Source organism: Peromyscus maniculatus, chromosome 20 (assembly GCF_049852395.1).
Source record: "Peromyscus maniculatus bairdii isolate BWxNUB_F1_BW_parent chromosome 20, HU_Pman_BW_mat_3.1, whole genome shotgun sequence".
In the NCBI taxonomy this organism is placed as follows: Eukaryota; Metazoa; Chordata; class Mammalia; order Rodentia; family Cricetidae; genus Peromyscus; species Peromyscus maniculatus.
This window is the reverse complement of record NC_134871.1, coordinates 48,863,201-48,917,098: the sequence shown is the minus strand read 5'-3', so window position 1 is coordinate 48,917,098 and position 53,898 is coordinate 48,863,201. Positions and strand designations below refer to the sequence as shown.

The following is a 53,898-nucleotide window of genomic DNA, read 5'->3' as shown; positions in this document are numbered from 1 at the left end:
ACCCTGTACTGCTAGGTCATCCTAGACACTTCCAAGCTACCTCAGCAGATGGTCTTTCAAGTGTTTCATGATTCTCTCTCTCTCTCTCTCTCTCTCTCTCTCTCTCTCTCTCTCTCTCTCTCTCTCTCTCTCTTTTTCTCTCTCTCTCTCTCTCTCGTTTTTGTTTTTGTTTTTTGTTTTGTTTTGTTTTGTTTTGAGCTGAGGGCTGAACTCAGGGCCTTGTGCTTGCTTAGGCAAGCGCTCTGAGCTAAATCCCCAACCCCGTTTCATGATTCTCAACAGTCAGTTTCCATTTAGGGGAAAAGGAGGCAGTCTGGAGAGATGGCCTTGCCAGGCATCATAGCTGGCCCCGGGGTTTCTATTTAAAACGGAACTAAAATGTGTTGGTTTTCTGTAGACTATTTAGAATCACGTTAGGACAAAGAAAATTACTCGCCGTCCCAGATGAGAGGGCGGCAAATGCGGAGTCGGGAGAGGAGAGGGGAACGGGAAGTCGGAGGTGCGCAGCCAGGTACGGAAAGCTTGGAGTGAAAGCAGCCTCGGGTGCGGGGAGAGGGACCCCCACGCCGGACCTAGAACCCGAACTGACGGTTCTAGGTAGCCGTCTCCCGCCCAGGTCAGCCGCCTTGGCTCTCTCCTTGACTCAGCACGTCCCTCTGCCCAAGGGACTCTGGGGTTCTCGTCTCACGCCCAAACCGCTCAGCTCAGAGCGCACATCGCCCTCCCTCATCTCAGAGGCCCGAGGGTCCCGGTCCGTCCCACCCCGCCCACTCACTGGGGCCCTCGCCCCGCCCCTCGCGTTGAGATACGTCCGCCCCGCCCACACCCGCGCCCCGCCCACACCCGCGCCCCGCCCACACCCGCGCCCCGCCCACATTGGGGGCGTGCCCTGGCGGTCCTCCTTCGGCGCCAAACTCGTAGAGATTCGACGGCCCGCTCGTCGGCCTCGGCGTTCTGGGCCCGCGTTAGAATCCGGGACCGGACGGACGGGAAAGCTTACCCGAGTGGGGACCGTAAGGGATTCACCTTGAAAACCTAGGGGAGACCGCGGGTTCGAGTCGGGGTGAGAGGCGAAAGGAGGAAGCGCGGGAAAATCTGAGGAAAACTCGAAGCGTTGAGGAAGCGCTTACTCGGTGCCCTCTCTGTGGTAACTGTGGGTCACTGTTGGCCTTGGCCTGGTGACGCTCGCCTTCCACCCCGGCCCTGAGGCGTGTGGTCATTGCGAGGCATTCCCTGCCTCCTGTCAGTGAGTCCGACCTGAGTCCTGAAGGCCTCCGCGTCAGGAGGGAAGTAGGGCCTGGGAATGCGGGCCTCAGGGGCGCTGACTGAACCGCCCGCTGAGAGACCGGGGGCTTCCGTCGGCCTTCGCCGCCCCCAGTCCCCTGAAACCCCTCCCCCAGTCCCCTGAAACCCCTCCCCCCGTCCCCTGAAACCCCTCCCCCTGTTTCCCCAGTCCCCTGAAACCCCTCCCCCCAGTCCCCTGAGACCCCTCCCCTGCCGCCCCCAGTCCCCTGAAACCCCACCCCAGTGCCCTGAAACCCCTCCCCCAGTCCCCTGAAACCCCTCCCCAGTGCCCTGAAACCCCTCCCCCCAGTCCCCTGAAACCCCTCCCCCAGTCCCCTGAAACCCCTCCCCCAGTCCCCTGAAACCCCTCCCCAGTGCCCTGAAACCCCTCCCCCCAGTCCCCTGAAACCCCTCCCCCCAGTCCCCTGAGACCCCTCCCCCTGCCGCCCCCAGTCCCCTGAAACCCCTCCCCCTGCCGCCCCCAGTCCCCTGAAACTCCTCCCCCTGTTTCCCCAGTCCCCTGAACCCTCCCCCAGTCCCCTGAAACCCCTCCCCCCAGTACCCTGAGACCCCTCCCCTGCCGCCCCCCGAAAAAAAAGGAACAATATTCCAGAAGAGCCCACTCAAATAGTATCCTCTTTTGTACCCCACTCTTTGCTGCCTTAGTAGTTTGTTTCCTTTGTGCTGGGCTTCAACAACTGAATTTGGTATTAAATGGGGACACAAAATAGACCAAGAACAAGGTTATTCATTTTATTGTAATGTACACACCATTATGTCTGTAGCTTCCTGGGTTTAAAAAAAAAAAAAAACCCTAACTTGTCATTGGGTATTGTTTTATGTCAACTTGACATCAGCTAGAGTCAGCTGAAGGGAGGGAACCTCAATTGAGAAAATGCTCCTGTAAGATCCAGTTCTATGGCATTTTCTTTGTGATTGATGGTGGAGGGTCCAGCCCATTATGGGTGGTACCATCCCTGAGCTGGTGGTCCTGGGTTCTGTAAGAAAGCAGGCTGGCCGGGCGTTGGTGGCGCACGCCTTTAATCCCAGCACTCGGGAGGCAGAGCCAGGCGGATCTCTGTGAGTTCGAGGCCAGCCTGGGCTACCAAGTGAGCTCCAGGAAAGGCGCAAAGCTACACAGAGAAACCCTGTCTCGAAAAACCAAAAAAAAAAAAAAACAAAAAAAAAAAACACCCCCCCCCCCAAAAAAAAGAAAGCAGGCTGTTGGGAGGCAGAGCCAGGTGGATCTCTGTGAGTTCGAGGCCAGCCTGGTCTACCGAGTGAGTTCCAGGACAGGCACCAAAACTACACAGAGAAACCAAAAAACAAAACAAAACAAAACAAAAACACCAAACAAACAAAAAGAAAGCAGGCTGAGCAAGCCATGGTGAGCAAGCAGCACTCTGCATCAGCTCCTGCCTCCAGGTTCCTGCCCTGTCTGAGTTCCTGTCCTGACTTCCTTCAGTGATGGACTATAATGTGGAAGTGTAAGCCAAATCGGTTTCTTTCCCAACTTGATTTTTGGTCATGGTGTTTCATAGCAGAAATAAAAGCCCTAACTCAGACAGGTATTTACTATATTTTTACAAAATTAAGAAACTAGTAAGTACTGTGGAATATATAGTTTTATGAAGCAAAGATGCATTTACCTGTGTAGCAATTCACAACCAACAACTGAGAAGTTATTTATCAGATATGAGAAAAATAAAATCCTTTTACTAAAGTTACAGTTTAGTAAATTTGACATTGCTAGGAAAGATGCAAAGAAGAATGATACAAGGTTCTTAGAGTGTTGTTAAACATAAGCCTGCAATTAACAAGTCTAACATTCAAAAGAACAATAAAGCTATTTTCATTGTAATGACTGCATAATAGGAAATTAGAAAGTGATTTAAAAAAAAAAAAGCTATGCTATGTGCCGTGGCACATGACTAATCCCAGTACTTGGGAGGTGTAGAAAAGATCAGCAGTTCAAGGTCATCTTCAGCTACAGCTTAAGGCCAGCCTGGACTACATGAGATATTGTCTCCAAAAAACAAACAAAAAAGATGAGCATGATTTCAGAAAATAATGCCACAAGCCCAGCAGAAAAATTGAACAGCCACATTTTTGCATGCAAAATTTTTTTGTTCTTCCTAATCTTTGGTGACTTTGAAATTATACCAGAGGCTTCTATGCAAGGGAATTTTTACTGTACAAACTATGACTACAGTGATTTTTTTTTTTTTTTGGTCAATTTGACACAAGCTAAAGTCCTCTGGGAAGAGGAAACCCCCAAGGAATTGCCTTTATCAGACTGTCCTGTAGACCAGTCTGTGCAACATTTTCTTGATTCATGGTTGATGTGGAAAGGCCTAGCTTACTGTGGGCATGCCACTTAGGCAGGTGGTCCTGAGTTATATAAGAAAGCAGGCTGAGCTAGGCAGGGGTGGCACATACCTTTAGTCCCAGCACTCAGGAGACAGAGGCAGGCAGTTTTTTCTGAGTTCAAGGCCAGCCTGGTCTACAGAGTGAGTTCCAGGACAGCCAGGGCTACACAGAGAAACCCTGTCTTGGAAAAGAACCAAAGCAGACTGAGGAAGCCATGGAGAACAAACAAGGCAGTAAGCAGCATTCTTCTGCAGCCTGTTCCAGATCCTGCCCCAGGCTCCTGCCTTGAGTTCCTCCTCTGGTTTCCCTCAGTGATGGACTGTGACTGGGGTGTGTAAACTCACCAAGTTGCTTTTGGTTTTATCACAATAGAAAGCAAATTAGAAGGAAAAGTGCTTCTTAAATAATATTTCTTATTTTTCCAGAATTGATTATTTTTCTGCTGCTTCCCTCTCAACATGAAAGAGGATCAAGTTGTGCAGGAAGAATTGGGATTCCAAGATGAAGAGGTATTGTTAGAATGTTGAAAGTTATGTTGATGTTCAGTCTTTCCACAAAAATCAGATTTCTTTGCTTTTAGCTACTGATTTTAGGAACTAAAAGTAGAAATAAGATATACACATAAATGTGTAACAATTTCTTTGGCAAAGTGTGCTAAGTTTAGCTACTTAGCAACTGGTATGAAAGTTTTTGTTTAGTTTTCAATAGAAGAGATCCAACTCAGTACTTCTTTCTGATAGGCAAATGCTCTTCCACTAGTCACATCTCCAGCCTCAAATGAAAGTAGCTTAATATCAGCTTCCTGCTACCTATGCACACTGGTCCTGAAAAAGGATATCAAGATTTGTAGTAAATAAAATAGGTCAGGTGGGAGCTGGAGAGATGGTTCAGTAGTCCTTTGCTTTTCCAAAGGACCAGGGTTTGATTCTCAGCACCCATGTTGGTTTGTTTTCTAAATATGTAACATGCTTGAAAAAGTGATTGATTCTACTTCTGTGTTTAGAAAAGTGGAACTGAAGTATTATGGAATGACTGTGAATCAGCATTAGTCACTACCAAAAATGTGAAACATTTATTTAGATATGAAGGTTAAAATCCATTCTTTCTGTTTCATTTCATTTAGGAATCTTTGTTTCAAGACATTGACTTGTTACAAAAGCATGGAATTGTGAGTAACTTTTCAGTACTGTATTAAATGGTCTGTTCCATTTTCTCAGCCTTGTCCTTTTTGTTTGTTTGGTTTTTTTTGGGGTTTTCTTTTGTTTTGTTTTCGAGACAGAGTTTCTCTGTAGTTTTGGAGCCTGACCTGGATCTAGATCTGTAGACCAGGCTGGCCTCGAATTCACAGACATCCGCCTGGCTCTGCCTCTCGAGTTCTGGGATTAAAAGCGTGCGCTACCCCCTGGATAATTCTTTATTGTGTAGAGAAGGGGAGCCCTCTGTCTTAAGTTGTTTAGCAACATGCTTGCTGTTCCAGAACAATGTAATCCCAGTATATGAGAACTGAACCCCAGGAGCCAGGAGATTGAAGCAAAGAAGCAGTCAAATCCAGAGTCGTACAGAATATAAACAAGGGGAACTCACTAACAGAAGTGTGGCCCTGGATGGCAGCAAGCCCAAGCAGAGCCCCACAAGTTGAATTAGAAGGATATATTGGTGCAGATAAAAGTGACTTCATCAAAGCAGGAATGAGTCTGGTTGATCTTAAGCTAATATCAAAGAGACACACTCCAGATCCGGGTAATAATAAAACTTCACATACCACTATGCTGGTTTGGTCTATTTATAGTATGCTTGGAAATTATACAGGAAAAAAACCCACAAAAACAACCAACTAGTATTACTCAGGGCAATCATGGAATTACAACTCACAGATATCTGTAGTCATATCCAACTTAATTCACACACCTGGCCTCTACTCATGCATCTAATGCCTGTAGTACTCTTCTACCTGTGACAACCAAAAATGTCTCTGGACACTGTTGAGAATTTCCAGTGATTAAAAACCACTGGAGTCGGGTGGTTGTGGCGCACGCCTTTAATCCCAGCACTTGGGGGGCAGAGGCAGGTGGATCTTTGTGAGTTCGAGGCTAGCCTGGTCTACAGAACGCGATCCAGGAAAGGCACAAAGCTGCACAGAGAAACCCTGTCTCAAAAAACCAAAAAAAACAAAAACAAAAACAAAAACAAAAAACCACTGGTTCAGCTGGAGGTGTTTTGAAGCATCTCTAAATAACCAGCACCATCTCTTGTCTCTCTAGATTTAACATTAGATAGATAATGCTTTATTTACAGAAAATTCTATTTGTCCAATGACCTGGGTAAATCATGGTGGCAGAAATGTAGATTATCAAAATATGTGAATGTCAAGAGCAATCATTGGTGTTAAAAGTTTGCTGAGGTTGTCTTTTGAAGTCTTCATATTAATCTCTTTCCATTGATTTCAGAAATAGAAGCAGGGGAAAATCCCAGTCTTTAGGTGATGTAGTTATTTGTGTTCTTCAGGAGCAGAAGGGAAAAAAAACAACTTTGAAAACTGTAGAGAACATATTGGTTATGAAGTTCTGTAGAAGGAAGGAGCTGAACTGAGGGGGTGAATGTGTGATAAATTTGTTAGCTTTTCCACCAACAGACTTTTCTTTTTAATTTCTTGCTACATTGCCATGGTCTCACTAACATTCTTGGGAAAATCAGGGCACAGCCAGAACATTTGGCAACCTACTGGGTATGTTCTACTCTGGTATTTCCAGAACATTTGGCTAGGTGGTGGGTGGGTTCCACCTGGTTGCTTGTATAAAATTAGCATCCTGATGGAAGGAGATGGACACGAAGCTCATGACATAGTAGAGGAGCCTTTCAGGCTGGCATTTTATCAATCTGCTACTCCCATTCTTTTATTTCAGAATATGGCCGATATTAAGAAACTGAAGTCTGTAGGAATCTGTACCGTCAAAGGGATACAAATGACGACCAGAAGAGCCCTCTGCAATGTCAAAGGGCTCTCAGAAGCCAAAGTGGACAAGATTAAAGAAGCAGCCAACAAACTTATTGTAAGCCAAGTTTATTCTTTGCTGTTTTAGTTTAGCAGAGTTGTCTTTGTAGCCTTTCTCATGAACATTAGAAACTACAGTAGGAACTTTAAGTTCCTGTAGATAGACCACAATATATTATACTCCTTATGTGACCTGCTTATTACTTCAATCCCAAAGCCACAGCAATTAGTTTCTGGAAGACTGAGGTAAGCATTAATATGCGTAGAATATAGTCTGGCCCTGAATTCCATTCTTTTTTTTTTTTTTTTTTTACATTTATTTTTATTTTATGTACGTTGGTGTTTTGCCTGCATGTATGTTTGTGTGAGGGTTTCGGGTCTCCTGGAACTGGAGTTACAGACACTTGTGAGCTGCCATATGGGTGCTGGGAATTGAACCTGGGTCCTTTGGAAGAGCAGTCAGTGCTCTTAACCTCTGAGCCATCTCTCCAGCCCTCTGAATTCCATTCTTAGAACCCACATGGTAGAAATAGACACCATGGCATGCACCCCTAACACATATACAGTTAAACATATATAGTTAAAGCAATTAAAATCTAAAAAGAAAGCCAGGTGATAGAGGTGCACGCCTTTAATCCCAGCACTCAGGAAGCAGAGGCAGGTGGATCTCTTTGAGTTTGAGGCCAGTCTGGTCTACAGAGCGAGCTCCAGGAAAGTTTCTCAAAAAACCAAAGGAAGGAAGGAAGAAAGAAAGGAAATAAATAAATCAATCTAAAAAGAAAACCTGGGGCTGGAGAGATGGCTCAGCCGTTAAAGGCTAGGCTCACAACCAAAAATATAAGAGTTCGGTTCCCAGCACCCACGGCTGTCTCTCCAGCCACCAGAAAAAAAAAAAAAAAAAAAAAAAGAAAACCTGGTTATTTTTTTTTTGTTGTTGTTTTTCAGAGCTGAGGACCGAATCCAGGGCCTTGTGCTTGCTAGGCAAATGCTCTACCACTGAGCTAAATCCCCAACCCCAAAACCTGTTTTTTGTTTTGGTGTTGAAGGTAGTTATTTTACCAAAACTTTTCTTTATACTGCTCTGGCTTTAGTTCCTCTGCCATTTGTTTGTTTTTGTCTGTCCCCTCCTTTGGTCTTGTCTTCTCATATGTGCCTATAGCTGCTCTGAAGCTCAGTATTAAAGAATTTACTTTTTCCTGGTGTAGGCCAATTGGGAAGACAGCCCTGGATTAGAAAAAGACAAGCATCAGCTGGGTCTATGTGTGTGCAGCTAAAATAGATACAGCCGTGAATCTGTCCACTAAGGCAAATGAGTTCATAACCTATACCTTCCAGTGGCACCATGGACTGCAAGCAGTCAGGCTGTCAGGGAAAGGCATATAACCTTAGCCCTAAACTCTACTGTAGAGTTTTGGGGATCATCAGAGGAACCCTATTTTGTTTTTTTGTTTTTGTTTTTTTTTTTGGTTTTTCGAGACAGGGTTTCTTTGTGTAGCTTTGTGCCTTTCCTGGAACTCACTTGGTAGACCAGGCTGGCCTCGAACTCACAGAGATCTGCCTGCCTCTGCCTCCCGAGTGCTGGGATTAAAGGCATGCGCCACCACCGCCCCGCAAGGAACCCTATTTTTAGTCTAGAAATAGGAATATATGAAAAAGTAGTCACCAAGTATCCCTGTCTACAGAAGACCAACACTTTCTATTTCCCCCTGTATGGGGGAGTCTCATGACCAGAAGTGGCAGTCAAAGCAGGCAGGTAATACAAATAGTATTGTGATCTTCAGCTTGGACAGGACCCAGGTGACCAGTGGTGTTTCTGGTCCAATTGCTCTGTTCTAAACCTACTAAAGCAGTATATTTAGAGGTCACTTCCCCAACTGCCAGAGTGTCTAAGAAGCCCTACAGTAGTACCCAGATTTTGGCAAACTACTACTTTTTTAGCTCCTACACATATTTTTTATTTGTTTGTTTTTTGAGACAGAGTTTCACTGTGCAGCTCTGGCTGTCCTAGAACTCACCCTGTAGACCAGGCTGGCCTCGAACCCTCAAATTCACAGAAATCTGCCTGCCTCTGCCTCCTGAGTGCTAAGATTAAAGGTGTTAAAGGTGTGCGCTACCACCGTCCTAGCTGCTCCTACACATCTTTAAATTTTTTTTTTTTTTTTGTGTGTGTGTGTTATGTATAGGGGAGAGACTTGCACTTATGGCACACATGTGGAAGTCAGAGAACAACTTGTGGAGTTGGCTCTCCTTTGACCTTTAATTAGGTTTTGGGATTGAACTAAGGTCACATTCAAAGCTAGCACTTTTACCCAATGAGTCATTTTATCATACCTCATAGTCTTCTTATTTTTAGAAGCTAAATCTCATTTATTTTGTATGTGTGTGCAGGTGTAGAAACCTCAGATATCATTCCTGAGTCATCATTTACTTTTTTGTTGCGGGGAGGAGGGGAGGGTTCTGTCACTATCCTAGAACTCATGAAGTTGGCTAGGCTGACTGGCCAGTGAGCTCCAAGAATCCACCTTGTCTGTCTCCTTTCATGCTGAGATTACAAGTGCACTACTTCCTGTTTTCTTTACAGGAGTTCAGGGCACTGAACTTAGTTAGGTCCTTGTGCTTGCAAAGTCAAAATTTAGTGACTGAATTATCTCTCCAGCCCCTAAATCTCATGTGCATGTGTGGTATATATACATGTGTTATGATATGTGGGTACATGTGCCTGTGCTTGTGTATGCAGAGGCAGCCTAATTCTTCCTCTATTACTCTCCACCTTGGTTTTTTTAAATGATTTATTTATTTTTATTTTATGTGCATTGGTATTTGTCTGCATACATATCTGTGTGATGGTGTCAGATCCCCTTGGAGGTAGAGTTATAGGCAGTTGTAAAGCTGCCATGTGAGTACTGGGAACTGAACCCAGATCCTTTACAAGAGAAACAAGAGCTCTTCTTTTTTTTTTTTTTTTTTTTTTTTTTTTAAAGATTTATTTATTTATTATGTATATGGAAGAGGGTGCCAGATCTCATTACAGATGGTTGTGAGCCACCATGTGGGTGCTAGGAATTGAACTCAGGACCTCTGGAAGAGCAGTCGGTGCTCTTAACCATCTCTCCAGCCCACAAGAGCTCTTAAACTGAGTCATTTCTCTAGCCCCAACCCTAGTTTTTGTCCATGTTCTGATACTTTTTTTAAAAAAGAGCATACACAAATGATGAGCTTGATAGCTGAGCATGTAGTTCTGGGAGGCAGCTGGCATTCCAATCATCTCACACTGTTTGTTTGTTTGTTTGTTTGGTTTGGTTTTTCGAGACAGGGTTTCTCTGTGTAGCTTTGCTCCGGAACTCGCTTTGTAGACCAAGCTGGCCTCGAACTCACAGAGATCCACCTGGCTCTGCCTCCCGAGTGCTGGGATTAAAGGCGTGTGCCCCCACTGCCCGGCCTCACACTGTTTTTTAACCTCTCCATTGTCTTTCTTTAGGAACCAGGATTCCTAACTGCATTTGAATACAGCGAAAAGAGGAAGATGGTTTTCCATATCACCACTGGGAGTCAGGAATTTGAGTGTGTATTTCAGTTTTTATTACTACTAAGTAAAGTCTTTGGAGTCCATTTTTCTTTTCCTCTATCTCATCATGATTTCCACTATTGTGAGTAGAAATAGTTTCCACCTTTGAAGGCGTTTGTAGTGTTTGTTCCAAGATGAATGTGAGGCAAATTCCAGGCTGCTTGTAGGAACAGATTACATTTCTTCCAAGGAATTCATGCTCATAAGTTGTTTCTAATTTAACCTTTATTTATCTATGACTTGAAATATCAGCTTACATTTCATTCCTTTCCGTCTTCGTTGAAGAAAATTTCATTTCCCACTTTGTGTTTACTTAAAAATCAGTTGTTATAGAGTGAATATTTTAGAAGAAATAATCTACTATAGGGCTTATTCCTCAGCAAGGGTGGTTCTAGAATCCCTTTTCATTTACTCTTATGATTTCTGACATGTATTGCCATTTCTTCCCAAATTGATTATAATGAGATTTCCCCCAAATATTTCATCTATCTTTTTTTTGGACTCTCATTAGATTATCCAGGATGATGTTAAATATAGGCACTCAAGTGACCTTCCTGCTTCCAAGTAGCCAGGGCCACTGAGCCTGACTTTATTATTATTTTTTATTATAGTTAATTTAGCCAGGTGGTGGTGGCACATGTCTTTTATCCCAGCACTTGGGAGGCAGAGGCAGGTGGATGTCTGTGAGTTCAAAGCCAGCCTGGTCTAGAGAATAAGTTCCAGAACAGCTAGGGCTACACAGAAAAATCCTATCTAAAAAAAAAAAAAAAAAACAGCAACAACAAAGTTGATTTATAAATCTTTCTCCCTGACTTATTTATCTCTTCTTCCCGCAAGAGCCTATAATTGTAGTATATTTATGAAAGAAGCTATGTGGTTTATTTTTTAATAGTAGAACAGACAGGGTTTGCTAATGAAGCATAATTAGGTATAACGGGGTTACTAAGGATAACACCTAGGTTTTAAGTCTAAAGATCAGAAAAATATAGATCACAAATAAGGGACTTGCAGGAGGGGCAGATTTAGGACCAAAGGCTGAAGACTATGAAGTCTAAGCTATTTATTAGACCAAAATGAATAAATGAATGCTAAGCTGAGTGCACAGCCCAGGACACACACACATATTCTCTCTCATTCTCTCTCTCTCTCTCTCTCTCTCTCTCTCTCTCTCTCTCTCTCTCTCTCTCTCTCTTTCTCTCTTTCTCTCTTTCTCTCTCGTTTGGTTTTTTGAGACAGGGTTTCACTGTGTAGCCCTGGCTTGTCCTGGAACTCACTCTGTAGACCAGGATGGCCTGGAACTCAGAGATCCTTCTGACTCTGCCTCCCAAGTGCTGGGATTAAAGGCATGTGCCACCACTGCCCAGCCCAGGACTCTCATTTTTAATACCATCATATCACCACTACTATACTTAAAATTATTAATTCCTTTGTCATCAGTTATCTTCCCAGAGAGCTCAATTTTCTGTCTCATGGATGACTTTGTGTGTGTGTGTGTGTGTGTGTGTGTGTGTGTCTGTCTGTCTGTCTGTCTGTCTGTCTGTCTAGGATCTTATGTGTTACTCAGGATGACTTGAACTTATCATCTTTCTACTTCAGCCTCCCAAATGCTGAGATTACAGACCATGCACCACCATAGCTGGCTATTTGTCTAATTACTAACTAGGCTAGATGTGGCCCAGTGATCAAGTGCTCACTTAGCAGTATTCAATCCTCAGTGCCCCCAAGAAAGCAAGATCTTTCCTCAAAGGTACAACATATCTTTAAAGTCTAATAATCTTACAAGTGTAGTAAGGCTTAGGCATTCATAAATGTTCAGCTGCTGCTCATAACTTAGTTATCAACTTCAAAACCACAGTTCTAATGCAACTCTCCTGGAGCTATTCTATTATCATCAGAAAGCCAAAGTCTCTCATACTTTGAAAGTTCTCAAACACTAAATAGTAATGTGTAGATTTGATTTGTATCTGTTTAAATCTTTCTAGATTTAAAATATTACTCTTCTGCACCTAATTCTAAATATTCCTGAGTTTTGCAAAGGAAATAATTTTATTATCTCAAATAATTTGGGCTGCTTTCATAGGTAAGTTTTAGGGTTACTTTTTTAACTTCTCAACCTTGCATAAATACCAGAAATTTTGACTAATATTTTCCAAAACTATACATTTTCAGGTTGACTCTTCTCAAGATGAAGAATAGCATTCGAATTCTTTTTTTTTATTTTTTATTTTTTTATTTTACAGTACCATTCAGTTCTACATATCAGCCACGGGTTCCCCTATTCGAATTCTTTTTGTTGTTGTTGTTTTGTTTTGTTTTTCGAGACAGGGTTTCTCTGTGTAATTTTGGTGCCTGTCCTGGATCTCACTCTGTAGACCAGGCTGGCCTTGAACTCACAGAGATCCACCTGGTTCTGCCTCCTGAGTGCTGGGATTAAAGGTGTGCACTACTGCTACCCCGTAGCATGCAAATTCTTTAATAGTCACCTTTCCAAGGGCTTTCACTCCTCGTGGGATTTTTTTGTAGTCAGTGTCCACAGGTTATACATGCCAGTGTCTAACTTTTTCTTATATTGTTTTATGTGTATGAGTATTTAGCCCATGAAGGCCAGAAAAGGTATTGTATCCCCTGGAACTGGAGTTACAGATGGTTGTGAGCCACCATGTGGGTGCTAGGAATCAAACTCAGCCTTCTACCAGAGCAGCAAGTGCTCTTAACCACCGAGCCATCCCTCCAACCCCTTTTCTTTTCTTAATTGAAATCAGCAGAGCCCTCATTAAGTTTGTGGATAACTTCCAAAATGCTTCAATTTTCATTTAAATTGCTGTCTTACTTAGACAAATATAAATCTGTTCTCTTAAGGCTTTGTCTGATTTGTGATTGCATCCCCAAAGACATGCTAATAGAAACTACAAAGGCTTTTTAAGTGCTCCTACCAGGTCTCAGACAGTAACACATACTTACTGCATTTAATGATTGGATGAGATCATAACTTCTTTAGTTCTTCTCATATTGAGAACGTTCAATTCACTAAAACGTTGTGTTACCAATTAAACATATGCTATCAAAACCAGGCAGTTTTCCTCTAAGTGCTAACATTGTATATACTATTTATCTTAGTTAGGGTTTCTATTGATATCATAAGACACCATGACCAAAGGTAACTTGGGGAGGAAAGAGTTTATTTCTTCTTACAGCAACCCCCACTCCTTTCTCTTTGGCGTTTTGAAATAGGATCTGTCTGTAGCTCTGCCTGTCCTGGAACTCACTATGTAAACCAGGCTGGCATTGAACTCACAGAGATCCTCCTGACTCTGCCTCCCCTGTGCTAGGATTAAAGGTGTGCACCACACTCCACTCTCATAACTCTTAGGTCACACTCCATCAGAGACATAAATTAGGGCAAGAACTCAAGGCCTGAGCCTGGAGGCAGGAACTGAAGCACAGGCTACGGAGGAATGCTTCTTACTGGTTTGTTCCCGTGGCTTGCTCAGCTTGCGTTCTTGTTACACCCAGGACGATCTGCCCAGGAATGACAATGCCTACAGTGGGCTGGGTCCTCCCACAGCAGTCATTAATCAAGAAAATGCCCTCCAGACTTGCCTACAGGCCATTCTGATGGAGACATTTTCTTTATTAAGATTTCCTCTTTCCTGATATATCTCAGCTTCTTTCAAGATAACAAAAAACAAAAACAGCATACTATCTTTGAACATTTTCTTTTCTGACAGGGTCTGCCTAAAATTTGGTTTTAGGTGAGATTAAACCAACGATGACAATCACTGGATTCTCTTAATGTGTGTCTTTCATACACTGCTGAACATATTAAAAATTAAAGCTGGGGGGCTGGTGACATGGCTCAGTGGTTGAGAGCACTGATTGCTCTCTCAGAGGACCTGGGTTCATTTCCCAGCACCCACATGGCAGCTCACAACTGTCTGTAACTCCAGTTCCAGGGCATCTGACACCTTTATACAGACATACATGCAAGTAAAACACCAATGGACATAAAATAAGAATAAATAAATCATTAAAAGATGCTTTAAAATGTTTTAAAATATTAAAGCTGGGCATGGTGGCACATGCCTTTAACCCCAGCACTTAGAAGGCAGAGGCAGATGGATCTCTGTGAATTTGAAGCCAGCCTGGTCTACAGAGTGAGTTCCAGACCAGCCTGGTTTACATAGAGAGACATGCCTGAAGAAAAAAAAAATGAATATTCAGTTAACTTTTAGAAACATTATCTGTGCACAGTTTGAGAAACTTGATTAGTAACAAGACCATTGCATGTGTGTAGTTCAGGCTTTACTTAGCATGTGCAAGACCTGGTTCAATCCCTAGCACCACAATAAACACTTTTTTTTTTTGTTGTTGTTCATTTTTTTTGAGACAGGGTTTCTCTGTGTAATCCTGGCTGTCCTCAAATTAGCGCTGTAGACCAGGCTTGTCTCAAACTCATAGAGATCCTCCTGCCTTGACCTCCCCAGTGCTGGGATTAAAGGCGTGCACTACCACCACCCACCCAGTTTAACAGCTCTTTTAATTCTAATTCAAAAGAATAATGGACATAAAGCCTTAGGGACTTATTTACTATTGATACTCAGAAGAATCAGGGCTTATAAATTACTTTGTTCATCTTCCTGCTCATCTAATATAGAACCTGTAATCTAAACAGTGACTATCATTTCTTTCAACTATGATTTTTTTTTTTTCTCGAGACAGGGTTTCTCTGCAGTTTTGGTGGCTGTCCTGGAACTCACTCTGTAGCCCAGACTGGCCTCAAACTCACAGAGACCCCCTGCCTCTGCCTCCCAAGTGCTGGGATTAAAGGTGTGTGCCACCACACCTAGCTCATCTCCTTTCTTGATATTTTTTTTCCTTTCTTGATATTTGTATTTATATTCTGTCACCAAAACTTTATGTCTGTTTCCAGTAAATTACTAGGAGGTGGCATTGAAAGTATGGCAATAACAGAAGCTTTTGGAGGTAGGTAATACGTAAATAATTTAATATGAAATAACATGTTTATATATAAATAAATATATAATTAAATAATAAATAAGTTCCTGTTGGGAATTTTTGATGAAGTGTCAATTATTATAATTCAGGATTATTCCAAGCTAAAATGAAAATATATATTAACATTAGCATATTTCTTACTGACACTTTTCTTCCTCTTATCTCTGGTTACTATATAAAGAAATTGAATTTTTTTCTTATTCCCTCAAAAGGTGCCTCAATAATGTTGATCTTTTGTTTAGGCAATGCATATTCCATGAATATAGAGAATAAATTTATTCTCAGTTTATAGTATATATAGTATGGTGTGTGTGTGTGTGTGTGTGTGTGTGTGTGTGTGTGTGTGTGTGTGTGTGAGAATTCAGGGTCTTATTGTGTGGCCCTGACTGGCTTGGAACTCACAAAGAACTACCTGCCTTTGCCTCCCAAGTGCTAATATTAAAGTCCTGCACCACCATACCTGGCCTGTGTGCTATATTTTCTTACAAATAATCCATGTATTCCTGTTTTACATGCTGAGTCTGACAAGCCAACATTTACAGTCAGAGACTAAGTCTTTTGTTGTTACTGTTTCTGTTGACTTGATGAAGCAAATCTAATTTTTATTATTTCTATTGACTCAAACTTAGCAATTTCTCTTCTTATATATTATATGAGCTTTTTAAAAATTTAAACTGAAGCCGGGCGGTGGTGGCGCACGCCTTTAATCCCAGCACTCGGGAGGCAGAGCCAGGTGGATCTCTGTGAGTTCGAGGCCAGCCTGGGCTACACAGTGAGTTCCAGGAAAGGCGCAAAGCTACACAGAGAAACCCTGTCTCGAAAAACCAAAAAAAAAAAAAATTTAAACTGAGAGTTCAGTGGACCTAAGTGATTAGGGAAGTTTTTCTATGGAGAACATTTGCTTCTGCTGGCAGCTAGGGATGTCACCATTCAAGATCTCATCAGCTTTTCCTTGAGATCTCAGCACAGTGAAAGAGCCTGGCTGTCCTTTCTGGGGTCAGGTCTTAAACTTTCATTTGTGTAAGTAGTCCTATGGAAAATTTGCTTTAAATTAACTTTAACCTAAACAGTACTTATGTTGAGGGGATGAATTTGTTTTCTCTCCCACTTTTGGTATTCATACATGCAGCATCCTTTTGTGATAGGAGGACCTTTAAGAGTGAGATTTGACAATTAGAAAGCAGTGGGGTCTTCTGTGGAGGGGAATACTGGAGATAGAGTTTGGGGCCTTGGGCATTTTAGACAAGATTTTTTAGACCACTAAGTGACACTTCTAACCCAAATGCAGTGTTAGTTTTGTTTGTTTAGTGAAAATATATAAATAGTAACTGTCCTTTTTAAAAAGTTCCTTTTTCTAAATTTCACAGAATTTCGTACTGGAAAAACTCAGCTGTCTCATACCCTCTGTGGTAAGAACACATTCTAACATCAACAACATAACAGTGATAGTCAGAACATTCACTTACTGGACCTCTACTGCATTTTACATGATCGTATGCAGTGGACCAAATGTTCGAGGAAACAAAACTCAAGAGGTTAAGTACAGTCCATTGTTACACAGATAGTTTTGGAATGTGTGTGTTTGAGGTACATTGTCATGCTGCACTATGAACACCTGAATGAAGTACAGAGAAGGTAAGTGGTTTGGGTGAATTGGCAAGAGAGGTACCCAGTGTATCAAATTCTTCCTCTCCATCTTTCCTACCTTGTTAAAAAACAGCAGTGACAAAATTTATTGAAGAGTAGAATACTTTACTGCCTGTGGCGTGTATTCTGTTTAAAGAGAAGCATAAAATTAAATTTGGGGCCCAGCAAGGTGGCTCAGTGGATAATAAAGGCACTTGCCTCCAAACCTGAAACACTGAGTTTGATCTCTAGAACCCACATGGTGGTAGGAGAGAGCTGACTCCCACAGTTGCCCCCTGACCTCCACAAACATGCCATTGTATCATGTGCCCCTAAAATAAATAAATAAATAAATAAATAAATAAATAAATAAATAATTGGGGTGTTTGTTTTGTGACAGGGTTCACTATATAATTTTGGCAGGACTGAAACTTGCTGTGTAAACCAGGCTGGCCTTGAACTCACAGGGATCTGCCTGTCTCTGCCCCTCGAGTGCTGGGATTAAAGGTATGTGCCACCACACCTGGCAAATATAAGTTTTAAAAAGAGTAAGTATATAATTTTTTTCTAAAACAAAATAAACAAGAAATTTCTTATTAACAGATTCGATTTGCATTCTTTTACTTGAATAAAAGGAACATAGAAAAGTAGTTAATAGGGGGTTCTGATGTGCACCCTAACGCATGTGAACATGCATACAAGATAACACAACACACAAATACAAGAAAAAAGTGAAAAGGGGGCCGGCATTCTAGAATCAAAATGTCTTGGTTCTATCACTGATAGCTGCATGACTGTGGGCAAGTTGCTTTACCCTTTTAGTTGTACTCATAGTAAAACTGAAATTATAATGATAGTGCCAAATCTTGGGGAAGTTTTGAAAAGTAAATGAAATAGTGTGCATGCCTAGTATGAAGTAGTTCTTTATGTTAACTACTGCAATGCAATACATATGAGTTGGGGATGGAGCTTGGTTGACAGAATCATGTCTAGCATACATGAAGCCCTAAGTTCAATCCCCAGCCCTATATAAACCTGCTCAAGCCTATAATCTTAGCTCTGGAGAGATGGATCAGAGTTCAAGGTCATCCTGGCTATATAGTCAGTTGGATGCCAATTTGGGATACACGAGAACCTACCTTTTTAAAAAAAAAATAAATGCTTGGGCTGTGGGGAAATGGCTCAGTTGAGAAAAGCGCTAGCCACATAATTATGAGGGCTTAAGTTTGCATCCATAGCACTTCTGTAAGAAGCTGGGCACTGCAGCACACACCTATAATCACAGTGCTGGGGAGACTAAGACAGGAAGATTCCTGGGCCTTGCTGCCTACCAGTCTAGCACAATCAATAAGTTCCACATTCAGTAAGAGATGCTGAATCATAAAAGGTGGACATACATGTGCACACACACAGGAACAGCTACACATGCCTACAGTACACACATACATAAAGGTTACTAAATAAATTATTTAGCATAAATTGTATTTGTGGCCAGGTGGTGGCAGCACATGCCTTTAATCCCAGCACTTGGGAGGCAGAGGCAGGCAGATCTTTGTGAGTTCGAGGCCAGTCTGGTCTACAGAGCAAGATTCAGGAAAGGTGCAAAGCTACACACAGAGAAACCCTGTCTTGAAAAACAACAACAACAACAAAAAAAAGTGATTATTATGAAAATAAAATTAGTAACATTTAAATTCTAATTCTGTTTACTTGGGAGAATTGGCTTTGCCAAATATTTCCTATTGTGAGAGATGTTAAAATTCTCAGCTAAATTATTATTATTATGGCAGAGTACTTAGTTTACCACTGATTACTGAAGTGGAAATGCAGCAATCTTTTTAGAAGCCAAAGGGTCACTATTCTTTACTAAGTTTACTAGAGTTGCAACCAGTCTAAACTTAAGGCTAATTTCTGCAAAGTTTATTCATTCCTGTTAATATTAATTTTTAATTGTTTCCTAGTGACAGCGCAACTTCCAGGAGCAGGTGGCTACTCAGGAGGAAAGATTATCTTCATTGATACAGAAAATACTTTGTAACCCTTTTATTTAAACAAGTCCTGAGGCAGTGTGGTAGAGCAATATTATTACAAAAGAGAATGTGTCTTGCTGTATGGTTTTTGTAGTGATCCTAGTAACCAACAATAATGACAGAAGCCAAGGGGACAGCAGTGCTGACCAGCGCTCACATCACTGCTTGATTACTTCTCTACAAAACAAATACACGAGATGAAATTGTATCGTAATCATTTTTATTTTTTTTTTTTTATTTTTTTTTTTTTTTTTGGTTTTTCGAGACAGGGTTTCTCTGTGTAGCTTTGCGCCTTTTCCTGGAACTCACTTGGTAGCCCAGGTTGGCCTCGAACTCACAGAGATCCGCCTGCCTCTGCCTCCCAAGTGCTGGGATTAAAGGCGTGCGCCACCACCGCCCGGCATCGTAATCATTTTTAAAGCTTCATATCCAAAGATTTTGCCTTAAGACTTGAAGAGCTTAAATATACAGAAGGAAAGGGTCAGAGCTGTTTGTGTCACAGAGGGTATGGCAGTTTAATTGATATAAAAGTATTCCAGAATACACAGCCAGAAAGGTGATTTGGGTCAAAGACATGAAGGACTTTGAAATCAATTAGATATTTTTTCAAAAAATCTAAAAAAAATGGGGATGTTATCTAGATGGGAAGCAATTAAAAACAAAAAGAAGCTGGGCAGCGGTGGCACATGCCTTTAATACCAGGGCTCAGGAGGCAGAACCAGGCTGATCTCTGTGAGTTTGAGGCCAGCCTTGTCTACAGAGCAAGGTCCAGGACAGCCACCAAAACTACAATAGAGAAACCCTGTCTTGAAAAACCAAAAAAATAAAAAGCTGGGCACGGTGCACGCCTTTAATCCCAGCACTCAAGGCAGAGACAGGTGGATCTCTGTGAGTTCGAGGCCAAACTGGTACATAGTAAGTTCCAGGGCAGTTGGGGCTGTTACATAGAGAAACCCTGTCTCAAAAAACAAGCAAACAAATGAAGAAAAAGAAAAGAAAAGGACAGGAAGCATTAGCAGGGGCAGCTGCAGACAAAGGAGAGTGGTTTGAGAGGCCACCTTGAGTCTCATCTAGGCAGAGAGCAGAATGGTGCTGAGGACAACTGTTGTTGCATGGTAGTGTGTTGAACATGAGGAGCAGGAGGATGTACAGATGACAGTGGGAAATTCTGAGGAAAGGGTGGAGTCAGAGATGTGGATGATTAACTAAAGAAAGGGTAGAGATAACTTACAACTTTGATGTGTGCTTGTACTTATGAAGAGGACTGAAATGAAGAATGTACAATCAAAGTAGGAGGAAGTCTGGTTGTGAAAGGCAAGCAAATTTGAAGTGTGAAGAAAAGAGCAGATGAGAAGGATTACTAGAGTTGGGAATTAGTTTCAGGGAACATTTGCAGTGGAGTCTGGGGTGATGGAAACAGCAAGGGAGGGAGGCAATGTATAATTGATTTACACAGAGATTGAGGAGGTGCCAGGTTCAGAAGATGCCAGACCTGCACAACTTCATTAAAGCTATTCACGCTGAAGCCCAGCCTGCTTCACCAGGTTTATTTCTCAGCATTGTCACAATGAGAGGCAAAGAGATGAGAGTGTCTAATCCCATCTGAGAAACATGCTTTGTTTTTCTAAACATTTAGAAATTGAAAAATATTACATTAACATTCTTTAGGCTATGAAGGTTTTTGTGTTGTCATCAAGGCCTCTTCCATCCTCAGAGCATCTTGCTTTTGTTTTGCTGAAGCACCTTAAGCACTGCTTTCAGGAAGGTGACCAAGGTGGTAAACCCAGACCTGACATGTCTGAAATGCCTTTTGCTTTACTCTCTCTTTTGACTGTCGGCTTGGCTGGTCATAGAGAAATCCACATGTTGCTTTTCATCCTACAAGGGATTTGCTTTCTCTATCCCCATGTCATCGTCTTACTGAATCATACAAATTGTTAAGCCTCTCATAGATACCAAGGCCTGCTCTTTCTGATTTTCTGTAATTATCCAATTCAGAAAATCTTGTAATTCCTGAGCTATTGTAAAATTTATTATCAAAAATATTCCTGTGGAAGAAAAATAAGCCAAAAACTATTTGCAGTTTGCTGAGGAATCTGGTCATGAAAAGTCTGAAAGAACCTTCTAACTTGGGAAAGGAGGGTGGAATGTTTAGAGCTGCAGCAAGAAGGGCTCAGCTGGAGTTGAGTGAGTTCAGAGAGAATTGGCGAAGGGTGCTCCTCACAGAGGGAGGAGTGGTTCTTGCAGATTAGCGGTCTGGATTTTATCAAGTCAGGAAGAAAATAGTTGAGAGCAAAGGGAAATTCAGGAGGAAAATCTCCCATGTTATTCTCTTGGGGTCCCTCAACCTATACTACTGTCTTTAATATTTTTCTTCTTACATTTATATTTTGTAAGTTTTAAACTTACATAGAACATAGATTCTTATTACTCTTTGTTTTCTACAATGCTTTCTTTGCACTGATAACGGGTCAGTGCTATGTGGTAATCAGTAAATACTTATAGATTGATTTGTATTTCCCCTTAGTATAAGCTCAACTCTTTTGTTTGTTTTGGGATTTGTTTTTTTTGTTTGTTTGTTTTGTTTTGTTTTTGTTTTTCGAAACAGGGTTTCTCTGCATAACTCTGGCTGTCCTGAAACTCAGTGTGTAGACCAGACTGTTCCTTGAACTCAGAAATCCACCTGTTTCTGCCTCCCGAGCGCTAGGATTAAAAGTGTGCACCATCACCACCCAGCTTAATTTTATTTTGTCTGTCTTCTATCTATCTATTTATTTATGATTTTTTGATACAGGGTTGCTCTATGTAGCCTTGGCTGTCCTGGAACTCCCTCTGTAGACCAGGCTGGCCTCGAACTCACAGAGATCTGTCTGCCTCTGCCTCCTAAGTGCTAGGGTTAAAGGCATGCACCACCACCGCCTGGCAATAGTTGATGTTTTATAAACAATGCAAACAGAAGGGAAATGAAACTAGAGACATTCATTTTTTGTTTCTTCATTTCACTTGCAACACTGTTAGAGTCACTACAGACCAGAGAATAAAGTGTTGATTACTCTCTGTAGTTTACTGGTTAGTGATTATTAGCATCTTCCATGGTATCTTTGTGGGTATACAGGAATTTACTAATTTCAGAAAGCTACAGACTTCTTTAGAGGGTGTATAAAAGACAAAAACAAAAACCTGTGTAATCAAATCAGGTTCCTTTTAGACCCTTGAGGTTACTTTTTGACCCTTTACTTCATGTCATCAAATTTATATTTTTTTTGCCACACATTATTAGTGGACTATTAAACTATTGCATTTTGAACCAATGAAGAATTTGAAGTGACGAATTATAACTCAGTGACATTAGTGTTCCAGAATATGCCTATTTTTATAGCACTGTGAACAAAAGAGAATCACAAACCTTAGTTTCTAGTTTTTCTCTCTAACTGTTCTGCTGTATTTAATATCTAAGTTATTTGCTAAAACTTTGTCGGTGTCCTTATAAAATGAGGACATCACAACCAGCTTCTAAACTTATTTTAAAACTTGATATTTCATTTCTGCTTTCCCGTTCTCTGTGACCTCTCACTGTCCCCTAAGGTGTTTTGAAGCACTTAGAGAAAGGAGGCTCTGGCAGTCCTTAAGGAATGGACTGGCATCTGAGTGCCTCTGGACGCACTGCTACGTCTCAGCTGTTTTACTCGCTCACAGGGTTACCTTTGATAGCTATCTAGACTTTCTTTGGAATTGGTTTATTAGATCCTTAATCTTGGCACACTCCAGCCGTCCAGATCGCCTTCGTGACATTGCTGATCGCTTCAACGTAGACCACGATGCAGTACTGGACAATGTACTCTACGCTCGTGCCTATACTAGTAAGAGCCCTGTGCAGTTGCACTTTAAACTTGAGTTATGGGAAGGTTGACAACACTAATTTACTATTTGATGATACAATATTTTCACTCGTTTTCCTTGTTTTAAATTTTCTGCAAATTAGTCCATAAATGTTATCATCTGTTGAGTTTTCAAGGCACTCAAATGTCTTCAAATTCATTATTTGTTGTCTCTGAAATGTAGAGTAACCGTCAGGTATTTTCCCCTGTGGTGCTGGGCTTGACCCCAGCTTTCACATACTCTAGGCATGTGTTTTACCAGTGAACTAAAGTCACCCAGAGCAACATTCTTTTGTTTTGTTTTTTTGTTTGTTTGTTTTGTTTTTCTAGACAGGGTTTCTCTGTGTAGCCCTGGCTGTCCTGGAACTGGTTCTGTAGATCAGGCTGACCTCGAACTCACAGAGATCTGCCTGCCTCTGCCTCACAAGTGCTGGGATTAAAGGTGTGCACCACCACTGACCAGCTAGAGCAACATTCTTTTTGCTAAAGTACCATTTGCCACATATGTTCAAGCAGAATATGCAGTCTTCACTTAGTAAAGTATAGTTGGGAGGAAAGAAGAGCTCTATCTGCCTGTCTCCCAAAAACACATACATGAGCTTAGCCTCTGCTTCTGGCTTTTGTAACATTTTCTGTGTTTCCCATCAGGTGAACATCAGATGGAGCTACTTGATTATGTTGCAGCCAAGTTTCACGAAGAAGCTGGCATTTTCAAACTATTGGTACAAGCTTTTAAATAATGTTCACTGACAGAGCTGTTTACCACACTTTTCTATTCTGTTTAAATAGGCATCTTCCTTCTATTTTAAAATGCATGTTTGGTTTTATGTTACTCTTGCGCAGATCATTGACTCAATAATGGCACTTTTTCGAGTGGATTTCAGTGGCCGTGGGGAATTGGCTGAGCGGCAGCAAAAATTGGCCCAGATGTTGTCACGACTCCAAAAAATCTCAGAAGGTAGATGTTTAAAATAAAATGGCAGTGTCACATAGCATCTGTTGACTATGTTTGTTAGAGTGTATTTTGAAGAGAAGCTGAGAAGGATGTCAGAAACATAAAATTTTTAATTACTTTCATAGTTTAGATGATTATTTAAACTAAAATTGATTCTGCTATAACATTAATGATAACTTGAAGTGTTTTTCATTATTAATGAAAAATAGGAAGATGGGCATGGGCATGGTGGCACTTGTCTTTAATCCTAGCACTTTGCAGACAGAAACAGTCTGAGGCCAGTCTAATCTACATAGTGAGTTCCAGGCCAGCCAGGGCTACACAAAGAAACCTTGTCTTGAAAAAAACAAAACAAAATTCCATTTGAGGTTCATTTTAAACTGGGCTGTGGTCAAACCTGCCTTTACTAGGAGCACTGGGGAGGCAGAGGCAGATGGATCTCTGAGTTCGAGGCTAGCCTGATCTACAAGAGCTTGTTTATAAAATGAACTCATGGTACAAGATTCCTACACTGAAATCTGCTTTTTGGTTTTCAAGACAGGGTTTCTCTATGTAGACCTGGCTATCCTGGAACTCACTCTAGACCAGGCTGGCCTGGAACTCACAGAGATCCACCTTCCTCTGCCTCCTGAGTGCTGGAATTAAAGGTGTGTACCACCATCATCCGGCCTAAACTGAAATCTAAACAATGAACTTTGAATTTTTTTTTTTTTTTTTGGTTTTTTTTTTCGAGACAGGGTTTCTCTGTGTAGCTTTGTGCCTTTCCTGGAGCTCACTTGGTAGCCCAGGCTGGCCTCGAACTCACAGAGATCCGCCTGGCTCTGCCTCCTGAGTGCTGGGATTAAAGGCGTGCACCACCATCGCCCGGCGAACTTTGAATTTTTATTGGCCTTCTCTTAGTTTCTTTATTTTTTGATGCAGAATATAATGTTGCTGTTTTTGTGACCAATCAAATGACTGCAGATCCAGGAGCAACTATGACGTAAGCCCTTATATTGTATTTCACAGAGATTACTATCAAAAGGTTAGAGTATAGAATAAAATCACTTAGAAATAATCAACCTTATCTGGGTGTGATATCACATGCGTGTAACCCTCACACTTGGGAGATGAAGGCAGGAGGATGGTGAACTCAAAATCACATTGGGCTATGTTGTGAAGCCTCATCTCCAAACAACTACAATAATAATCAGCCTTGATATGGGCATGGTGCATTTTTTAAAAAATAAAAACAGGTTATAATTCAAAAGGCCAGGGTTATTTTAAACAGTAAAATATTTTCTCTGTAGAAAATAGTAAAAATGATAACATTTCCCAATAAGCCCTTTTAAGCCAAATAATAGCTGAATTATCCATATAAATATTGATTAAATTACTAGATTCTGGGATACAGAAGAAACCTATCTTCATCTGTTCAGAGAGCTACATTTTACTTAAGTTGTGTAGGTGAGAATCCTATTCATATTCTCCTTCACTGTTTGATTTACAGCAGACATTTTTCTATAGGCTAATCCATAATCTAAAAAGATTTTAGCCTCCCCTCCTGAAAGTACGGCCAGCATATTCTTTCATCAGCTTGATACAGTACAAATTCTTATCCTAATAGTGAAATGTTTCACTAAGGCTTGCCCAGTGATTGGGTAAAACCAAAACTTATTATAAGCCACAGTCATCCTAGGGTCCCCCCTGCTGTATAGCCTCCCTGGTTCTGTGGGTTGCAGTCTGACTGTCCTTTATCCACTTATGAGTGAGTACATACCATGTTTGTCCTTCTGATTCTGGGTTACCTCACTCAGGAGGGCACAGTGTATTCAGATTACTTCATTACACTGTACACTGTTACTTCATAACTAACTGCACATAGCACTTTTTTTTTTTTTTTTTTTTTTTTTTTTTTTTTTTTTGGTTTTTCGAGACAGGGTTTCTCGGCGTAGCTTTGCGCCTTTCCTGGAGCTCACTTGGTAGCCCAGGCTGGCCTCGAACTCACAGAGATCCGCCTGGCTCTGCCTCCCGAGTGCTGGGATTAAAGGCGTGCGCCACCACCGCCTGGCTTGCACATAGCACTTATTTGTTATTCAGAACCTATTTTTTCTGTATTCTTTATAGAATAAAGCAGTATTTTAACAATTGTCATCCGTACTAGGTGCCCTGACTTGACCTAAGACAAAGGGGTATTGAAGGACAATAAGAAAAAGATCTTAGGGGCTTGAGAGATGGTTCTTCAGTTTAGAACACTTGTTGCTCTTGCAGAAGACCTGGGTTTGAGTCCCAGCACCAAGCGGTTGACTCACAAATATCCCTAATGCCAGTCCCAGGGGGTCCAACACCTTCTGACCTCTGCAAGCACCAGGTATGCATGTGGTACACATACATGCATACATTCAAGCAGAACATTTGTACACATAAAAAAATCTTAAAAAAGAAAATGATCTTAGGCAGATAAAGCTTACATTCCAGAAACATTGAAGGGCTGCTGTACTAAAAACAAAAATTAGGCTTTTGATTAGATATATAAGAGACATCTTTAAAAAAAAAAAAAACCCACAAGAGAAGTCTACTGCTCATAGAAACAATGTCAGTCTTACAATGCATATTCAGAATTTACTGAAGTATTTGCCCACATATAAGAGTACAATGGCTCTCTGAAAGATGGCAAGGAATAGCAAAGCAAAGAGCTAAAATAAGATTGTGAAAGCATAAAATTCAAAGGAAGGTTTGTTATAACCATCCAAAATGTTTGACTGAATAAGCAGCTGAATAACCCTGAGTTCATAATGACTTTTAAAAGCTTTCCTATTTTTCACTCAGAAAACTTTTTAACCAGAGAAAATTTGCAGATTACCACAATGAGTGCACACACCATTCTCTTAGGTTTCCCAATGGGTATTATATCCTGGCAACACACACACACTTTCTCCTTCTCTCTCCCTGCCTCCCTTCCTCCTGTCTCTCCTCTCTCTCTCTCTCTCTCTCTCTCTCTCTCTCTCTCTCTCTCTCTCTCTCTCTCTCTCTCTCTCTCTCTCTCGTACATCATGCTGGTATGCACATCTGTGAAATCTTTTTTGTCTACATACAGTCATGTATGTCCATATATACATGCACTGATGTATATTGACATATTATTCTATTTTTTGTGTGTGAACCATTTGAGAATTGTCTCTTTTTTCTAATTATTGAGTGTTATTTGTAGACACTGACAGTTCACCACTTAAGACTTCAGCATATGTCTTCTAAAAGCAAGACATTCTCATTTATAAGCACAGGACAATTAACAGATGCTGTTTAACATCAACAATGATGCTATCTAATATCCAAGTTTCTCTAGTTGTTCTGACAGTGTTCCCCCACCCCCCAGCCCCCTCCGAGACAAGGTTTCTCTGTGAAACAGTCCTGGCTGTCCTGGAACTCACTCTGTAGAACAGATTGGCCTCGAACTCACAAAGATCCACCTTACTCTGCCTCCACCACCACCGCCTGGCCAACAGTGCTCTTTATAATTGTTGTAAAGAGGTTGTTTTAGGTTCATGGTCCTCAGCTGAGTGCATGTATTACATGTACTTATTGAGTCTCTTTAGTCTCCTTTAATCAAAATAGCTCCTCAACCTTGTCAGATTTTGTGACACTGACATTTCATTTAATTTTTTTAATGTTTATTTTTATTTTATTTTTTAGGTTTTATGTTTGTTTGGTTTTTTAAGACAGGATTTCTCTGCATCATAGCTTTGGCTGTTCTGGAACTCGCTTTGTAGACCAAGCTGGCCTTGAACTCGCAGAGATCTGCCTGCCTCTGCCTTCCAATTGCTGGGATTAAAGATGTGTACCACCACCACCCAGCAATTTATTTGTTTTTAATCATGTGCATATGTGTGTGTGTGTGTGTGTGTGTGTGTGTGTGTGCGTATGTACATATGTGAGTGCAGGTGCTTATGGAGTCCAGAAGAAGATGTTTGGATCAGCTTATGAGCCTCTCAACATGGGTGCTGTGAACAGAACTCAGTATGTGTTTTTAGCTGCTAGGTCATCTCTCCAGCCTCTTAAGACAATAACATTTTTTTCAAAGATTTATTTATTTATTACACATATAGTGTTCTATCTACATGCCAGAAGAGGGCACCAGATCTCATTATAGATGGTTGTGAGCCACCATGTGGTTGCTGGGGATTGAACTCAGGACCTCTGGAAGAATAGCCAGTGCTCTTAACCTCTGAGCCACCTCTCCAGCCCGACAATAACATTTTTGAACAGCAGGCCAACTATTTTCAGTATCCCTCAATTTGAAGTTGATTAAAATTTTTTTTTAAAAAATGTTTTGTTTATGTGTGTATACACACACACACACAACTTGCAGAAGCCAACTTCCTCTTTCCCCATGTGAATTCTGGGTATTAAACTCTGTCAGGCTTTGTGGCAGGTACCTTTATTTGCTGAGCCATCTAGCTGACCCTGAATGTTTTTTCTCATTATTTTAAATGTAAATGCTTTTGACAGGAAAAATATCTTAAGTGGTAGTAGAACTTTCTCAGTATATTATTTTAGAAGGCACAACATGGCAGTTTGCCCCATTATTAAGATGTTAAATTTGTCCAGGCATGGTGGTGCACACTTTTAATCCCAGCACTCAAGAGGCAGAAGTAGGAATATCTGTGAGTTTGAGGCCAGTCTGGTCTACATAGCAAGTTTCAGGTCAGGCAAAACCACATAATGAAATCCTTTCTCAAAGACAAAACAAGAACAACCAAAACCCAAGATGTTAAGTTTGACTATGTCATTAAGATAGTATTTTTGAGCCAGTTGTAGTAATGCACACTTTTAATTTTAGCACTCAGGAGGAGGAGCCAAGTAGAAGGTCAGCTAGCTCTATCTACATAGACCCTGTCTGAAAAAAACAAAAAACAGCCAATTAGACAAAAGTAGATGGTGTTTGTGAGAGTTCTTCACTAGAAAAGACAAAAAACACCTCTTGGAAATTCAGTAATTTGTGGGTGATACTCAGATCATGTTATATCATGTTTTGCAATAAGCTTTCACCATTTATTTTAGCACCTGTCAATAAATCTTGTCTAAATTAATCATTGCTCCAGTGTTGCAGAAGAAGGTGATTTTACTTTAAACCAAGGCAATGCTGCTATTAGGTGCGTATAAAATGAGACACAGGCATAAATACTAACAGATACTTGATACATCAGTGCAAATTCTCTACATTGTGCTGAAATGAATGTGCTTCTCTTCAGGCATTTAAATTTTGTTTATTCATTCATTTTTATTTGCTTTATATGTTTGAGTGCCTGCATGCATGTATTTGTAACACATGTATGCTTGGTACCCAATAGGGCCAAAAGAAGGCACCAAATGCCCTGGAACTGGAGTTCCAGGTGGTTATGAGCCACCATGTGGGCACTGGGAACTAAATCTGGGTCCTCTGCAAGAACAGCCAGTGCTCTTCACCACTGCGCTATCTCTCCAGCCCTCTTTAGGCATTTAAAAGCTTACCTTAGCAAACTGCTACATGTTTTGCATTTTGATTTATCTCTTTCTTTTCTTTTCTTTTTTTTTAAGAGAAAGTAGGAATTCGGCTTTCTTTCTTTTTTTTTTTTTTAAGATTTATTTATTATATATAGAGAGGAGGGCGCCAGATCTCATTACAGATGGTTGTGAGCCACCATGTGGTTGCTGGGAATTGAACTCAGGACCTCTGGAAGAGCAGTCATTGCTCTTAACCTCTGAGCCATCTCTCCAGCCCTATCTCTTTCTTTTCAATACCTCTTATGAGTATTTTCTACTTAGTTACAGGAAAAAACTAATGTGGAAAATATCAGCTGTTTAAATAGCAAAAAGAAAGCTAAAATACTGAGGGAACTGCAAGTATAGCTTAGTGGTAGGATGTGTGCTTAGCATGTGGGAAGCCTTGGGTTCAATTTCTCTCCCTTTCAAAAAACAAATAAAAGATTGAGGAGAAAACCAACCATTCATTAGTTCAAATATTTATTGAAAATCTACTAGGTTACAAGATTCTGAGAATTAATTAGCAAACAAAAGAGACAAAAGCCTTTGTTTCCATAAAGAAGAAAGATAAACGATGTCTATTTTGCTATTTAACTTAGCATTTTAAAGTCTTGGTATGTCCTACATCACATCATCAGTTGTGTAGTCCTTGAGTGTTTAAAGCAATCCTTTCTCTATGGAGTGTCTTTTGTACACAGGACATGAAGTACTTCACAAAGAGATTAATTTTAAACTACAGAGAAATGGAAGATTTTTAAGGCTTTCTTTAAAAAGAGAAAATGACTCATTGGCTCAGAGGGAGGAAGTGGGTTGCATTCAGATAAAACAGTACAAGTTAAAGAGCACTGTTCTCCCTTCAGGTGTTGGGAGGGAACACTGAGGAGGCCAAAACTGTCACTCTAGAGTTACAAGGTAAAAGAAATCAGTGGAAATTAGGCCAGATAGAGGTTCTTTTTTCTTGTATTTGTAAAAAGTTTCAAAAAGAGTAAAACCATCTTGAATTTACTCCTGGAAGACAGTGAAGGAAGAAACTGAAGAGAGGCAGAATGGAGAGATTTGTAATGAAGAGAACTAAGCAGGGAGCCAGAGAAGGTAACAAAGCCTAGTATTTCTGCTGGGTAAGTCTGCTGTGAAACATCTCTTCCACCTAGCCAAGCTGTAAGGAAACAAGGCTCACTATAATTAGTGTGCTCTGAAGTATATTAAATTATAACAGTACAGATTAAATACATGTCTTCGTGTAAAGCATAAAATTACTGCATCTAAATGAAAAAAAAAGGGGGACAGTTTTAAACTAAAGGATTTCAAATGCTATTGGAAACCCTCCCATAAATAAAATATCTTTGTTTCTTGGTGTTGAGGAACTCCAAGCTGCAGCTCGCCTGGAGCCTGTCAGAGAAATATCACTATAATTGGTATGAATCCCCAAGTACACTGACAATAATTGAGGCTTGTATCCTATGCATTATACTTGATGGCACATCGCATTAAAAAAGAACAAAATTATAGAGGCAAGGAGCGGCTGTATGATACAGCAGAGCAGCAGCTCCTAGATGAGGCTACAGATCCAGACGTTAGGGCTGCAACGATCCAGTCGACGGGTTTAGAGATAACGAGTCAGAGAATGGGCCCAAGAAGCTGCACACGAGGGCAAACAAGCAGCAAGAGAGACCATGACCTCACCATGTACTTCTGTTGTGCCCATGTTTCTTAACAAAAAGCCATCCAGAACATTTGTAGGTTTGTGAATGTATAACTTATTCATTAAGCATGCCAACCTATGACTTACATTGTCAGCTTAAATAAGAAGTAATATGTTTGGCTGGGCGGTGGTGGTGCACACCTTTAATCCCAGAGCCCCGCAGATCTCTGTGAGTTCAAGACCAGCCTGGTCTACAGAGCGAGATCCAGGACAGGCACCAATAACTACACAGAGAAACCCTGTCTCAAAAAACAAAAAAAAAAACAAAAAACAAAAAAAAAATAAAAAAAGGGCTGGAGAGATGGCCCAGTGGTTAGGAGCTCTGACTGTTTTTCTAGAGGTCCTGGGTTCAAGTCCCAGCTCCCACATGGCAGCTCACAACTGTCTGTAACTCCAAGATCTAATACCCTCACACAAATATACATGCAGGCAAAATGCCAATGCAAATAAGAATAAAAAATAAACCAAAAAAAAAAAAAAGAAGTACTATGTTTAGGGTCACTAGCATAGTAATTTTATTGCAAAGTGTTTAGATTATTTGAACCCCATCCATTCTGCATAATCTTATGTAATTCTCATGTGATCCTGATGTAACTCAGCTTTCTTCCACCTTCCTGTGTTTTTTGTGAAGCCAATCTCAATATGTGGTTGCACCTCTCCACACTCTACCCCACCAAACAAGAATTCCAATTTCAAAAGATGTGGGGGGACTTTTAACTTTTGTGTGTGCATATTTTGGGATCAGACAAAAAGGATGGATATATTATTTAATAACAACAACAACTACTACTTCATCCTCCTCCTTTCTGCTTTCTTTTTCTTTCTTCTTTTTGAGAAAGCCATGGCTGTCTTGAATTTGCTATGTAGACCAGGCTGGCCTCAAACTCCGAGAGTTCCACCTGCTTCTGCCTCCTGAATGCTGGGACTAAAGGCGTGCGCCACCACTGCCTGGCTAACAAAACTTCTTAAACATACCCCCCCCCTTTTTTTTTTGGCCAGGGGGTGGGGGACGGATGTTGAGACAGGGTCTCTCTATGTAGCCCTGGCTAGCCTCAAACTCTGCCTGCCTTGGCCTCCTGAGTATTGGGATTAATGTGCCCCATCATGCATGACCATACTCTTTTTAATAAACCAACTCTTCTCTTAAAAGTTCTCTTTGGCTGTACTCTTTTCTTCCCACGTTTTCCTTATGTTAAAGCCTCCTCTTCATTCTGTCTCATTCAGCCTTTATCTCCTCAATGGACCCTTCTCAGATTTTCACCTCGACCGTGCATATCAAAAGCACCAAGAGTCCTGTTGTCCCTCTGGCTTGTCCTAGCCCATTCCTGTGGGTCTACACTCTGACCAGAATTTAAGATGGTATTATGCATATTCCTAATTCTTAAAAGTAAGCAGCTCAAAATATTTACTGTTTGCCCAGTCATACAACTAAAACTAAGGAAGTCAAGATTTGAGCCCTATATATCTTTGACTTTGAAGTTGATTCTCCTTGGGCAGGGAGATTGTAGTTTAGTGGTAGAGTGTTTGCCTAGTGTCTTACTTGGGGTTTCTATTGCTGTGAAGAAACACCATGGCCAATGCAAATTGGGGAGAAAAGGGTTCATATCTCTTATACTTCCACATGATGCTCCATCATTGAAGGAAGTCAGGACAGTAACTCATCTCAGGAACCTGGAGGCAGGAGCTGATGCAGAAGCCATGGAGGAGAGCTGCTTACTGGATTGCTCCCCATGGCTTGCTCAGCCTACTTTCATATAGAACCCAGGACCACCAGCCCAGGGATGGCTCTACCCACAATGGGATGAGCCCTTTCCCATCAATTACTAATTAAGAAAATGCCTTACAGACTTTTCTACAGCCAGATTTTATGGAGGCATTTTCTTGATTTGAGGCCCCCTCTTCTCAGATGGCTTTAGCTTGTGCCAAGTTAACATAAAAATAGCCAGCACACCTAGCATGCACAAAGTTCTGGGATCAGTCCTCATGACCACTACCACCACTACCACAACAACAAAACTACAAGAAAGAAAAGAAGTTGATGCTTCTTAGTCATACTGTTTTCTCCCATCCTATCCCGTTTCATCTCAGAACTGTTCTTCATGACCTCTGCTAATTTGGAGTTGGAATCAGAATGATAGAATATGCTATGTCCTGTTCAACCAAAGTGGGAGAACCTCCTTTAGTTCCTCCTATCTACCCCCACCTGCTCCCTCATTCTCCCGAGAAAAAAAGAAAAGAGAAGAGAAGAAAATGTAAAAGGCTATAGGAGGGATGTGGGAGGCTTTCTGATGCTGTTAGCTTGGTCAGAAATAGATGTAAATTAAAGCCCTCTGGAAGAATGTGGGGTGCTATGCCACCTTCTTGTACGTCACCTCAAGACTGTGACTGCTGCAGCAGTCAGGAAGTACAGATACTAAAAAAAATTTCTTGGATTATGTTTCATTGAAAGATGATTGTTTAAATTGAACTGTTTAATTAAATAATAACTGGCATTTATTGATGATATCTTATGTGATAAGTTTGCTGTCTGGGTAGAGCTAATATGTATCAGTGAGCAGCCATGGTTCCTAGCACACAGTGGCTCCCAGTAAGTTATTATTGGTATCTTGAGTCCTCACAACAGTCCTAAAAAGGTCAGGAGTCCACCCTACCCCCCATTTTGCTATGAAAGAAACTGGGTAAATAGGTAGTAAATGTTTGAGTCAAGATTAGGAAAGCAGATAAATAATAGCTGTAGTCACTATGCTAACACTTTACCTGAATTATTTCATCTTATTCTTAAAATTGTCCTACCAGTTGGTACCATTATTATTTCCCATGAAGAGTCAGAAACAGAATGGTTCAACAGTTTTCCTGAGGTCACAGAGCTGACAAACCAGACTTTGAACTCGTCTAATTCTAAAGTTCATAAACCACACAACACATCAGGGCTGTATCTTCCAGAGGGAAAACTAGCATGTTGCCACCACCGAGACTTTGCAGGGATACCCTTATTATTCTGGTGAGATGACCACTGTTCAGGGTTCATCCTTGAAGCAGAAATGTAAATGGGTCAGAAAACTCTTCTTTCAGGGGAAACCTAAATAAAGCTAGCTCAAGACTCCGCAAAAAGACAGAAAACTAGTCTGATAAGAGAAATGTAACTACATTTGAAGTTCATATGACCAGTGAGTGTAATCTCCCTATACATAGACCTCTAGCAGAATCCAATTTTTAATCCAAATTATTAATAAATATGAAATCCAAGCAAAGTGAAGTATAGATGACTTAATGTCTTCAACACAGTGAGGACTCAGTAAATCTTGGTTATTATTCATATTTGTGCATGTCAGAAGGGAGATTCAATGGCACTCCTAAACTTACATAAAAATTTTATATATATGTGTATATGTGTTCATTTTGCTGGATAGGATTCTGTATCTTTTATTAAATTGTCAGTGTTGGTGACCTTCATAAAAATGTTAAAGGCTACACATTCCATATACAATGTGTGTAGAATTGTTGACAAAGCAAACAAAATTTAAATTGGCTTGAAATTCAAAGTTAAAGCTGATGTTATTTCATTTTGATTTTGATTAAATACAGTCTCAAAGTTTGAATCATTTTGATAACTTTTTTATAGCTATAATATCATTCTTATATGTTTTCACAGACCTTTTGAAACACCTGTAGTAATTTCTCCATCTAGCTCATCTGAAGTCATCAAGGATAGGCAATAGCACCTCTTCTCCCTGGTGTGCAGGGGATCACATTAGTAACAGCAAACAGTAATTTGCTAAGAAGAAAATCTTGGCTATTTACCTAGAAACTCCACTGTGTTGCTTGTGGACAGGTTTCCAGAACAGCCAGCAGGGGGATTACTTCAACTGGGAACTGGAAAGCTGTCTCTTATATTTGCCTTTCTTTTTAAAATTTATTTTATCTTTGAGACAGGGTTTCACTATTTAACCCTGGCTAGCTTGGAACTCCCTATGTAGGGCAGGCTGGCTTTGAACTCTAGAGTGATGGGATTAAAGGTGTGTGCCACTATGCCCAGCTTTATATTTTTCTCTCTGTTAGAAACTCTTTCAAACGGCCCTTAATGTATAGTTTTTTTTTTCTTTTTCTTTTTTTTCTTATTTATTTATTTTTCTATTATCAGCTTCATACAGTATAAATTCTTATCCTAATAGCAGTAGTGAAATGTTTCATTGAGGCTTGCCCAGTAATTGAGTAAAACCAAAACTTATTATAAGCCACAGTCATTCTAAGGTCCCCCCTGCTATATAGCCTCTCTGGTTCTATGGGTTGCAGTCTGATTGTTCTTTGCTTTATATCTAGTATCCACTTATGAGTGAGTACATACCATGTTTGTCCTTTTGGGTTTGGGTTACCTCACTCAGGATAATACTTTCTAGTTCCATCCATTTGCCTGCAAATTTCATGCTGTCATTGTTCTTCTCTGCTGAGTAGTACTCCATTGTGTATATGTACCACATTTTCTTAATCCATTCTTCAGTTGATGGGCATCTAGGTTGTTTCCAGGTTCTGGCTATTACAAATAGTGCTGCTATGAACATAGTTGAGCATGTAATGTATAGTTTCTTTGAGGAGATGTTACAAGCCTGTATCCAGGAAGACCTAGACCAGGGAGAGCCCAAGTATCTTCTCAGTGTTCATGAAAGGCCTTCCTTCATGTGACACACACTTGTCTAGACACTAGATGAATAGGGACTGTTTCAAATAACAGTGAAGATTCTTTCTCCTTCCCTTTGTGATGCTAGGGGTGCTTTGCACATCCTGGACACATGCTCTGTCCTTGAGCTACACCACAGGCCAGAATGCTTTAATAAAAAAATATACACCATGGCAGGAGACAACAGAGCTGCAGGGTTGAGGGATGAGTGAGAATTGCTTGAGTAAACCCAGTAAGGAAAGGGGCTTTCATTTCAGAGGTAAAATTATGTGTAAAGGCATAGAGACATGAGAGGACTTGCTTGAACAAGAAAAAAGAAATTTGAATGAAGAAAATGAGTACAACTCTAGTTAAGTTTGTAGGTAGTTATGTTAGGTTTCCATTACTTCAGTAAATAAACAATTTACAGTTTACAATATGAGCTCACACACATACACACTAAAACAAATCTTTAAAAGAAGAAAAGTTAGCTGGATGGTGGTGGTGCACATCTTTAATCCTAGCACTTGGGAGGCAGAGGCAGGTGGATCTCTGAGTTTGAGGCCAACCTGGTCTACAGAGTAAGTTCCAGGACAGCTAGGGCCACATAGAGAAATCCTGTCTTGAAAAAAAAAAAAAAAGACTTTTTAAATTTTTTTTTTAAGGATAGAGATATGGGGGGCTAGAACACATACTCCTTTTGTAGAGGATCTGGCTTAAGATCCCAGCACACACTTCATGTGGCTCACAACTACATGTAACTCCAGCTCCAGGGAATCTGATGCCTCTTGCCTACATGGACAACTACACATACCCACATACACATAATTTTAAAATAATTAAATTTCCGTTTTTTAAAAAAGAAATTTCCACTTTTTTTTTTTTTTTTTTTTGGCTTTTCGAGACAGGGTTTCTCTGTGGAGCTTTGCACCTTTCCTGGAACTCACTTTGTAGACCAGGCTGGCCTTGAACTCACAGAGATTCGCCTGGCTCTGCCTCCCGAGTGCTGGGATTAAAGGCGTGCTCCACCACCACCTGGCGAAATTTCCACTTCTTAGCAATGGAAATGTTAGTCCCCAAGTATATCTCAAGATGAATATCAATAGTATTTTTAACTTCTTTTCTGGATTAATATGATTTTTGAATCACTATGACTAGACATAGTTAAGAGCTTACTTTTTTGTGTGTTTACAGATGAGAAACCCCATCTTGAAAATCACCCCCCCCAAAAAATTTTTAAAATAACTTTTTGATAATGAGCTAATAAATAAGTAAATCTAGTATTTTATTTGTTTGTTTGTTTGTTTGTTTGAGACAGGGTTTCTCTGTGTAGTTTTAGTATCTGTCTTGGATCCCGCTCTGTAGACCAAGCTGGCCTCTAATTCACAGAGATCTCCCTGCCTTTGCTTCCCAAGTGCTGGGATTAAAGGTGTGTGCCATGACCATTCAGCTATATAAGGAGATTTTTTTGTTTTTGTTTTTTGTTTTTTTTTCGAGACAGGGTTTCTCTGTAGCTTTGGTGCCTGTCCCCGGATCTAGCTCTGTAGACCAGGCTGGCCTTGAACTCACAGAGATCCACCTACCTCTGCCTCCCGAATGCTGGGATTACAGGCATGTGCCACCACCGCCCGGCCTATAAGGAGAATTTTTAACCTCAACCATTATACTAAGATAATGAATGTTTAATTCTCTCTGTCTCTCTGTCTCTCTCTCTCTCTCTCAGTGGGTAGAACCCAGGACCTTGGGCGTACCAGGCAAGCACTCTACCTATATCCCTATATCCCTAGCCCTATTTTGTGCTTTCTCTATACTTACTTAAGGGTTTTTTGAGTGCTAGGATTAAGCCCAAGTTCTCAAACATTCTAGGCAACTGTTCCAGCCCAGACCTCAATAGTAATTGATTTTATTTTTAGTAATTTATCTTTAAAATTCAAACAGAACGTGAACTAAAAGCTGGTATGGTAGTGCACACCAGTAGTCATATTATTCAAGTGACTAAGGCAGGAGGATTATGAGTTAGAGACTAATCTCAGCTACAAAACCTAACCTAAGCACAAAAAAACAAAAATAGAAACACCAAAAAAGAACTGTTTGTCAGGGACTCTCAGAAGTCTAAACTGGATGGCTATGAGATAGTAGCTCCCTCTCTGTTTAAGGATACAGATTAGGGAGATAGCTCAGGTGTAAAGTATTTGCTATGCAAACATGAGGACCTTAATTTAACCCCCAAAACCCACATAAAAGCCGGTCACAGTGACAAAGATTTGTAATCTCAGTGCTGAAAGGTGGAGACAGGCCACTCTCCGGCTCACTGGACAGTCAACAAACCCACCAGGTTCCAGAGAGAGCCTGTCTCAAATATAAGGTAGATGGCTCCTAAGGCAGACCTAAGGTTGACCTCTGAAATCCTTACACACACACACACACACACACACACACACACACACACACACACACACACACACAAAGAATCCCTGCCATTTCACTCATAGAGACTGCCTCTTCTTTGCAAATACCATTGCACATCCAAACGAAACCTGAAGAAATGTTTTGTTGATTCAGCTTCCAGGCAGATCCCAAAAAACCCATTGGCGGACACATTCTGGCTCATGCTTCAACAACAAGAATAAGCTTGCGAAAGGGAAGAGGAGAACTGAGGATTGCCAAGATTTATGACAGGTATATATTTCTTTATTCTTCTTCAGATCCTGTGCATGTGCCTTTAAACAGAATTGCTACCCCTGAGAGATTATACTTACTTCCTGGCAGATACTATTTGTTCTGAGTTTCCTTCTTAAATATTATGTCACTGATCAGGAAGTACCACCTGTGCACTATGTACTAGGGATCTAGTCTATAGTCACGTTTATCAGTCTCTGACATTCAGAGCATATAGTGAAGCAAGCAATGATGTCACATTTACTTCAGTTGAAGACTGTAAGCTGTTAGGTTCTAGTGATTATAAGGAGAGTAGCTGGGGGGAGAGATTCCTTTTGGGGATGGAAAATCCATTTCACAAGTTCCTGAGGAATGCTAGATTTTATCTAACATCCTGAAATGCTTCTATAGTCCAACTTCAGCTAATTTCTAAACATATGGAGGGCTTGAGACTTCTCTTGCTTGACTAAGAATTATAAATATCCAGATATTATAGGGCATGGTGGCACACACCTCCAATCCCAGCACTTAAGAGGCTGAGGCAGGCAGGTCGCTATGAACTCCATGACAGCTACATAGAGAGACCCAGTCTCAAAACAAAATAACAACAACAAAAATTATAAATGTAACAAATTTACAGGAAAGTTTACTGCATATCAGCAATGCTGGGTTCTTGGGATAAAGCAGTAAACAAAACAAAATGGTAAGTCTAGGGAGGGGAGATAGCTCAGTGGGGAAGGGCACTTAATGTGAAAGCAGTAGGGCCTGAGTTCAAATCCCCATCACTCTGAAGCCAGGCATGAGCCTGTAACCCCAGCATTGGGCAGTGGGGCAGCTGCAGGTAGAGGGCAACAAGTGGATTTCAGAAGCTCACTGGCTAGCCAGCTTAGCTGAAACATTGAGCGTCAGGTTCAGTGAGAGACTGTCTCAAAAAATAAGATAGAAGGCAATAAAGGAGAACATCCAACATCCTCCTCTGACTTCCACATGTGTACAGACAGGTGTGCATACTTGCATGCATATACCTCAGAGAGAGAAAAGACAAGTCTCTGTTCTCATGACAGTTCATTACACATGGAAGGACCCTTCCATGTGTAATGAACTGTATAATGTGTCATCCCATCTAGACAGTTACACACTATTTGCTTGTCTGAGACATAACAGGTAATACAATATCTGTGACTGATATTAGTCAACCCCAAACAACAAAGTAAAGACTTGTGGTAACTCATCTAGGGGGGGAAGAGTAGTTCCCAAAGAGCAGATGAGCTTTAGTCTGGATCCAGTATGGACCACAGCAGGTAGAATGTCTTGGTATTGAGTTAAGATTAGTTCCCACATCTGCAAGATGCTTCTTCTCTTCTGTCCCTGTAGAAGTCATCCTCTATAAATGCTGTAGTTTTTTAACTTCAGTCATTTCTAGAAATTGGCTACAAATGTTCTTTGTTGAATTACAATCGATGATCTTGTCTCATTACTGGAACTTCATTGTCTATTTCTTAGATAGAGTGCTGTGCCAGAAACCCAAACACTTTCTTTTTTTATTAAAAAAAAATATTTTTTATGTGTATGGGTATTTTGCCTGCATGTATGTCTGTGTGTCTCATGTGTGTCTACTACCCTCAGAGGCCAGAGGAGGTCATTGGATCCCCTGGGGCTGGAGTCAGACGGACAGTTGTCAACCACCATATGGGTGCTGGGAATCCAACCCCTGTCCTCTGGAAGAGTGCTCTTAACCACTAAGCCATGTCTCTAGCCCCACTCAAATACCCACCCCGTGTGTGTGTGTGTGTGTGTGTGTGTGTGTGTGTGTGTGTGTGTGTGTGTTTAAGAGAAGATCACTATGTATTCCTTAGTTGGCCTGGAGCTGGCTATGTGGACCAGGCTAGCCTCAAACTCATAGAGATCCACCTGACTCTGCCTCCCTAGTGCTGGGACTAAAGGTCGGCATACCACACCCAGCTAACATCCAAACACTTTGTTCATTCTTACTAACTGACTGTTTGCTCTACATCTCCCTCACAACAGGGACTAACTATAGTTCACTAATCTCCCAGTAACGAGCTGGGACTTGACAGGGTAGACACTCAATGACTATTCATTGAATTAACCGAAGAACTTAAGCTACCTGTTCAGTCATTTGCATGTCTCATTTAGTCCTCCTACAGATCTTTAAGGTAAACAGCTCCAGCCATTTTTTTTAAATGCCAAATGCCGTTTATTGAAGGAGGGAGGAGGTCTTAAATACAGGCTTACAGCACAATGGGAGAACCCAGGAGGCAGAAGTTTGCAATGTTTTACAGTCTTGCATCTAAGCTGTTAACGCCCATTATGCAGGATACACAGACATTCAGGAGGGTGAAACCTGGGAGGGAATTAGCATAGGGAGGATATCAAGGTCAAGGTCAGCAAGTAAGGCAACAGTTACCCAAAACGGGGGCCAGGGACCTGTCCCCCTTTTACTAATAAATGAGCTTCTGACTTAGGTTGTGTGGGACAACAGCAGGTCACCTTACCCGTCATGGAGATGCCTGCCCAGGCCACACAGGCGCTCTGTCTTAGGTTGGTGAGCACCCCCTAGGCATTACCCATCTCTGAATACTCATTATCATATAGGCTTGATCGTGTGTGAGCTGCAGAATTAACTGCTGCAAAGATCTCAAAGTGGTGCTAGCTCCAGCCATTCTTACTGGCCTAGGAGATTGTTTCAGCCTTGCAAATTCAGTAAGGAATCAGAACAGTAAGTTGTTAGTAAGGCTAGTAATGTCAAGTTTCCATAGACTAGATTCAGGTCAGGTGTGGTGGCTCATGATTATAATTTCAGCACCTTGGAAGCTGAGACAGGAGGATTACTGCTATTGTAAGGCCAGTCCAGGTAAATTCCAAGTGTGTAAGCTTGGGCCGGAGAGTGTGACCCTGTTGCAAACAAACAAACAAATGTACATCTTATATCAAAACAGCAGAACTAGTTCAGAGCTTAAGATATCAAAACTAGGGGTGGAAGAAGTAGCTCAGCAGTTGGGAGCACTTGCTGCCTTGACAAAGCACCCAGCAGGCTTCCCATAACTTAGAACCAAGCCCAAGTTTCTACAGCCATTTACACAGCACTCCATGAATAGCTTTTTAAATTTTTTTTTTTTTTTTTTGGTTTTTTTGAGACAGGGTTTCTCTGTGTAGCTTTGCGCCTTTCCTGGGACTCACTTGGTAGCCCAGGCTGGCCTCGAACTCACAGAGATCCGCCTGCCTCTGCCTCCCAAGTGCTGGGATTAAAGGCGTGCGCCACCACCGCCCGGCAGCTTTTTAAATTTTTATTTTTATTGTATTGTATGATTGCCTGAATGTATGTATATGCATGTGCATCCCTTGTTCTGATGGAGACCAAAAGAGGGCATCAGAGCTTTAGAAACTGGAGTTATAGACCATTGTGAGCTGCTGTGTGGGTGGATGTTCATGGTGCTGGGAACTGAACCGGCTTCTCTGTAAGCAGCAAGTGCCCTGACCCTCTGAGTCAGCTCTCCAGTCCCATGAATGACCCTAAACTCATTCCTTGATCCTCCCTTGCCCCCTGTGCTTCCACCTCACACATTTTTGTTTTTGAGACAGGGTTTCATGTAGCTCAGGCTGTCCTCAAACTCTATATAGCCAAAGATGACCTTGAGCTTCTGACCTTCCTCCCTTCTTTTCCTGAGTGCTGAAATTACAGACATGCACTACCACACCTGCTTTCAGGAAATGCTGGGGATTGAAGCCAGGGCTTCAAGCAAGAACTCTACCAACTGATCTTTCCCACCCATCCCCCTCCCTCTTTTTTAAAGCAAGGTCTTGTTCTGTAGCCCAGGCTGGTCTTAAACTTGTGATCCTCCAGTGAAGGCACTGTCAGGCATGCTGCTACCTTAGAGTCTTTGCCCACTTGTTTCCTCGGCCTGGAAAAACCCTCCCACATAGCCCTTTGCCTAGTCATCTCTCTCATCTACTTCAAGTATTTGATCAAATGCTACCTTCTCCAGGGTGGGGAGATCATTCAGTGTGTAAAGTGCTTGCTACACATTCATGAGGACCTAAGTTTGGAAGAGTCTCAGTAGTACTCACCTAAGAGCTGGGTATGGTGATATGTATCTGTAATCTCAGCACTGGAGGAACAAGAAGATTCTGGGGGCTTGCTGAGCAAGTATAGCTGAAATAGAGTGCTCTAGATTTAGGAAAGACCCTGTCTTAAAAAATGAGGTGGAGGGGCTGGAGAGATGGCTCAATGGTTATAGCACTGACTGCTCTTCAGAGGACCTGAGTATAGTTCCCAGCACCCACATGGCAGCTCACAACAGCCTGTAACTCCAGTTTCAGGGGACTTGACACCCATGGCAAAACACCAATGCACATAAAATAAAAATAAATAAATTAAAAGAAGTGAAGTGGAGACACACGCACGCACACACGCATGCACGCACACGCAAAACTGTTACCTTTTCAGCTGGGTAAAGGGGAGGCAAAAGGATGAGGAGTTCAATGCCAGCCTAAGCTACATAATGAGATCCTCCCTTTAAAAAAAAAAAAGTGCCGGGCGTTGGTGGCGCACGCCTTTAATCCCAGCACTCGGGAGGCAGAGCCAGGCGGATCTCTGTGAGTTCGAGGCCAGCCTGGGCTACCAAGTGAGCTCCAGGAAAGGCGCAAAGCTACACAGAGAAACCCTGTCTCGAAAAACCAAAAAAAAAAAAAAAAAAGTAATTAATCCCAGCACTCAAGAGGCAGAGGTAGAAGGCCAGCCTGAGTTACATAGAGTACCAGGACAGCCAGGAATGCATAGAGAGACCCTGCCTCAAAATAAATAAATAAATAAATAAATAAATAAATAAATAAATAAATAAATAAATAAATAAATAAAAACAAAAGGACTAAGGGCATAGCTAGGTGAAAGACTTGTCTAGCACATTCAAGATTCTGAAGTCTGTTTTCAGCACTAGTTTTTGTTTTTTTTTCTCCCACCAGTAGTTTTCCAGCACTACATACAAATGAAAAGAAAAAAGTTACCTGTTTAAGAACTGATCACCCAGTGCCCACACACCTAATCTCCCTTACTCAGCTTTATTTTCTTTCTCCATAACACATTGGTTTAGTACATTTGTGTGTGTGTGTGTGTGTGTGTGTGTGTGTGTGTGTGTGTATGTGTGTGTGCAAGCACATGCACACAAGCATACAAGTGCTTGGGCATGCATATGCCACAGCATGCATGTCAGGGTCAGAGGCCTTGCAGGAGTCAACTCTCCCACTGTGTGAGCCCTAGGGATCAAACTCAAGTCCTTAGACTTATTAGTAAGTGCCTCTACTGCTGAGCCTTCTCACTAGCCCACATCAAAGACCTTAAAGTCACATTAGTTTTCATTGATTAATTAATTAATGAAAACTAATAGGGTCTTATAACTAAATCAAAAGAAAAATCAGAGTACCATACATGTGTTAGTCAAATAGGGAATGCAGAAATGAATCAAGTTGATCAAAAATGGGTCAATATCTATAGTTCAGTAGTCAACGGTATTCCACTTTCACAATTTGTACTTCTATGAACAGGTAGAATTGCACTACTTGCGGTTAATGACAACTCAGAATGCATAGAGCCCTTACAGAACTAGGTAACTGAAGGATGTGCTAGACAACCGTCTTCCCATTGCAGGTGCTCAGGACTTTCCTAGTTTATTTCAAAGCCTTTTAAAACTCCCCCTGTGTTAGCAGAGCCTGTAGAAAGGTGTACCCCTAAGGAGTCAGACAAGCCACACAGGATCTGCACCACAGGCCTCAAACTACCCTGGAGGAACACCCAGTTTATCCCGATTTGCCTGTTTCCAAGTTTGGGGCTAATTTTTCTTGACATTCAAAACTTTATATAGAGTTGTTTAACAAATGTTTGCGAGGGTTGATAACACTGCTAGGTAAGTTCTGTAGTCCACATTTAGCTGTAGCAGCACTGCAGTGTCTCTGGAGACTCAGACTGATGGGAACGTGACGACTGTGACATGTGCACAGTATTTATAGAAACAGAGCTTTTTATAAACTTCTGTTCCCTTGTATTCTGTAGCCCTGAGATGCCTGAAAATGAAGCCACCTTCGCAATAACTGCTGGAGGAATCGGGGATGCCAAGGAGTAGGTGGAGAATTGGTACAGATTGCTTCTTGGTGCTTATTAGGAGCTGGAGAAATGGAAAAGCAGTCTTGATTTTACATCTTGAAATAAGAGTTTGTTTGCTTTTCTCCATGTGTTATTAAAGGAAAGTCAGAAAAGAGATTTAAAGCTTATATTTATCTTAAAAGTTCCAGCCTGATATAACCAACTATATATACACTGCTTGTTGATTGAGAAATATGCATACATATTCTTGAATTACTTGATAGACACATATGCATACATGTGCCTGTCAGGTATGGGAAAGGGTACTCAGTACCCTTCCTTCTGTCTTTCAAAGTGAGCCATTAAGCATACAGAAAGCCAAGGAGCTCAAAGATGTCCCACTCCCTCAGACTTCCCTCAGACCAACATTTTCTGGGATATACATACAATGACCTATGTAACTGGATGCTGTTCCCCAAGAGGGAGATGTGTAAGGGGGAATGTTTAGAGTACACCAAGGAGCTGTTGGTATTCACACTGGCAGCCTGCACATGCATCTTTACAGCAACAGAAGAGAAACAGTAGGCCAACTTTTAAGTCATTTGACTTGTCAAGTTGAAATGACTTTTAAAAAATGCATTATGATAATTGGGCGTGGTGGTGCACACTTGTAACCTCAATATTCCTGAGACCTAGGCAGCTTTAGCTACATAGTGAATTCAAGACTAGCCTGGGCTATATGACATTGATCTAAAAAAGCATGTTTGTAAACCTTAAAAAAAAAAAAGCATGTTTGTATATTTTGGGTAGAAAATTCAAAGTGTTTTAAAATTTTAGAGCTAATTTAAATGTAAAATCTAGAACAGAGCCCTCAGAATTTGTGAAAGAACACTGTTTTGTTTTTTTGTTTTTTTTTTTGTGTGTGTGTGTGTGTGTGTGTATGATTGTCAGAAATAAAATCTAGTTTTCAAAAGATGAGATATTTAGAAATTAAAATACTAATATATAACCATTACAGAGGATTTCTTTTTTTGGTTGATTTTTTCGAGGCAGGATTTCTCTGTGTAGCTTTGGAGCCTGTCCTGGAACTCGCTCTGTAGCCCAGGCTGGCCTCAAACTCACAGAGATCTGCCTGCCTCTGCCTCCCGAGTGCTGGGATTAAAGGCATACGTCACCACCGCCTGGCCAGATGATCTTTTATATTGTATTAACTTACATGAAAAATCTAAAAAGTTAAGTATTTGCTACAAAAGGTTTTTGATTCTCCATTCAGTCATTTGCTGGCTAGTCTCAGATGCTACATGTTAATAAACAAGGTGTGGTTCCTGCCTCAAGGAGCAGCACACTGGGGAAGGGGACAATGCTCAGGAAAATGAGAGCAAATGGTGAGACCTTGAATTGACTCTTAGAATGCAGTCTACTGTGGGGAAGGAAAGGTCAAGCACAGACCACAAAGACGGACCAAGGAGGAGCCCAGCTGGCAGCAGAAAACACTCAGCCTGTGGAGCCTGGGAGGCGGAGACCTTCTGTCTTTTTCTCCTGTAAAAGCATGGGAGCAGCAACTCTGATAGAGCAGGAACAAAAGCATCTAGGAGCAGACTTTCTAGAGTCTGTAAAATCATTTAAATGAATTACTTTACTATGTAAATATTGAAGCATTGTTTTGTTCTAGGAAAGGGATTTGTTACTAGATACATTTAAAAAAAACTTTCTGTGCATTATATTTTGGCATTTAAAAAATCTTTCTGCCAGGTGGTGGTGGTGGTGGTGGTGGTGGTGGTGCGCACCTTTAATCCCAGCACTTGGGAGGCAGAGGCAGGCAGATCTCTGTTCAGTCTCATTTACGAAGTAAGTTCCAGGACAGCCAGAGCTAAACAGAGAAACCCTCTCTCAAACAAAAAACCTAAATAAAACAACAACAACAAAAAAAACCTTAAAAAAAATTTTTTTTTCTAGTTCAGCAATGGGCAGTAGAGTCAGAAACCAGGGCTCAACAAAGGCCTGCCATTCTGGGAGGAGGCCTTGTTTCAATAGAGCATGCTGCTAGCTGACTGTCTTGAGAGAACAGTAGCTGGGCCTGTGGACATAGAAAAGAAACTGAAATCTGGGGTCAGCTTTAGGAGAACATGGCAAACTGTGTAGGTGTTTAGGCCAACAACAGGTACACTTTGAGCTCTTCTAGCCAGGATTCACTCTGTCACCTGTGACCAAAGCAACTGGGCTCTGTCATTTCCCTTCCAGAGTATAGGAGGAGGTCTGGCTCCTGTTTTAGAGGGTAGGGAGCAGTGAGGGAAACACAGGGCAAAAGGGTCAATCAGCACTCCTGGTTGCAAGCCACAGAATCTCAAACTAGCATGTGCATGTCAAGAAATTCATCAGCTCAGGAAACTGAAAAGCTGGTGGAAGAGCTGACTTCTGCTACCAGTGGCGCCCAGATCTCAAATGTGTTTTCAGGACATGAACCTGCCACCTCATCTGTTCTTCTGACTCTGGGCTACTATTCTTCTCCTTCAGGCTATTCCTATATGGTAGCCAAGGTGCTGCCTGGAGCACTGAGGTGCTCTTCTACCGGAACAGGATATCCAATAGAGAAATCACACTTTTCTTTTTTCTTTCTCTTTCTTTCTTTCTTTCTTTCTTTCTTTCTTTCTTTCTTTCTTTCTTTCTTTCTTTCTTTCTTTCTTTCTTTCTTTCTTTCTTTCCTTCCTTCCTTCCTTCCTTCCTTCCTTCCTTCCTTCCTTCCTTCCTTTCTTTCTTTCTTTCTTTTTTTATCTGAGAACCGAACCCAGGGCCTTGTGCTCACTAGGCAAGCACTCTACCTCTGAGCTAAATCCCCAACCCCAAGAAATCACATTTTTCTGCCACCATCATCCATCCTGTGAAGTGAAGACCATTTGCGATGCTACCTATTCAGCTACGTATTCAGAGCTTGCTATAGCAAGAAGCTTGAAGCCTCTGCCACCACTGGTATTTCGTAGGCTCAAGGTAGGCACAAGAATAGCCTTTGTAGTTACAAAGAGGACTGATTTCAGGCATGCTCTGATTGGGGGCTGGTATGGAGAAGCAGCTGGAACATTCGTCTGGTAGAAACTCAGAGAACAGGCCCCAGACTAACAATGGCATGGGGGAGACATGAGGCAGTTAGATTGATCTGAGACGGTGACATGAGACCAGGCCGGGGTGTAGCTCAGTGGTAGAGCATGAGCTACCATGCTTACCATGCTCAAGGCCCTTCAAGACAAGATGTCAGAGTCGACAGAAGATGAGCTATAAAGAGAGGAGGAGGGACAGTCATGGGTGACTGTTGGCAATGTTCTCTACCCAAGGAGGGAAGAATACAGCTGTCATGAAGGAATGGAGAAGTGTGCTGAAGCTCAGCTCTTCCACTGAAAAGGTCATTGTATGATTGCTAAGGCTGCCCTGTCAATGTACCACAGACTGCCTGGAGTATATAGCTCAGTGAAGGGCACCTACCTCAAAAGTACTGGGTTTGATTCTCAGCACATTGAAAAAGAAAATAATAAACAAACCAAAGTACCACACACTGAAGCCAGACAGAGGAGGTGTCAAGCAAGAAAAATTTGTCTCTAGCCGGATGTGGCAGTGCATGCCTTTAATCTCAGAGGCAGAGGCAGGCTGATCTCTGTGAGTTGGAGGTCAGCATAGTCTAGCTAGAAAATTCCAGGCTAGCCAAGGCTACACAGGGGTACCCTGTCACAAAAAAATCAGGTCACTTCTCCTTAGCTCGCGTAGTCTGTTGTGGGGGGAGGATACTGAGTGGCAGTCCTAAAGGGGAGAGCATGACTTAGAGGTGCCCAGATACAGCGACAGTAGGTCAGCAGCCGTACTGATGGCCAGAGCAGGCTGTTCCTGCTGCGAGGCTGGAGGTCCGACTGCAGTGTGTCCAAACTGCATCCATTCCCAAGCTGGTGATCCAGGCTCCTGCCAACCCAGTGACCCTTTGTGTCCTGACAAGGTCCCCTGTGTCTCAATTAGCCTAGTGCTTGCCATCTAGAGCCCCAACCGAGGCCCGGGCAGAGTGACTCCCCAGTGCTGCTTCTGGGTACTAGAAGAGGGCCAGCCAGCAGGGCTTGCCTAACATTTTCAGGTGGGGTCTCAAGATTTACTCACCACAGCCTCTGCTGCTGCAGCAGTACATTAAACAGAGTTGTTGAAGAGACTACCATCAGTCTATTAGTTGGGGTTTTACTTGGCTGAATAGAAGAGAAAACCCCCCAATGATATTGTTTTATATAAAACTCAGACATATTTCTCTCCTACAGAAAAGAAGCAGAGCGAGGCATGGAAGCACAAACCTGTAATCCCATCATTTGGGAAGCTGAGGCAGGATCACAAATTCCATGCTAGCTTAGTCTGCATAACAAGACTAAAAAAAAAAGGCAATGGTGGCACACGCCCAATCAACAGAGTCAGGACAGCCAGAGCTGCTACACAGAGAAAAGAAGGAAAAAAAAAAAAAAAGACTCTAAGAGAGGGTGGCTGAGGCTAGGCAGCCAGAGACTGTGAGTTCCTCCTCCCGGGCCAGGCTTCTGTCCTGACCATCCTAGCACTCCACAAAGACAAAGGCTGGGAGTTAGGTGAGGAAAGATGGAGGAGGGTGGGGGCAAAAGACAGGTTCTTTAAGCTGAGTCAGCTCCTAGGAAGCAGTCCTCCCACATCTGGCCCTCACATCTCATTAACCATATTTATCTGCAAAGAAGGTCAGACGAGACTGCCTTTTGTCCTGGACAGCAGGGGGCCCAGCTGACACACAGTAGTGTGTCCTGTTACTAAGGAAGAAAGAGACTTGTGTTATTTTTTTCTATGACATTTGTGTGTGAGTGTGTAAATCTGAGGACAACTTTTCTGGGTTGATTCTGTGTTTCTGCCATGCTCCATCCTGGGATTGACAACTCTGATTGTCAATCAAAATGTAGCGGCAAGCACCTTTATCCACTTAAGTCATCTTGCTGGCCCAGAGAATGGTTATTGGTGGTATTTGTTTGTTTCTTTGTTTGTTTTTCTTTGAGACAGGGTTTCTCTGTGTAATAGCTCTGGCTGCCCTGCAACTCACTTTGTGACCAGGCTAGCTTTGAACTCACAGAGATACATCCCGAGTGCTGGGATTAAAGGCGTGCAGCACAACTGTGAGGCTTCTTAAGCAGTTTTTTTGTTTTGTTTTTGTTTTTTTTTTTTTAATGAGAAAATGCATCATCTTGCATAAGCCCAGAAATCAACCAGTTTCAGGTCAAGGGCCTAAGTCTTTCTCATTATCCCTCCATTCTTTATGCCCTCGTTTTATTCTCAAATCTCCAGTCCTGGTCAAAAGATGGCTGTAGCGCTTTCACCGGCCCATTCTACAGTGCCTGGAAAGAGATCGGAGGGCCTTCTGTTGGAAGAAAAGAGCTGCTACTGCAGCTGCATGGGCTGGCTGGAGGGTCTAAGGCAGCCTCCTGCACCGGAAGGACTTGATAGGGATGGTCGAGAGGCTGGGACCTCGTTCTGCATTGATGTCATCTCTCAGTGATCTGACACAGTCTACTTTCTGCCATAGCAGGGGTCCAAGAGAGTAAGCACATACTTACCAAACCTCTGCTGGCCTCCCAGTGACCCAAGAGATGGTGTGGCCTATACAGGAGGGCCTAAAGTCCTGGGAGTGAGCCGGGTGGTGGTGGTGGTGGTGGCGGCGGCGGCGGCGGCGGCGGCGGCGGCGGCGGCGGCGGCGGCGGCGGCAGCAGCAGCGCACGCCTTTAATCCCAGCACTCGGGAGGCAGAGGCAGATGGATCTCTGTGAGTTCGAGGCCAGCCTGGTCTACAGAGCGAGTTCCAGGAAAAGCACCAAAGTTACACAGAGAAACCCTGTCTCGAAAAACCAGAAAAAAGAAAAAAGTCCTGGGAGTGTGGCTCTTTGTACTAACTAGCTGGGCCCTTTGCAGGAATGGAGCATTTATCTTCCAGAACTTCTGTCTTGAGAAGTTGCTCACACCAATAGCCGAGCACAACCAGTGACCTGACGTCCTGTTCTGGCCTTCCCAGGCACCTCACACTTGTGGCACACATATGTACTTGCAGGCAAGACCCTCAGACACATAACATAAAATAAACCAGTAAAACTTACAGTTCATCTCTGGAGTTTTCCAGTTAATATCTTTGGACTGTAATATCTGTGATACTGAAATTAAGTAGAGTACCACATAAGTTTATGTATATTCGTGTGTGCGCGCAAGCGTGCGGGGTAGATTTTTTACAATGGGTCCCATGCTAGCTAGCCCGGAGCTCTCTACCCTCCTGCTTCAAACTTGCCAAAGCTGATGGAATTTGTCTTCACACAAAGATGCTCCAACTGCTCTGACTTGCTTGCTTTTCTGAGTGTCTCTGCACCTGTCACTTACCATTACCCATGATGAAGCCCACAGGGAAGGAAAGTTCTGCCGTTGTCAATTGGGGTGGTGCACTGTTAACTAATGTCATACCCGTGTTGTGAGGGGAGTCTGTATGATAGCTCAGGCTCTAAGATTCTCAGAAGCTGTCTGTGCATTTGTCCTTCGTATACTACCATTTAATGGCATCTGCTTCCGGTCACTGTCGACTTAAGCATATCCATATTCTCCACCCTTCAGGTAATGAGCCAGCTTTTTAGAAAACCCACACAAGTCTCAAAGACAGAAAAGAGAACCACTGTGTTTCACACTTAGGTGAATTTATCAGTGATAAAACTTCAGGGTTATAGAAATCAGATAGAATGTTCACACAGAATGTACTCAGCTCAGCAAAAATAGCTCAACAATAAAACATCCCTTTCAAATCTGATCGAAAAGAACATGTCTCCTAGTGGTTGAAATTCCTCTGTGTATGGATTTTGCTGTTATAATAAAACAAAAAAATGGGTAGCAGCCAAAGCAGGGAGAGTTTGCAGAGGCAAACGAGTGTTGCAGAATATTATTTTAAGGTGTTTTACTTTTGTTCATGTTGCATTTGTTCAACTCTGTGAAGCTGTGTTACTGTGCCTGTCTAAAGCACCTGATGGTCTAATAAAGAGCTGAACGGCCAATAGCAAGACAGGAGAGAGAGATAAGCAGGGCTGGCAGGCATAGAGAAGATAAATAGAAGGTGAAATGTGGGAGGAAAAGAGAAGAGGAGCCATAGAAGGGGAAAACATCAGGAGACCCTGAAGTGCAGCCCTAGAGATGCAGGCAACTAACTGTTCTACCTGCCTATGACCTTGAAGTACATGCCCCTGGGGCGTGGCCTCTCAGGCTACCCTTATCAGGTAGGCACTCTCTCCCTGTCTCCCTCTTGGGACTTGGATGCTGGGATAGTCTCAGAAGAACAGTGGACTGTGCCTCACCTCTTCCAGGACCCTGCAACAATTCCTCTGTTCTGTTTGTGAGTTTTCCTTTCTTTTTTTTTTTTTTGTTTTTCGAGACAGGGTTTCTCTGTGTAGCTTTGTGCCTTTCCTGGGACTCACTTGGTAGCCCAGGCTGGCCTGGAACTCACAGAGATCCACCTGCCTCTGCCTCCCGAGTGCTGGGATTAAAGGCGTGCGCCACCACCGCCCGGCGAGTTTTCCTTTCTTTTTTTTTTTTTTTTTTTTTTTTTTTGATTTTTCGAGACAGGGTTTCTCTGTGTAGCTTTGCGCCTTTCCTGGGACTCACTTGGTAGCCCAGGCTGGCCTCGAACTCACAGAGATCCGCCTGCCTCTGCCTCCCGAGTGCTGGGATTAAAGGCGTGCGCCACCACCGCCCGGCGAGTTTTCCTTTCTTAATAAATCTCTTTGCCCTTTAAGCAGACTCTGTGAATTTCTTGCTTTAGGCCAGCCAACCAGCTACACAGCAAGCCACAGAGTAAGAGTAAGATGTACAGAACAGAACGGGAAAAGCCCAGAGGCAAAAGGTATATGGGACAATTTAAGAAAAGCTAGTTAGAAACTAAGCCAAGCAAAGGCCTGATATAAGTAATAAGCTTCTGTGTGAGAATTTATTTGGGAGCTGGGTGGTGGGCCCCCCAAAAGAGAAAAAACAAATGAGAAAATATGATTGAAACCAACCTGTGATCCCACTGAGATGGACCTGTTTCCTGAGCTCGGCTTCTAGATTGGCATGGTGTCCCCTTGGAGACAATGGGCAGTGTCTGGAGACAGTGTCATCACTGGGAGAGCCACAGGCATCTGCAGTGCAGAGGCCAGGGCTGCTGCTGAACACCAGTACTGGCTGGTTTGGGGTCAACTGGACACAAGCTACAGTCATCAGAGAGGAAGGAGCCTCATTTGAGGAAATGCCTCCAAGAGATGCAGCTGTAAGGCATCAATTAGTGATCAGTGCAGGAGGGCTCAGCCCATTGTGGGTGGTGCCACCCCTGGGTTGGTGGTTCTGCATTCTATAAGAAAGGAAGCAGAGGAGCTGGGCAGTGGTGGCGCACGCCTTTAGAGTTCGAGGCCAGCCTGGGCTACAGAGCGAGATTCAGGAAAGGCACAAAGCTACACAGAGAAACCCTGTCTCAAACAAACAAACAAAAAAGGAGGCAGAGACAGGTGGCTCTCTGTGAGTTCAAAGCCAACCTGGTCTGCAGAGTGAGTTCCAGGACAGGCTCCAAAGCTAGAGAAACCCTGTTTCGAAAACCAAAAACAAATATACAAACAACAAAACAAAAGGAGGCTGAGTAAGCCTGTAAGCAGCACTCCTCCAAGGTCTCTCTGCATCAGCTCCTGCCTCGAGGTTCCTGCCCTGACTTCCTTTGGTGATAAACAGCAATGTGGAAGTGTGAGCTTGCTTTCTGGCCATGGTGTTTTATTGAAGCAATAGAAACCTTAAGACAATACTACACAATTCTATGTACTAAATTGCTGCGGGCCGCAGGAATATATCATAAGAACTCTGCTGGTTATGGCAAAGTCACTACCTGGAGGAATCAGGGAATTCCTCTAGAAGAAGCCAAATCCCAAGGAGTTTTTGGTGTTACTTGGCTTGTTATATATCAGCTGTCTTCTGTTATGAAAATCATGTGTGCCTTAATAGTTTTTCCAATTGACTTTCCCCTAAGAAGGACTAACAGTGTAGACTGATCACTCTCTGGACATACACATTCCAGGTATTTGGAGAATAGCCTTTCCAGGCTTTCTCTGGAATCAGATTATCTCCCTTGGCCACTTTCAAGGACTACAGGAAACACCACCCAGGTGGGTGCCCATTGTTAGTCCCAGGTGGACTAACAATGGTAACAGCCCACGTGCAAGTCTCCTGACTTACGGTAAATTCCACAAGGGGACACCGCCTAGGAGAGGTGGACGTTAATAGCTTTACACAATTTAGCTCGGACCTTCCCTTTTATATACCGGGACTTCCAGGGCACAAGAGGAGAAGAGAGAAGAGAATGGAAGAATTAGATGGGTAAGAACTTGAGAGGAACGAACTGAGATGGGGAAGAACTAGATTGAAGGACTAGAAGAGAGGACAAGAGGAACGAGATGGAAGATGAGGAAGAGCCAGATGGGGAAGAACAAGATGAAGTAGAACGAGGAGAGAGGAGACGGGAGAGGAGATGATATGGGAAGGAACAAAATGGATGAGAAC

At 42.0% G+C, this 53,898-nt stretch overlaps 1 protein-coding gene across 4 annotated transcripts; it reads left to right on the top strand.

Moving 5' to 3' along the window:
• The first annotated feature begins 869 nt into the window (after nucleotides 1-869).
• On the top strand, nucleotides 870-44,506 carry Dmc1 (DNA meiotic recombinase 1). Of its 4 annotated transcripts, none has more exons than XM_015997833.3 (14): nucleotides 870-1,013; nucleotides 4,080-4,163; nucleotides 4,778-4,822; nucleotides 6,558-6,704; nucleotides 10,125-10,207; nucleotides 15,142-15,194; nucleotides 16,595-16,636; nucleotides 18,815-18,887; nucleotides 22,652-22,743; nucleotides 23,410-23,483; nucleotides 23,605-23,719; nucleotides 24,638-24,698; nucleotides 38,137-38,253; nucleotides 44,300-44,506. In XM_015997833.3, the coding sequence occupies exons 2-14, from the start codon at nucleotides 4,113-4,115 to the stop codon at nucleotides 44,367-44,369; spliced, it is 1,023 nt and encodes a 340-aa protein (XP_015853319.1). In that variant the 5' UTR covers nucleotides 870-1,013; nucleotides 4,080-4,112; the 3' UTR covers nucleotides 44,370-44,506. The 4 variants fall into 4 exon arrangements, with proteins under 4 accessions (XP_015853319.1, XP_076412454.1, XP_042121405.1 ...); XM_042265471.2 differs by having other exon boundaries at nucleotides 907-1,063; XM_042265473.2 differs by having other exon boundaries at nucleotides 933-1,004.
• The last annotated feature ends 9,392 nt before the right edge of the window (nucleotides 44,507-53,898 follow it).

Coding starts and splice junctions, on each gene's coding strand:
- Dmc1 (XM_015997833.3), top strand. CDS start 4,113: ATGAAAGAGGATCAAGTTGTGCAGGAAGAATTGGGATTCCAAGATGAA. Junction 10,208..15,141: donor ACTGGGAGTCAGGAATTTGA/GTGTGTATTTCA, acceptor GTCTGTTTCCAG/TAAATTACTAGGAGGTGGCA. Junction 18,888..22,651: donor ATTGATACAGAAAATACTTT/GTAACCCTTTTA, acceptor GGCACACTCCAG/CCGTCCAGATCGCCTTCGTG.